The 63,624-nt window shown below is 45.6% G+C and overlaps 2 protein-coding genes and 1 pseudogene across 6 annotated transcripts; 2 read left to right on the top strand and 1 right to left on the bottom strand.

Moving 5' to 3' along the window:
- Positions 1 to 2,971: 2,971 nt before the first annotated feature.
- Positions 2,972 to 31,833, top strand: GDAP1L1 (ganglioside induced differentiation associated protein 1-like 1). Of its 5 annotated transcripts, XM_006839277.1 has the most exons (7): positions 3,118 to 3,167; positions 3,206 to 3,230; positions 12,522 to 12,714; positions 13,754 to 13,927; positions 21,010 to 21,107; positions 21,778 to 21,892; positions 30,390 to 30,733. In XM_006839277.1, the coding sequence occupies exons 1-7, from the start codon at positions 3,118 to 3,120 to the stop codon at positions 30,731 to 30,733; spliced, it is 999 nt and encodes a 332-aa protein (XP_006839340.1). The 5 variants fall into 5 exon arrangements, with proteins under 5 accessions (XP_006839338.1, XP_006839341.1, XP_006839339.1 ...); XM_006839275.1 differs by having other exon boundaries at positions 2,972 to 3,230; positions 30,390 to 30,763; XM_006839276.1 differs by having other exon boundaries at positions 3,051 to 3,229; positions 12,512 to 12,714.
- A 14,496-nt stretch (positions 31,834 to 46,329) lies between these two features.
- On the bottom strand, positions 46,330 to 50,407 carry FITM2 (fat storage-inducing transmembrane protein 2). The gene is made up of 2 exons (XM_006839274.1): positions 50,212 to 50,407; positions 46,330 to 46,978 (listed from the first exon to the last, which is right to left on the bottom strand). Exons 1-2 carry the CDS (start codon positions 50,382 to 50,384, stop codon positions 46,363 to 46,365), a joined length of 789 nt encoding a protein of 262 aa, XP_006839337.1. The 5' UTR covers positions 50,385 to 50,407; the 3' UTR covers positions 46,330 to 46,362.
- The window catches only part of LOC102818957, a 30,832-nt pseudogene continuing 17,590 nt past the window's right edge, over positions 50,383 to 63,624 (top strand).

Below are 63,624 nucleotides of genomic sequence, written 5' to 3'. Positions count from 1 at the left end.
TTGTCTTCCAAATTTCTTGGCAGAGATGAGTGAGTGCCTCCTGTGCCGCCTCACTTTCCTGAAAGATTTCAATTTTTATTCCATCAATTCCTGGTGTATAAATAAAGATATACAGCCTTGGAAACCCTGTGCAGGGTCACTATGAGTCGGAACCGACTCCACGGTACTTAACAACAACATATGTAGCTGAAGGAGCACTAATGGTGTAATGGTTAAACACTTGACTGCTAACCAAAAGGTTAGCAGTTCAAACTCACCTAACAACTCTATAGGAGAGAAGACCTAGTGATTTGCCTAGGAAAGTCTATAGGCAGTTCTACTCTTTAGGGTTATTATGAGTCAGAATCTAATTGATGCACACAACATCAACATATGTAGGTGGTAGATATATGGGCATTTGTTAATAAACTGTTTTCATGTTTATGTTTGAACTTTTTAATTATACAAAGTTATATGTATATATGTGTATATATATATGTTGTTGTTAAGTGCCGTTGAGTTGATTTCAACCCATAGCCACCTTATATAGGGTTTCCAAGGAGCAGCTAGTGAGCGTGAACCACCGACCTTGCAGTTCAAACAACTTTGCAGTCTGACTCATTAGCCCACAGGGTCACAACAGTATCTATATAACTATAATATATATATATGTATATGCAAATTAAAGCTACAGTGAGATATTGGCTTTTACCCATCGATTCACAAAAGAAAAAGAAAGTTTGAAATACGCTTTGTTGACAAGGATGTAGGGAAATGGCATTTTCATGGATTATTCGTTTTTGTTGTTCAATGCTGTCGTGTTAGTTCCAACTCATAGGGACTCAGTATAGGGTTTCTGAGGAGTGACTGGTGGGTTTGAACTGCCGACACTGGGGTCACAACCCAGTGCTGATCCTTACAGCGCCATACCAGGAGTTAGTAGGGATTATAAATAAGTCCAAAGGCGTACCATTTGACCCAACAATTCCACTCCTGGGAATCTTTCATACAGATTTTACTCAAACACGTTCACAATATATATGAATAAGGACATTTATGCCATGTTACTTTTGTAATAGAACATTAGAAACAGCATACATTCTTTTGTCTGCATGTCTGTTAATAAGAGGTGTTAAATAAGTTTGTTATGGTGCATCCATGCAGTGTAGACTGTTTCAAAGTATAGGTTAGGTCTATTGAGCTGACAGAAAACTCTTTTCCATCTTGTTAAGTGCAAAGAGTGAAGAACAGAGCACTATCTGTCTTATTTATGACTGCATCTCTCATGCCTAACAAAGTGCTTGTCATATAGTAAGTGCACAATTAATATTTGTTGAGTGAGTGGATACACATTTGGGTGTGGCGTCTGTGAATCAGACTACCTGGATGCAGTGAGTTCTCAGACACAGCCCTAGGCCAAATGTTCCACCTCCATCAAATTTCCAAGGCCTTATTCTCCTAGATTCACAGACATTCGAGCTTTCCTTTAAGACACAGCGTACTCTTCTTTGCAAAATCAAACAGTGAACAATTAAAGACTTCGAAGAGGAAGAAGAGACAAAACTTTCAGAAATGAGTGACAAATATGATTTGCTGGACCAGGGATGGTCATGAAACAACTTGGATTTAATAGAAAATATAGCTCTAAACTTCCCGGCAGTCAAGGCAAAGAAGGAACCCCATGGGTCACAGAGCTTTTATTATCTGGTATAAGGAAACTGACTCGTCAAGAGTCTATCTGAAGAATCTGCCTGGGGAGTGTTATACCCGGGAGTTTTGGGCAGCATGACCCAGGGTGAAACTGAGAAGCATACCTTCTTGAGCATCGATTTCTCTCAAAGATAAATACCTGAAGATATAATATTTATAGTAAGAAAAGCATGCTGTTTATATAAAATGGATTAAGGAATTTGGGGTGACATCCATGGCTGTTTAGTAAAGACTATGTAGTAGCAAAAACATTCCAGGTTTTTGTTGGGCTCCTGGAACAATGACTTTAGGGGTCTGAGCCTCACCTACCTCACCTGTAAGAGAATGGTTACTGTGCAGGTGAAGTGAGATGATGCAGGTAAGTACTAGGTGGATAAATGCTTGCTATGCTGTATAGAGCCAGACTGCCTGGGTTTGAATCCCAGCTCTACTACTTACTAGCTACGTGACTTTGGACAAGGTCACATAACCATTCTATGCCTCAGTTTCCTCCTCTGTGCAATGTAGCAATAAGATGCTTCTAAGGTTAACTACCAGCTGTTCCACGGGAGAAAGATGAGGCTTTCTGCTCCCGTAAAGATTTACAGCCTCGGAAACCCTGTACAGGGTCACTATGAGTCGGAACCAACTCCACGGCACATAACAACAACAACAAGGTTAAATGAAATGGGACTCCCAGTATGGTGCTGTAGGATCAGCACCGGACTCTGAACCACAAGGTCAGCAGTTCAAACCCACCAGCAGCTCCTCAGAAACTCTATACAGAATCCCTATGTGTCAGAACAGACTCAACAGCACTTTATAAGAGCAGCAAGGTTAAATAAGAAGAGACCCTAGAAGCGTGTGCCTGAGCACACAGTAAGTGTTGTGTTAAATCATAGCTTGTTCCCCTTTGCCCATAGAGGCCCGTGAGGGGTAGAGTTGGAAAATCACAGCCTCAAAGACAGACTATTTCCAGACACTGCTTTCTAAAAGGAATGGAATTCTAGAACATCAGTTGTAGGGAGGCACAAGGTGTGTCTACAATGGTGGAATCTCGGCAGCGTGACTGGCCAGATAAGAGTTGGTTAGGGGACATGGCCCACCTGCTAGGGCTCCTCACACCTTTCCTAGGAGCCCTACGGATAAGGCAGGCTGGCTTTCCGGGCGCGGGCCAGGGGCGGACCAAGGGAGGGGAGGGAAGGAGCTCCCGGGATCCCCTCGCCCCTCCCCCCTTGGCCCAGTGAGTAATGACATTCACGGAGCAGGGAAGGAGGGGGGGAAGGAGAGGGGCAGGCTCGGCGAGGCCATGTGATGCTGGGCGAGAGCGAGCCGCCGCCGCCCGCCGGAGCCTCCTTCCCTCACTCTGATCCCGGGCTGTCATGGCGACCCCCAACAACCTGACCCCCACTAACTGCAGCTGGTGGCCCATCTCGGCGCTGGAGAGCGATGCAGCCAAATCAGTCGAGGCCCTCGACGCGCCGGAGGCGGCCAGCCCCGCCCATTGGCCCAAGGAGAGCCTGGTTCTGTACCACTGGACCCAGTCCTTCAGCTCGCAGAAGGTAGAGCCGGAGGGAGCCGGTGCGCCTGCTGGCTCAGAGGGCTAGGGAGGGTTGCGGGCCAGAGGGCTGCCCAGAGACTGGAGGGTGGAGAATGAGGCTTGGGGGTTCCAGAGGGCTGGGAGATACTGGCCCTATCTGGGCCCTCGGAGCTTCCATTCTGCCTCCTTCACTCCCAGAAAGACCCGACCTGTCAGGGGGCTGAGAAGACAGACAAAGGCTAGGGGTAGGGAATGGGCGCTGCTGGGAGCCGGCCTGCTTGGAGGGGGTTGCTGCGGAGAGGGGGGAGGAGCGCTTCCCGGGGTCCAGCCTCCAGTCCCGGGATCCCCAAGCAGGCCCTCCCTGCGCGATGCTGTTCCAGACACTGCCGGTCCCCAGACCACAGCCTTGTACCCCTCTGCCAGGTTGGGCACCTTCTTCTGACTGGGGCTTGGAGGGCGGTCCCCAACCTCCCCCCACCTCCTTATCTTGAGCTGGGAACGAAGGAGTTAATCCACCCACTCAGACTAGCTCGGCTCGGCTCGGGCCGGTGAGATGTGTGTTTTGCTCTTAAAGGCACAGGGTGGTCTTGAACCTTCTTCACCTTCTCAGATCTAGGGGAGGTGGGGGCAGTTGGAAATCCAGACTGGTGCTGTGTTCTCGGTTCCCGCTTTCTGGGGTGAGGGCCTGGGGCTGCGCCTGAGACTGGGGCGCCTCTAGGGGCTCAATCTCCCACCCTGGGCGCCTGTCCCACGGCTGGGGCACGAATTCAGCACCATGGCCAGGGCCCAGCGAAGGGTCCTGCTGGGGCCTAAGCAGACCAACCCTCCGGTTCTTCTGGAGAATCCTTTTGTTCCTTTCGCCCATTTTCCAAATGCAGAAACAAATTCTGTAAAGACAAAGAGCCTTGGGACAAGAAGACTAGAGATTGAATCTTAGTTCAGGCTCATTGATCATATGACCTTTCTTTGATCCTCTGTTTCACCTGGAAAATGGGAACAACAATAATAGTAGCTACTTCTTCTCATGCCATCTGCTCCTCAGGGCTATTGTTAAAAGAGGCAGTATAACTTAGCATTCAAACTTGAGCGTGTATCAGAATCTCCGGATGATCCTGGCTTAAGCACATACTACTGGACCCACCCCAGAGATTCCAGTCCAGTTGGTCTGAGGTAGAGCCCAAGACGCTGCATTCCCAACAAGCTTCTAGGCAGCAGGTCCACGGACCACCCTTCTAGTAATCCTAGTTTAGAGGATAAATTCTGAAGCCAGACAGTCCCAATAGGTGATCCATCTTCCCCACTAACTCACTGGGGATCTTGGATAGATTAATTTGCCTCAGTTTTATAATCTGCACAATGGGGCAAATAGCAATACATGTCTCACAGGGTTATTGTAAGTGTGAAATGAGAAGATGAACAAAACAGTGTTGATGTGGTACCTGGATCAGGGTCAAGGTTCTGTTAGTAATGGATGTTGTGATATCATTAAAGTGCTAGGGTCAGGGTTAGCCAAGGTCACACTTGGACACATCCATGAATTTTGCACATGCTTGCTGAGTGCCTGTGTGGAGCTGAGGGGTTTGAAGATCCATCATGCTGATTGTGAAATTCAAGGTTCTTTTTCTACTCAGAGCCTCAAGAGTCATACTGCATATGACTGGAACTGGGCAGGGGGCAGGCAGCACCCACCTCTCACCACCACCTTGCTCTTACACCCAGGAAATATTTCCTGTTCATCCTGAGCTCAGGGCTAAAGTAGCCTCTTAGTTAGGGATAAAGCCACTTTGTCTCCAGCCCTCATCAATCAATCCTGGGCATCCGACTGCCTCCTCTCCCAGGGTCTTCCCCTGGCCCAGGGGCCTGTGAGTCAAGTGGGGTATCCAGTATATCTTGGAGGAAAGCACATGGGCTCTGCAGTCAAATGGTCCTGATTCTAATCTCAGCTTGGCCACCTATTGGATATGTGGGCTTCAACAAATCACTTCACCTCTCTGTGCCTCAGCATCCTAATCTGAAAAAAAGGAGACTCTTCAACCTACTCTGCAGAATTCCAGAGGTGCTGGGACATTTAGAGAGTATGTATGTGTATTTGTTAAATGACTGGCACATAGTAGAAACTTGTCAGGCAAGTTATCTTTGCTTTCGCCAGATCTGAAGGGACTTCATTGCATACAAGGATCTGTCCCTATTGTGGACAATCTGAGAATCCTGTCTTTGATTGCACAGACACTCATAATATTGAAAACAGTCTCCCTCTAGGAATGATGGTGGCTCCACCAGGGCTCTGGAGACCCTTTCAGACTCAGAGGGCATCAGGAAAGAGAAGGAGTCAAAAGCCCAGATTCTGGGAGCCAGAATATCCAGGCTCTGATCCCAGCTCCATCAGTGACCAACTGGTGGTCATCCTGGCCAAGTTGCTTTACCTTCGAATGCCTCAACTTCTCACCTCTGCAAAAGGAGAGTAAAAACAGTACCTCCTGGCAGGCTTGTTGTAAGTGTTGACCACATGTATCCATGTGAATCACCTAGAACAGTATCTTCACAGGAAGCACTCAGTAAGTGATACTGTGGTTAATAAAGACATGGGCTTTGGAGTCAGGTCAACTCCCATCAGCCACTTCTCAGCTATGTGATTTTGTAAAATATCATCATCTCTCCTAGTGTCTGCTTCCTTGTATGTCTGGGCAGGGTTGTGAAGATTAAATGGTATCATGTACAGTCACACACTAAACACAATGTCTTTTTAAATTACACGCTAATAGTAGACTTGCAGGCACCATCATGAGTGATCATTTGGGACCGTGGGGTTTGGAGGAGGCTCCAAATCAATTGGATAAATGTTAACATGCTTCTAAGGCTGTTTCTGTACCCAAGCTCCTTCTCTTCCTTCTTTGAGGGGAGAACATTCAGGGTCAGAGTGGAGCAAAAAGTGAGGGAGTCAAGAGACCAGGATTCTAATGCTGGCTCTCCCACTAACTAGTTGTGTAATTGTTGTTGTTGTTAAGTGCCATCAAGTCAGTTCTGACCCATAACAATCCTGTATAAGGGTTCTAAGAAGCAGCTGGTGAGCTTGAACCACCAATCATGCAGTTCAAACTGACTTTGCAGTCTAGCTCATGAACCCACAGGGCCACACCAGGACTCCTGTGTAGCTTCCCATGAGTCCTGATCCTCAGTTTCCACAACAGGGAAGCAGATTAGATGTTTGCTACAACCTGCCTCTCTCCCTCCACAGGTAGATAGACTTGTCTTACCTTCATGTGCCCAAGCCTCCATGCAGCCCTCTATCCTCACACCAGCCCATCTTTCAAAGTCAAGGTACTTCCTGTGTTTGTACTTCCATTTCCTCCTCTGCACAATGAACATAATAACATAATACTAGTAACTACCCAGTGGGGTTGTGGTAAGTATTACATGAGTTAACACAGGTGAAGTTCTTAGTGCCTGGCACAGAGAAATGCTAAATGAGGTAGTTATTATTACTGAGGTCGTTGCTATTGTTTCCACCATAGTGAATGTTTCTGAGGGCCACCACTGACTCCCCAACAGCAAGCCTGCTTCAAGGTTCTCTTATCCCATCCTCTCTGTATCTGTCCTGTCCTGAATACGTTTGTGGGGAACTCTGCCCCAGACTTCAGCCCCCAAGGGTAAGAGGTCCAGCTCTTGGTACTGCTAGGCAAGTCTCCTGATCTTACCTTTCAAGCTCTTGGGCATTGTTCCACCAGTGTGTGCCACACTTGACGATTTACCCACCCTCCCAAAGAAGACTCACAGGTGAGAGCTGGTGGGGGCAGTTGTGCTGCAGATCTGCCACTCCTCTGCTCAAAAGCCTGTAGTGGCTCCCCAGGTCCCTCCAGATAAAAGCCGGAGTTCTCAGACTGGTATCAGGCCCTGCTTCAGGGTTCTAGCCTCACTTGGGCCCTGGGCCCCATACCAGTCAATGAAAGCATATGAGTCCTTCTCAGAATAAAGTAAAATATTCAGGGTTACTATAATAATAGAAAGGGAACCAATTATACTCAAGTACAGCTATGGAAACATTTTTTAAACAAATGTGTGATGTAACACTATGTGTTTCTAAATTAACCCATTATAGGACAGGGTCCAATGGCACGTCTAACAGCGTTTGTTGTGTGGAAGTCGTGATGCGTGTATGTGACATTTCGAGGTGATTGCCACAACCGCAAAGCAATGAGAATCTCTGTGATTTCTGGCGATGACAAGATTACAGGCGCTGCTAACACTACTATGCTTTGTCGCCTACATGCATAATTGAAGGAAATGCTACATGTCAGTTTGAGATGACTGAAAATAAACATATCGCTTTCCCCATCCAAGTTCAAGGGCTCCCTGAATGTATTTATAGACCTCTTGGTCTGGGGGAGTCTTGGTTAGCAGCCCCCTGTGCTTGTAATTCTGCCTGCCCTCCTCTTCTCATCACCCCACCAAGTTCCCGCCCTTGTCCACTCTGCTCCAGCCACAATGGCCTTGATGCTGGCTTCCAAATGGGGGAGGCCTGTTCTCATCTTAGCAACTTTGCATGGACTGTTCCCTCTGCCAGAGCACCCTTTCCCCAGATACCTGAGTGGACCCCTCCCTCGCCTCCTTTATATATTTGTTCAAGTGGCACCCTCTCAGAGAAGGAGACCCTGGTGGATCATCCTATTCAAAACCACCACTCATCTCCCCAATCCTCTGATACCCATGATTCCCTTCCCCACCTCTGTTCTTTCTTTTTCCCAAAGCACTCGCCATTTTTTAGCATCCCATGCAACTATACCACTATTGTCTGTCTGACCCTGCTAGAAGATCTCTCAGAGATCCCTCCCTATCTTGTTCACTGCTGAGTCCCCAGTGCTTAGAACAAAGCCAGGCACGTATTGGTGGTGGTTGTGTGCTGTGGAGTCAGTTCCAGCTCATAAAAACCCTGCATAGGGGTTCTGAGGAGCAACTAGTGGGTTTGAACTGCTGACCTTGTGGATCGCAGTCCAGTGCTGATCCTACAGTGCCACACTAGGAATCCAGGCACACACTAGCACTCAATAAATAAGTTTTGAAAAGTGATCCATTGTAAACCATGCCTACACTCATTGCTATGAAGTTGATTCCAACTACCCCCATGGGGCTTCCAAAGCTGTAAATCTTTACAGAAGCAGACTGCCACATCTTTCTCCAAAGAGTGGATTCAAACTACCAACTTTTCCATTATTAGCTGTATGCCTTAACCACTGCACCAGCAGGGCTCCCTTGTAAGCCATCTGGTGTTATATAAAAAAGGTATCTGAGAGGAAAAACCTGAGGTTCAGAGACTCTAAGTGTCTATTATAAAGTTACACAGCAACTAAATGGCAAGGCGGGGATACCAATCTAGCCCATCACCATTGCTTCATGAACAAGATTCTGGATGGGAGAGAGCCTCACCCATAAAACACACCACTGGGGGAACTTCAGGTACCAAAGGATGCTAGTTCACCAGAAATAGCTGGTGTCTGGTCACGCTGAGTGGAACCACCTAAGTCCAGTCTAGTCTCCAGGTGTCACAGATGGCAGATGGCCTTGTTGACAGCAGCCCTTCCCGGGGGCCTGACTTCCTCCCCATCAGAGTAGCACATAGCTTTAGCCTGCAGCTGCGCTAAAGGAGAGAGTCTCCTTGGCCGCCCCTGGGCTGATCCCAAGGCAGACTCCAAGCAGGACTGTCTTCTATAAAGATAATCCCTCCCTGGGAGTGCCTGTCTCCCACCCTTGCTGGAGTCCCAGGGCAGGATCTAGGAGTGGTCACTAGGAAAGACTCTGGTTTCTACTCTTATCCAGCCATCCAGAGGCCCCCACTTGGCATGGAGGCTAGAGAGCTGGGTGGGGCTTGAGGATGCAGGGTCGGGGACAGAGAGGATCCCTGAATGGGATGGCTTGTTCCAGCAGGAACTTTGTAACTCTCGCCTCCACTGCTCTTCGGTTCCTCCAGACACAGGCAGCAGCCAGGAAATCAAATCCACACAGTGTCATTGGCGCGTACTCACACACACATCCATGTATGCACACGCTCACTCACACCATGCTTGTATACTCACATTGACTCCCGCCCTCATCCATGCAAATCCATACTAATGTGCATGCACACACATGCACACACACACCTGCCCACTCACAACCGAGTGCACACGTCATGACGCACACCTACACGCTCACACAGCCAGGCCTGGCTGCTCACCATTCAGCTGCAGTTCCTTCTCTCCCAGACAGCCAGCGGTTTCTTCCTGCTCCCCGCACTGGAGTGGAGAGCAGAGTACCAGTGCACCGAAGGGCTGCAGGTGGGTGGGCACTCCATAAACTCAGAGTCCAGCCCACCATTGTACTGGTGGGAAAACAGAAGCCCAGAAAGAGGCAATGGTAGCTCTGAGGTCCCATAGCATTGTGTCAGAGCTGGGGTGAGGACCCAGGTTCCCACCTTCCAGCCCAGGATCACAGGTTCCTCCGGCAGGCCCTGCTTTTGGCTAAGGAACAAATGAACGTGAATGAGTGTTGGGAGCCCAGGAGTTAACTGCTCTCAAGCCCTTGTTGTTGTTAAGTGCCATTGAGTCGGTTCTGACTCATAGTGACCCTGTATAGGGTCTCTGAGGAGTGGCTTGTGGTTGGCAGCCTAGTACTTATCCTATAGTGCCACACCAGGACTCCCTACGGTTACCAAATGGAAGGGGATAGCAGGACATGAAAGGTTCTAAGAAAACAAGAAGAAACCCACTGCCTTGGAATTTGACTCATAGTGACCCCAGAGGATAGAGTGAAAGTGCTGCTTTGGAGTCCAAGACTATAATCTTTACCAGACTAGACAGCCACATTGTTCTGTGGAGCGGCTGGTGGGTTTGAACTGATTACCTTGTTGTTAGCATTCCAGCACTTATTTAATCCACTACACCATGATGCAGTGAAGAGCTCTTGTTGTGTGCCATCAAGTTGGTTCTGACTCATAGTGACCCTGTATAGGGTTTCTGAGAGTTCTTTGTGGCTTTGAACCACTGACCTTGCAGCTAACAGTCCAGTGTTTATCCTACAGTGCCACACCAGAGCTAATGGCTCAAAGGTAGGGGTGTCTGACTTAACTTCACAAGGGGGAGATAGAATTAAGTTCAATAGCCCAAGGCTAATTCCTACGAGGTCAGGCATGCCTCCTTTGACCCACCTTTTTACTTACACTGATAGCAGTCATCCCTCCCATAACACTTTGTTCATCACTGCTGAGTTCAAGAACTAATTCCCTGCAATGGTCATACAAAACTCACCACAAGTATCAACCAGGGGTGCAAAGCTGTGTGTGTGTGTGTATGTGTGTATGTGTATGTGTATAATAACAGAGGTGCTGGGACTTCATCCTTGTCAGTGTTGACCTTGGAGTAGATTACCTTCCTCATTTTTCAGAAACTGAGGATCAGAGAGGTTAAGTGACTTGCACAGTGTCACCTAGCAAATAAGCAGGAGAACCAGCTTTCAAACCCAGGTTTGTCTGCTTCCAAAACCTGGTCCAACGTGAGTAGCTGAGATTTATTGCCCCTACCATGTATCGCGTAGTGGTTACGAATTGGGCTGTGAACCGCAAGGTCAGCAGTTCGAAACTACCAGCTGTTCCGTGGGAGAAAGATGAGGCTTTTTGTTCCCATAAAGATTTACAGCTTTGGAAACCCTGTACAGGGTCGTTATGAGTCGGAACCGACTCCATGGCACATTACAACAATAAAAATGTGCCAGGCAATATGCCAACTGGACTAATGCATTGGCCTCACAATGACTCTCTAAGAAAACTGCTAGTAGGACTCCCAGTGGACAGGTGAAGAAACTGAGGCACACAGAAGTAATGCTTCCTATCCAAGTCATCCAGCACATAAGTGGTAGAACTGGGACTAGAACTGAGGCAGCCTGGCATTTTGCCCAAGGCACTGACATGACACCATGCTGCCTTTTCTGGGTGCTGAACTCCTGCATCCAGATGAAAGTGTGGATGCCCAGCCACAGTGCTGCTGTCCTGGGTGTGTGGGGACATCGATGCTCAAGAAGAACGGGCTCTGAACCCTCTCAGGGATGCCCTCCCTTCCCTGGCACTGGAGCAGGCAGGTAGAGAGGGGAGTGTGGGAGTGGAGTTGCTTGCTATCTTGTTGCGGAAACTTGGACACATCTGTCCCCCTTCCTGAGTCTTAGTCCACAAGTAGGGACCTGTGTTCTCTAACAGGTCTTCCTGCTCATATGTGTTGGTCTTGATCAGAAGCATGCCACAGCCTGAATGTCTTCCACTAGCTCCTATTACCTAGCGGTTTGTCTGGGACCTCCTAGAGACATAGAGAAGGAGCAGGGCCAGCAATTCTTGAAAAGGAGGCAGTCTTCAGAGCAGAGAGCATTGGTCTGGGAGTCAGGAGCCGTTGCTTGCAGTCTTAGCTCTGATGCTGGATTGCTGTGTGGCTTTGGGTAAGTTACTTGCTTTCTCTGGGCTTTGGTAGTCTCATCAAGAAAAATAAGGGAGATGGTTTCCCTGTTCTATCATCCTCTCAGGGGCTACTGTGAACATCCAACCAGGCAACCAAATAGGGAGGTGCTTTGGTGCAATAAAAGGTTAGACTGATAAGGGCCAATTTTTCTTTTTCTTTTTTGTTGTTGCACCTCACCTTGTTTTCCCAAATAATATCAGAAATTTAACTATTGATGTGTGGTGCTGTAGGATAAGCACTGGACCACAAGGTTGGTTTGAAGCACAATGTTAGCAGTTCAAACTCACCAACCACTCCTTGGAAACCCTATAGAGGGTCACTATGAGTTGGAACCGACTCAATGGCACTTAACTGAACATGGTGATTACAAAGATTTCTGTGAATTTCCTGGTCATCTCCACCTCTGGAAGCCAGGTTGAGTGTCCAGTTATGATTTTGATCATTGTGAATCGAGTGCCAGACACTGACTGGGTTGATACTATTAACCCGTCTCTCTCCCTGCCCCCATTTTGCAAATAAGGAAGCTAAGGCTCAGAGAGGTTAAGACATCTGCTCAAACCCACACAGCAGAGCCAGGAATTCAGACCCAGGTGTGTCCCACTGTAGGACATACCCATCAATCGGCACTGCCCCTGTCCCCAGAACAGAGCCGTGGTCCCCACCACCTGGTACATGCCCCTGAGAGACACCCCTTCCCCAAGTGCCCAGGAATGGGCTGAAAGCAACAGTGTCCCCTCCTGTGTGTGATCTCTGACCTCCCTTCCCGCACGCCCCCGCCCTGCCTGGGCAGAGTGTCCCCGTATGTCCGCCCGCCTTCCCCTCTCTGACCCTGGCGCCTGCAGGTGCGGCTGGTGATCGCTGAGAAGGGCCTGGCATGTGAGGAGAGGGACGTGAGCCTGCCCCAGAGCGAGCACAAGGAGCCCTGGTTCATGCGGCTCAACCTGGGCGAGGAGGTGCCCGTCATCATCCACCGCGACAACATCATCAGCGACTACGACCAAATCATCGACTACGTGGAGCGCACCTTCACAGGAGGTACACAACAACCCCCAGGCCCAGGGGAGCCCGGGGACATGGACAGGGCTCAGACTTCCCCAGAAGAAACCAGGGGCGACAGGCAGGGGTCAGCTCTGTCCCCCAAGAACAGCTTGGCTTCAGACATTGCCAAAGGTCTTCAGGGGCATTCCCAGGTATTCCCTAGGAGCAACCCTCAGGGACCCCTCAAGCATAAGCAGGATCCAGACCCCCTTTCCATGTCTCAACAGACAGAGTCCAGTCCTCTGAGACCCTGTAAGCGTAGACAGAGCCAGAAACTCCCCCAGAAACCTCATGGCCATGAGTCCATGTGCTCCTAAAACCCACAGACACCCCAGAATCCCACAGACACAGGTAGGCTCAGATACCCTGGAAACTAGCAGACATAAGTAGGGCTCAGAACCCCACAAACATGAAAAGGGTCCAGATAACCCATAATGCCTGACATGGACAGGACCCACATGAACAGAGTTCATAACCTCCATGTCCTCCATGTCCTCACAGATGGAAAGCCTTGCCCGGGTCCTGCAGGTCAGTTAACGGAAGATCCGGACTGGCCCCAGAGCTCAGGCACCTCCCTTTATCCTCCCTGCCTCTCTTTGGCCCTGCTTAGCTCCCACTTTGTGCCAGACACCAGGACCCCAACAGCCTCGGCCATCCCTCTGGGGCTGTCCCTCTGCAGATAGCACCAACAGGGGAGTTAGAAACCAACACTGAAAAATCAAGGAGGATTTTAAACATCCAGGTTTCTCTTGCAATCTAGAAACACTAGGTCTCAACTTACACTTGGCCACAAGTCTGACGCTGAGGGCAACTGCCCGGAAGAGAGACAGCTTGACAGAGCCTGAGTGAGGAGAGGTGGGGAGGGGACTAAATCACACAGAACCCCATCACAATGGCAGAGTGGGGACTTTCCCTCCAGAAGCCTGGGAAAGGGGTTCAGCAAGGAGGGATCTGGCCTCAGTGTATCAGGGGCAGGGTGAGGCCGGGCCCACCGCCCATCGCCCACCCCAGCCCAGCCCCTGGCGATGCCCCACAGAGCACGTGCTGGCCCTGATGCCCGAGGCTGGCAGCCCGCTGCATGCGAGGGTGGTGCAGTACCGCGAACTGCTGGATGCACTGCCCATGGACGCCTACACACACGGCTGCATCCTACACCCTGAGCTCACCACCGACTCCATGATCCCAAAGTACGCCACGGCTGAGATCCGCAGTGAGTGCTTTGGGGGAGGCCAGTTGGGCATGGCGGGCCTCTCCCTAACTGGGTCTTCACTGCCCTCTGTTCTCCTTCAATGGGAGTTCTCCCTCCACCTCTGCTTCTCTTTCACCCTCTACTCCTCCTCTTTCTCTTTCTCTCCTTCTGACTGTGTCTGTCTTTTTCTGTCTCTCTTCCTTCATCTCAGCGTCTCTGGATGTGTCTCTCCCTCTTTGATTCAGTGGTAGGAGAGGGCATAGTGTGTCTGGGGAACTGAAAGTTCACTGTGGTAGTGTGAGTCTGTAGAGTCATTTTAGCCAAAGAACAATGGAGACGCCCTGATGGGGAAGCATTTTACTACGATCATTTTTCCAACCAAGAGAAGAATGGGTGGGGCAGGTAGGAGGTCCAGGCTGTTGCCTAGGTGAGCAATCATAATGGTCAAGACGAGGTGATTCCCAGAGTTCTTTGAGAGGCTGGAGTTGCTTCTCCCCTCATCCTGGTGTGAGTGGAAATCTAGTGTGGGCCCAGCTGGGGTGAGCAGGGGGAGACTCACAGAGAGCAGAAAATACAGAAGTCATCCTGAAGTAGGCCCCCACCCAAATCCATCCAAGGTCTTGCCTTGGTTTGTCCTGCCCTCCTGCAGTGTGAACAGAGCCCCATGTGACTGGCAAAAGAGAAAATGCTCCCTTGACCTTCACATTCATAAAACATCAGTGAGACTTAATATAGCCTTAGAGCCAAAAGAGCTAGAAATGTGCTTCTTGAGAGCGCTATCAGGCCAGGAGATAGGCGGTGGATAATGAGGTGACAAAGAACAGAAGCTGACCCCTGTGTGTGCAGAGGAGAGCTGTTTCATAGGGTTTTCAAGGCTATGACCTTTTGGAAGGAGGTCAGTAGGCCCATCTTTTGAGGTTTGAACCCCCAACATTTCAGCTAGTAGTTGAATGAACACTTAATAATTTGAGCCTCCCAGAGATTCCAATGAGAAAGATTCAGAGAAAAAACCAACAAGACCTGGGACTGATCTGATGTGGGGAGGGAGGACACCTCCCAGGCATCTGGCGTGGTTGAGTGTGGGGGCAGGAGGTGCTACAACTTAGGGTGGACACAGGAGGAATAGCAGGGAAGATGATGAAGTAAGTTGGACCAGAATGAGTTTGAGGAGCCTAGGGGATGTCCAGGATCCCAGAGGAGAGGGTAGCATGGGATTGATTTTGCCACAGACTTGACCCACATATTCCTAATTTACTGTCCAGGAATCTCAGAGAAAGCCTGCCCTACTCAGACCCTGGGATTTTATCCCAGTTCCTGATTTCCCCTCCTTTAAGAACCCATTGCTTACAGTAGACTTTCAAAGTAAATTTATAAGATATTGCCTTTCTCTTGTTGCATTGGTTTCCTAGGGCTGCTTTAATGTAGACAAAAACTCGTGACTTATTAGAAGACAAATGATGTCATAGTTCTGAAGGTTGTTCTTATGTCATTGGTAGGTGCCTTCAAGTTAGTTGTGACCAGAGCAATTCTATGCACAAGACTACCTAGTCCTGCACCATCCTCACACTTGTTAGGTTTGAGACCATTGCTGCTGCCACTGGGTCAATCCGTCTCAGTGGGGTCTTCCTCTTTTTGGCTGACCCTCCATTTTTCTAAGCATGATGTCCTTCTCCAGGGACTGTTGCTCCTGACAATATGTCCAAAGTACAAGAGATGAAGTATTGCTGTCTCGTTTCTAAGGCGTGTCCTGGCTATACCTCTTTCTAGACAGATGGTTTGTTATGCTGGTACTTCAAATATTCAAAAGTCCATGGTACTTTCAATATTCTTTGCCAATACCATAACTCAATGCATCAATTCTTCTTTGGTCTTCCTTATTCACTGTCCAACTTTCTAAGCATATGTGGTAACTGAAAATACCAAGGCTTGGGGTCAGCGCACCTTAGTTCTCAAACTGCTATCTTTGCTCTTGAACACTTTAAAGAAATCTTTTGCAGCAGATTTGCCTAAAGCAATATGTCATTTGATTTCTTTCTTTAAAAAAAATATATTATAGGGACAGGCAACTTAGGAATTGGCTACCTAAATTGTGCGGGGGTGGGGGATGGGGGGAGGGAGCTATAAAGGCATGAAGTGGCTGGCTTACAAGTTTTCAAGAGGGAGTTTAGTTTCAGAGTGTGCACGGGAAGGTAGAATCCCCAATGAATAGTTTTTATCTAATCTAGACAGGTCTGATGAAAGGAGATGGGGATAAGATTCTTATGGTTCAATAATGAGTAATTGTTATCATGACTAATTGCAATTGTCACAACTATAAAGTTAGAAGTTCTGTAACATAAAGGGAGGAGTAGTTAATTCAACATTCCAAGAACAGAGGATCCTAGGACCATCAAGAGAGAAGAGCATGAGCAGAATGTGGGACCCTATCCGGAGAAGCAGTGACACCAGAGATGGAGGCAGAGATGAGGACATGGAGAGAGGGAGAAGCTGATAACTCTAGACTCATGGAAAAAGAAAGGCTGTGTGCTGGCAGCCAGGAGATAGTCTTTCAGAATGTGCCCTTTGGTTGTTTAAATAATTATATATTCTGGAGTGTTTTTGTGTACATAAACACACACACACACACACAAACAGGGAATAGAAGCAAATACTGTTGCTTCTATTAATGATGCAAGGAGGGGATTGTAATCATTGCAATGAAATGTAATACAATAGGATAAGTGCAAAACTGATATTCTCCCATGTAAATGTTCACTCAATTCACAATAAAAGCTTTAAAAAATATATTATAGAGTCTCTTTATTAAGTTTTAAACAGGAATGAAAACAGGAGCAGACAAACATAGATCACGCAGGCAAGGGAAATCATCGCTATGACACCATGATGAGTTTTCCCCATTATTTGATTTCTTGACTGCAGCTTCCTTCAGCGTTGATTGTGGTGGGTCCAAGCAAAATGAAGTCTTTGACAAATTCAATTTTTCTCCTTTTATCATGATGTTATTTATTGGCTCAGTTGTGAGGATTTTTTGTTTTCTTTACATTGAGGTGCAATCCATACTGGAGGCTGTAGTGTTTGATCTTCACCAGTAAGTATTTCAAGTCCTCTTCACTTCTAGTAAGCAACTTTGTATCAGCTACATATCTCAAGTTGTTAATGAATCTTCTTCCAATCCTGATGCCACATTCTTCTTCATGTAATCCAGCTTCTCAGGTTATTTGCTAAGTATATACATTAAATAAGTATGGTGAAAGAACACAACCTTGGTGCATTCAGTATCTCCTTTTTCTGTTTGAACTACTGTCTCTTAGTCTGTTTACAGGTTCCTCATGAGCACAATTAAGTGTTTTGGAATTCCCATTCTTCACAATGTTATCCATAGTTTGTTGTGATCTACACAGTTGAGTGTCTGCATATTCAATAAAGCACAAGTAAACATCTTTCTGGTACTCTCTACTTTCAGCCAAGATCCATCCGATGTCAGCAGTGGTATCCCTCAATTCATGTCTTTTGAATCTAACTTGACTTTCTCCCTGTGAATGTACTGCTGCAATCATTTTTGGATTATCTTCAGTAACATTTATTTGTATGATATTAATGATATTGTTTGATGACTTCTGCATTTAGTTGGTTCACCATTCTTTGAAATGGGCACAAATATGGATCTTTCCCAATCATTTGACAAGGTCTTGCACATTTCTTGACATAGACAAGTGAGTGCCTCCAGTGTTGCATCAGTTTGTTGAAACATTTCACTTCTATTCCTTTAATTTCAAGAGCCTTGTTTTCTGCCAATGCCTTCAGTGGAGCTTGGACTTCTCCCTTCAGTACAGTTGGTTCTTGATCATATACTACCTCTTGAAATGGTTGAATATAGGATAGGTTATTTATTTATTTTTGGTACAGCGATTCTGTGTATTCCATCTTTTTATGCTTCCTGTGTCATTCAATATTTTGCCCACTGCTGTTGTTGTTAAGTGCTGTTGAGTCAGTTCTGACCCATAGTGACCCTGTATAGGGTTTCTGAGAAGCGGCTGGTGAGACTGAACCACCGACTTTGCAGTTCCAACTGACTTTGCAGTCCAGCGCATTAACCCACAGTGCCACACCAGGACTCCATTTTGGCCCTTGTTGTTGTTGTTATGTGCCATGGAGTCATAGCGACCCTGTACAGGGTTTCCGAGGCTGTAAATCTTTACGGGAGCAGAAAGCCTCCTGCAGAACAGCTGGTAGTTTCGAACTGCTGACCTTGTGGTTTGCAGCCCAATTTGTAACCACTACGCTACCAGAGCTCCTTCCATTTTGGCCCTAGAGTCCTTAAATATTGCAAGTCAAAGCTTGAATTCATCTTCAGTTCTTTCAGCTTGAGAAATGTTGAGCATGTTTTTCCCTTTTGGTTTTCTAATTCCAGGTCTTTGCACATTGCATTGTAATACTTGAGTATGTCTTCTCAAGCGGCCCTTTGAAATTTCTGTTCAGGTCTTTTACTTCCAGTCTCTTTAGCTTCTCTACATTTGAGAACAAGTTTCAGAGTCTCTTTTGACCTTCATTTTCTTCCTTTCCTGTTGTTTAAAGAACCTTTTATCTTCTTGCATGATTTTCTTAATGTCATCCCACAATTCTTTTGGTCTTCAGTCATTAGTGTCTAATGCATTGAATCTGTTTTTGAAATAGTTTTTAAATTCAAGTGGGGCATATTCAACGTCATATTTTGGGTCTCATGGACTTGTTTTAGTTTTTTTTCAGCTTCAGTCTGAACTTGCATGTAAGTAATTGATCTGCTCCACAGTTGACCCCTGGCCTTGTTTTGACTGATAATATGAGATTTTCCATTGTATCTTCTCACAGATGTGAGAATTTGATTCCTGGATATTCCATCTTGGTGAGGTCTGCATGTATAGTTGCCATTTATATTGTTGAACAGAAGTATTTGCAATGAATAGGTCATTGGTCTTGCAAAATTCTATCATGTGATCACCAGCATCATTTCTATCACCTAGGCCATATTTTCCAACTACCGATCCTTCGTCTTTGTTTTCAACGTTTGCATTCCAATCACCAATAATTATGAATGCATCTTGATTTCGTGTAAGTTACGACTCAGAGCGACTCCATATAACTTTCTGAGGAGTGGCTGGTGGGTTTAAACTGCTGACCTTGCAGTTAGCATTCCAGTGCTTATCGTCAATATCATACCAGGATTCCAAATAAGTTGGAATTTTTCAATTTCATCATCACTGGCTTTAGTGGATAGTATGTAAATTTGAATAATAGTCATGCTACCTGGTCTTCTCTGGTGCTGATGTTGTTATGTACCGTGGAGTAGGTTCTGACCCATAGTGACCCTGTACAGGGTTTCTGAGGCTGCAAATCTTTTCGGGAGCAGAAAGCCTCATATTTCTCCTGCAGAACAGCTGGTAGTTTCGAACTGCCGACCTTGAGTAGGAGTATGGGTATTATCACAGACCTCATTGTCCTTTAAGCTAGATCTTGAAATGTTCTTTTTGAGTATGTCTTTTCTGGCATAGTAAATCATGTAACTGTCTGGTTCAAAATGGTCAATACCAGTGCATTTCAGATTACTAATGCCTAGAATACTGATCTTTGTGTGTTCCGTTTTATTTTTGACAACTTCCAATTCATACTTCATACATTCCATGTTCTGATTATTCATGGATGTGTACAGCTATTTCTTCTCATTATGAGTTGTGCCCCACCAGCAAATGAAAGTCCTGAAGGCTTACTCCATCCATGTCATTAAGGTCAATTCTACTTTGAGGGCCAACTTTACCCCTGTAGCATTTTGAGTGCCTTCCAATCTGGAAAGCTCATCTTCAGCACTATATCAATCTGCTGTTATTCATAAGGTTTTCAGTGGCTAACCCTTCGTAACTGGTCCACTTCTCCTTCTTCCTAGTCTGCCTTAGTCTGGAAGCTCCACTGAAAACTGTCCACCATGGGTGACCCCGCTGGGATTTAAAATACCAGAGGTATAGCTTTCCACACGACAGCAACACACAAACCATCATAGTATGGGCTATGTTGATTCCTTCTGAGGACTTTTAGGAAGAACGTTTTCCATAACTTTTTCCTAGCTTCTGGCGATGGTCAGCAATCCTTGGCATTCCTTGGCTTGTAGATCACTCAAATCTCTGTCTCCATCTTCATGTGGTTGCTTTTCCTCTGCGTGTATCTTTTCCTTTTTCATAAGTACACCACTTATATTGTACTGTAACCTACCCTATTCCAGTACCTGTTAACTGATAATATCTTCAAAGACCTCTCTTACCAAACAAGATCACATGCATAAGTAGTGGGGGTTAGGACTTCGACACATATTTTCTGTAGAGACAACCCAATCCATAACATCCTCCTTTAATTTCCACCAGTAACCCACTATCCATTACCCTAGCCTTTTGGTGTCTTTAAAGGGCCAGCTTTACCAGAAAAGGTGGACTCAGGCTCTAAATCTTCATGAAAGTAGCCTCACCAGAAGTTAAAAGTTTCAAGACATCAAAGATCTCTTGTGCTTTCTCTTAATCTAAACAAGACTTTCTTTGTGAAGTTTAGTGAGCAAACACACAAGAGTCAGAATATGTAAATTCAAGACCTGCTTGCCATTTACTAACGTGGAATTCTTACTTAGCTTCTCTGAACCTATTTCATCACTGTAAAGGTGGTGGTGGTGCAAATCGCTCACTGAAGTGTGAATTTGTCCAGGTTTAGTATTATATCCATTTCTAGACAACTACTCATCATCAAGAGTAGAGTCTCCTCCTTGGTGAGGTTACTTGTCCCCTAGTGTCCTAAGCCGGTGAACTTCTGAATCCCACAACATTCTGTTTGTTCTCCTGTTGCACCTTGTGCATACTGTGCCTTAGCGATTTCTTTGTGTATCTGAATCTAGGGCAGGATTTGGTTTTATGTCCATGCCTGTGTTACAACCTGTAATTCATACAGTGAGTGCTCAAAAAAGCATTTGTTGTTGATATTGTTGCTTTCCTGAGCAATGTGTGTTTGGAACCTACTTCAGGTAGTATGGGGGAAGAGACGGGGAAGCACTGATAACCAGAAGGTCAGGATCTTTCCTATTCTTTCCCCAGGACATTTAGCTAATGCCACTACGGACCTCATGAAATTAGACCATGAAGAGGAGCCCCAACTCTCTGAACCCTACCTTTCTAAACAGAAGAAGCTCATGGTGAGTGTCCCCTGTATCCACTGTCTTTCCCATGGAAAGGGACAACTGAGAGAGATGGCCCAAAGTAGAGGATGAGTTGAAGACATGAAATGGGAAACACAATGGCTTGCTTTTCATATATTGTCTCCTCTGTAATTCATTGGCTGCCTGACCTCAAGCAAGTCACTACCACCCACTCTCTTATAGCCTCAGTTTCCTCATGCTTTTAGGTTGGGTCCCTAAAAGCATGAGTGTTGAACAGAGATACTGGGTACTTGAAGGAAAACTCTGAGGGGAACCCTGTAAGGCAGAGAAGGAGCAGGTCTTATCTGAGCCCATAAGGAGTTCTGGAGCATACATGGCCATGACTTTGGTCACATGGAAGCATATACCCATATCAGCCAGTCTGTGGCTACAGATTGCCTGAGGGAGATGGAGGGTACAACCTCTCCCAAGTATTTCTAGGAAGGAAACCTCCTCACTGGCAAAAGCAGTGCTCAGTAGAAAGTCAGACACTAGTTATCAATACTCACTGAAGCCAGAGAATAAAAGTATGAGAACATCTTACACACTTAAGGGGATATTTGGATACTGGGTTTGCAGAAAGAGGTTTATGTAAACTCCTACCTTCTCTGGTCATCCTTGGCTCTAGTGAGGCCAACCAGCCCTCTTCTACCTATCCTTCCCCAAGGCCAAGATCTTAGAGCATGACGACGTGAACTACCTGAAGAAGATCCTCGGGGAGCTGGCCATGGTGCTGGACCAGATTGAGGCCGAGCTGGAGAAGAGGAAGCTTGAGAACGAGGGTGGGTGCCAGTCCTGGGGTAAGTGGGTGCTGGAGCCCACCCACCCACCCTGATCCTGATCAATTCCAGCCTCTTTTTATGTCTCAGAGGATGTCACGAGTCATGGAGTCAGATAGGCCTGAGCTCATGTTCTAGCTTGGTCACTTACTAACTAGTGGCCTTGAGTCAGGTACTTCACCTCTCTGGCCTTTTGTTTTTTATCTATAAAATGAGGATGATAATATGACCTTCCTCAGAGAGTCATTGAGAGATTTTGTGAAATAACGCAATGTAGAGTGGCTAGATCGGTGCTCAACACATATCAGATATTTGATAAAGGTTAGTAAGGATGATGATAGTGATGGTGAAGATGGTTGCACACTATCTCACCTTTCCCCTTCCAAACCCTGATGAAAGAGGTGGGGAAATTCAGGTTTCAACCCTTGATGGGAGAAGCAGCAAAATCATGTTGCAAAGGGGCATGTGTACAGGGGTAGAAGGGGTGTGTGACCATTTTTACTATCTATACAGGAGAGAATCGTCCTGATTTTCCACTTAAGAGCACTCTGGTCACTGTGTAAACATAGGCTTTAAGGGAGACAGATGGAAGGCTGTTGCTATACCGCATGTAACAGATGATGGTGGATTGTGTAAAGGTGGTGGCTGTGGCATGGTGAGGCATGGATGGATCTGAGAGGAACTTGAGAGATGAAACTGATAGAAACTTACTGAGAGGGTGCATGGAGTTGGGCAAGAGAAGGAGGTATCGAAGATGACTCTTAGGGTTTTAGCCTAAGGTACTGAATGGTACCATTTGTAAGCAAAGGGGAACAAAGCCGGCCACAGTAGAACTGTTTCAAAGTGGTTCAAAGCCCTGATTTGAAGGCCTCATCAGAACTGGAAGATACATTTCCAAGATGATTCATTCACTTGGATTTTAACTGGATGCCTCAGTGCCTCACTGGCTGGGGCAGAGGACCTCAGTTCCTTCCCACATGAGCCTCCCAGTGGGGCTGCTTTTCTTAACATCATGGCAGCTGATTTCCCTCAGAGCAAGTGATCCCAGAAAGACAGAGACGGTACAAATCACAATGTCTCTTATGACCTACTATTGGAAGTCACTCTGTCATTCTACCACATGTATATTCATTAGAAATGAGTAATGAATTTCAGGGGAGGAGAACGGGGATTCACCAAAAGGAGGAATATTAAATACTCTGTGGGTGTGTTTTAAAACTACCACACCTGTCCTGAGGTTCGCCCACGATGAGAGATGGATAAAGGCAGAGGAGTTGGCAGGGCAGACGGAGAAGGAGTTAAGTAGGAGGACCCTTGTTTCACAGGAACCAGGAAAGGCGTGTTTTGAGACATGAGAACAGTATCAAATGCTGCTGGGGGATAGAGTAAGCCAAGAATAGCAAAGTGTCTCCTGGATTTTGTACCATGGATGTTGTTTGTATGTTCATTGGAGTGTGGGATAAAAGCCAGACTGGAGTGCACTGAAGACAGCAAGTGTAGAGAACCCTTTTGAGAACCTAGTAGAAGGAATGAGGAATGGGTGTGAGGTGGGGTGGGGTAGGGTGGGGTGAAGGGAGCAGTGGTTTGAAGATAGGAGATACAGGAGTGTGCGCTCTGCTGCTAGAAATGACTCAGTAGAAAGCAGGGAATGAGCGATGCAGGGCTTTGTAAAGTCCTTGCAAAGACAGGAATGGGTGTGGCTCAGACAGGGTCCCTGCAGGAAGCAGGTGCCATGCTGAAACTGGGTAAATTGTTGTTGGGGACCGTAGAGTCGATTTCCACTTACGACGACTCCACATTCATAGGGTTTCCTTGGCTGTAAGCTTTATGAGAGCCCATCAGTAGGTCTTTCTCCTGCAGAGCCACTGGGTGGGTTCAAACCACCAATCTTTTGAATAGCAGTCACATGCTTAATAACTGTACCAGCAGAGCTGCTTGGGTAAACTGAAGAGTGTTTAGTAAAGGGATGAGTGTGGGGGGGTGGGGACAGTCTCAGGAAGGCTGACAGGAGCTGTGGCTCTCATTGTAGGGACAGTGGTGACTCTCAGAGGGTGGAAGACTGACCTCACTGTCACCCACCCTCCTGTCTCCTGCCTCTGCTCCCACTGGTTGGGCCCTGGTGGTGTATCTAGCAGGTCAGCCTACTGGGGTACAGAACACCCTGGAGGAGGAAGAGGGTGGATCTGGAGAGGGAAGCAGAGGGCATGCACCGGGGAAGGTGCAGAGTGCACTGACGGGCTGGCATCTGGAGAAGGGAGACCGTGGTGGAAGGTGAGAGCGTGGGATGTAAGCTTCATGGTGGAAAATGAGGACCTTCATAACTGATGGTTTGTTCTCTGAATGAAGCATGAGGCAAGGTCATCAGCTGACAGAACTGGGGGAAGAGCTGTGAGAGAAGGGAGAGATATGAAGTTGTCTCCCCAGGGAGTAGGCACATGAGCTCAGGAAATAGAATAGGACCCCAGGCAGAGCTGAATGCCCTCCTGGGTTTTGTGGTCATGAATTGAAAGCACCAGCTGGTCAGCTGCATTATGGGATTGTCTCCAGCAGGCACAGCTGGCAGTCAGAGAAAGCACAAGATGGGATGCATCCAGGGCTGGGGCTTTGCAGCGGGCATGCAGAATTGAGGGAAGGAGGAAGCCAATGGGATCAAGCCCTCTGGTGACACACATGATAGTCACACGTACCCACACACACAGAGTCACGGCTCTCAGTATTTGCCTACAATCACAAGCATTACTGTTATTGCTACGTGCCATCGAGTCAGTTCTGACTCACAGTGACCCTGTATAGGGTTTCTGGGGAGTGGCTGGTAGGTTTGAAACACCAATCTTGTGGTTAGCTGTCCAGTAGTGATGCACATGTACATGCTTGTGAACATGTCTCCAGGCAAACGGCCAAGTAGACGTGGGCATATGCTTCACTATTACATAAGGGACTGCACACACCTGTATAGACACAGATGTGCATGCATGTGGGGATAAACATGTGTGGACACAAGCAGCAGCATGGGTAAACACACAGACTGTATGTAATGTAGACATGGAGACTCCAGTGAAGACTGCCTGTTGTAAGGGGCCTGGATGTATGTGTTCATCTGTGTGGTTATGATCAGACTTTGTAATGGGATAGCCTGCCTTTGAATCTGAACTCTGCCATTCACTAACTGTGGTTTTGGCCAAATTACTTAATCTCTCTGCCCATCAATTTCATCATCTGTAGAATAGAAAAGTAAATGCACCTATTTTATAGTGTTGTGATGATAAAAGGAGTCAGCATACATTAAATGCTTTATAGCAAATTGGTACAAAGTAACTACCAGATGGGACTCCTGGTGTGGCACTGTAGGATCAGCTCTGGACCGTGAACCACAAGGTCGGCAGTTCAAGCCCACCAGTTGTTCCGCGGAAACCCTACACAGGGTGGCTATGAGTGGGAGCTGGCTCATAATCATCATCATCATCATCATCATCATCATCATCATCATCATCATCATCATCATCACTGTGATGTAGATGGTGTTGCTATGAGGCTGAGCAGGGCTCAGTGGAACGTCCAGATGAAGATCGACTAGAAAGAATGACCCAGCAGCCTATTTCTGAAAATCAGCCAGTGGAGACCTGGTGGATCCCAACAGTTAGCCCCACAACTGCTGGTGGGGATGGTGCAGGACTGGGAGCATTTGTTCCCTGATGCATGGGGTTGCCTGGAATTGGGCACCAACTTGATGGCAGCTATGACAACAGATGAGTACATATAAAAATACAGTCACGTGGTGAAGAACAGAAACATTAGATGGCCAACATTAGTCCTTGAAATGACTCCCAAGAACAATGTCCAGGGATAAGCTCTGGATTGGTAATGACCATGGGACGCTGGGATAGCCCATCCCATGAGTCTCTGTCGAGTCAGCAAGGCTCAAAGTAAATGCTTCACTTTCCTCTTCAACCTGCTCTTCCTCCTGGATCATCATGTTAGGCCACAACGCTGTCATACTTCCAGGGTCATGAAATAGTCCCCCAAACACCTCAGGCTTGTCTGCTTCTCTGCGCCCTCTGTTCTCCCTTGATTGGTGCACCAGTGCCCCCTCCCCCATTAGTCCCTGGACCGAATTCAAGCCCTTTCATGTGGCTTTTTGCTCCTTGTGGTTTGGCCCCTACCTAGTTACCCAGCTTCACCTCACCCTCCTCTGAAGTCCTGTCCTGCACATCTTCCCTCCTACCACCTCCCCCGAACTCCCAGAGCCTTCTGATTCTAAACCAAACCCTGATCTCCCCAGAGCACCCAGCCTCCCTACAATCCTCTCGCATGGAGACCGATGTTTCTCCCCTGGGGTGGGGAGTAGGTGGTCTTTCTGAATCCTCTTTCTGAATCCTCATTGACACTTCCAGACTCTACTCTTTCCTCCCTCCTCCCTAATGGCCTCCACACCCTATAGCATTGACTTTCTTGTTATAGACAGACCACTCCCAACTTCCTCCCCACCAGGACAGTCGTCTGTGGTCCTCTGGGCACCTAGCTGATCGCCAGCCCCTCCGGCATCACTCCTGTGGTAATTCTTGGCAGCTCTTTAGGTAGATGATGTTTCATGTTTCCTGCCCCTCAGTTCTCTGACCTCCTTCCTTATTGATTTGTCCCTATCCTGTCCCTGTTGCACCTTCTAGTCATACACACAGCAGACACAGTGCCGAGAACTGAGAACGCTCCAAAATCTCCACCTCTAATTACCACCTCTTGCTTTTCAGTTTACTTCTCGTACAACCAAAAGATCAACAGTCTTCCTCGCCCCCGGGACCATCAGCCTTGATCCTTCCTCCATTCACTCTCTCACCCCCACCATGATCTCACTGTCCTCTGTACCCAGGTGGACCCCCTGATCCGTCACCACAAGCACCCCCTTGCTTACGCCTTCGACCTCCTTGCCCTTCTCTCACTTCATCATCTCACTTGGCAAAACCTCAATTGTGTTTAAACCCAACTCTCCACTTACTTAGTACCAGCTCCTGTGAAAGTAAATGTGGCTGGAAAACCACATGAGGGTGCTAGCCAGACAGTCTCACTTTGAATTCATGACCACTAGTCCTGGTGTGGCCCTTGTGGGTTGATGCACTGGAATGCAATGTCCCTTGCAGTTAAGCTCACCAGCTGCTCCTTGGAAACCCTATACAGGTTCACTATGGGTTGGAACCAACTCAATGGTACTTAACATCAACAACAAAGCCTTAGATGGGCCTCAGTTCTTCCTGAAGATCCCTGATGATCATTTTATACCTTCTTCTTAGCCCACCAGCTGCCTCTCCCCCATCCTCACTCTCAGCAGATCTCTTTCTAGCCCACTGAGAAAATGGAAACATTATGAAGGTATCTTCTACTCCCCACAGCTATGCACCAAGAGGCTTTACTGCCCATACTCATGCCGTAGTTTATAGATTCTAAAGGCATCTTTGTTAAATCACGTTATCATCTGACATTGAGACGTTTCTTACCATCAATAATTTAATTGCATCACCTGTTCTCTTGAGGCTGCGTGTTTTACACTGAATGGATGAAATATGGCACCGGGCACTTCCTCTTGTTACTGTGGATTGATGGCCCTTTTGTTAGCCAAGACCAATCGCCTTCAATGTGTCCTAGACCACCGCCACGCTCATCCAAGGACAGCACATCAGTGACTCTCTGCACTCTTTTCTGTAAAATTATTTTCCTCCTCTCTGTGGGATGGTTCCCATCAACATGTTATTTTTTCCATCCCAACTAAAAAAAACCCTCTTGACCTGTCTCCCACTATTGGCCTGTCCTTCCTGTTACAGCATAACCACAAAGAGTGGCCTCTGCTCACCGTCCCCAGTCCCTCTCCTGTCTTTTCCCTTGAACTCCCTCCTTCGATCTCTCATCAACAGTACTCTGGTCGTGGTCACTAGTAATCACATGCAGTCAGCTGTCAGGCCTCCTCTTAAGTGACCTCTCAGCAGTGTGTGACCACAGTTGAGCTCCCTCCTCCCTGAGACACTTTCCCATCTTGGCTTTCAGGACACTACACTACTCTCTCCAACTCACAAGCTGCTCCTTCTTAAGCACTTTCACATTTCACTTAGTCACCCAGTCTCTAAATCTCCGAGGGCCTGGGATCAACAGTTGCTCCTATTCTCAAGTCTGTCTGCATCTCCCTTGCTGATATCATCCATTCGCATGGCTTTAAACACCACCTCCATACTGATGACTCTCTCCTGAACTAGGGGCTTGCATCTCTAACTGCTGGCTCATTTTCTTCCCTTGGGGGTCTAACATGCATCTGGAAAGTTACATACTCAAGAACAAACTTCTGATTACAGTCTTCATTATGTGTTACTCTTCCGCCCCCCCTTGAAATGGTGAGCTTGTTGAGGGAAGACATGGGTTTTGTCTTGTCTTCGTGCCCAATACATAAACATCTGTTGAATGAGTAAGAAGATACAGAGTGAAAGGGGACTCAGATTTTGATGTGGTTGTTGGGTCCCATCAAGTCAATTCCAGCTCATAGTGACCGTCTATGACAGAGGAGAAAAGAGATAAATAGGATGTTAGAGTCACATAATTTCCCAGCTGGAGGTAAACTTGCCAGGGATGCAGAGGGAGGAGAGAGCATCCCAGGTATGGGGCACAGAAGGGACAAAAGCCCAGAGGCTGGAAGGGGTATGACCTGTTTTGGGGAAACAGTGGGTAGATGTAGGATGCATGAAAAGACAAGATTAGAAAAATATATTGGAGCTAGACTACTTACTGGGAGACCATGAACACCCGATGAAAGAATTTGGATATTAATGTGTAGTGTTGTTGTTGTTAAGTGCCATCAAGTCAGTTCCGACCCATAGCGACCCTGTATAGGGTTTCCGAGGAGCAGCTGGTGAGCTTGAACCACCGACCTTGCAGTTCAAATGGCTTTGAAGTCTGGCTCATTAACCCACAGAGCCACACCAGGACTCTTGTGTAGTACGTGGGGGGAAATGGAGTTTTGAGCAAAGAGGTGATATCTGAGGGTAAAGGAGTTCCAGCATTTCACGTCTAAATGACTGGGAGAAATATGTTGCACAGATTTCTGTTTCCCAAATATGCCAGCTAATTTTAGATGGCACATGAATATGGCAACAAATAACATAAAATCACAGAGTGAGAAATATAGTTTTTAGTTTTCTCTAATTTCATTACATCAAAGAAACATTTCAATATGGTACTACTATTTAACCCCTTTGTAATACATGTTAACATCTTCCCCTTTCTTTCTTTCTTTCTTTCTTTTTAAGACAAGTGTGTGTTAGGTTTAGATATGGGAGGACAGTGGCATCTAGCTGTAATTTTATAACATTTGTTTCATTTTTGTCATGCTTTTATCGTTGTATACAGAGTAAGTAAAAAAATATTGCTACAAAATCATAGAAAGCTTTCTTAAACAAAAATATCAAAACACGAAGCTATTCTTTCTCAACATACCCCTCTACCCCCCACCCCCCACCCCCAGGTCTATGCATTTCTGAAAGCTGTGTTTCAAATCTCTCTAACCATTCCCAAAGGAATTCTGTGCTCTTTGATTTACACTGTGTCAAAAGAGCAGTGTGGGCATCCTTAAGGGATTCAAATCACATTCCTTTTAAATGTTCTTAGAGTTTGGAGAACAAAAAGAAGTCTGAAAGGGGCAAGGTCAGGACTGTAGGTGGATGGGGTAAGGTTTCCTAATATAAGGACCATCCTTGCAAATGGAAGACCTATACCAGGTCGCTATGGGTTGGAACGGACTGAAGGGCACTTAGCAACAACAGATCATGGAAACTGTTAACGCACTTCTGAGAGGTACCTGGCAAGTTATTTACCAAAAGTCAGTGAAAACCCTATAAACAGAGCGTGACAGTGACATAGCAAGAGTGTGGATGGACTTGACAGCAGCCGTTTTGTTTGTTTGGCATTAAATCAGGTCAGAGGCAACTGGGTTTTACCAGAATGCTAAGAGAGGCCATCAGATTCTAGGTACACTTTGAAGGTAGAACTGATGCAAATTGCTGATAGAGTATGTGGGGTGTGAAAAGGAGAGAAGACTTAAAGTTAAAGGTGGCCAATGAAAGACTTTAGGCCTAAGCAACTGTTAGAATGGGGGTGACATTACTGAGTTGGGGAGGAATGCAGTGGCTTGGGGCTGACAATCAAGAGTTCAGCTTGGACATGTCGAGCTTGAAAGGCATAGTGGGCACCTAAGGGGAACTTGCAAATGGGCAAATGGATATACGAGTGTAAAGTTTAAATACATGCATTTACATTGCAGAAATCAGTTGATGTAAAGGGAGAAATGAGGTGAGTACAAATAGAGACCACCGTATAAGGCTGTGGCAGAATCATCTATGCAGTACAGGCATGATGACCCTGGGAGTCAGCACAAGCTGGAGGGGGGAAGGCCAGAGCCGTGAGTGTGTTGGGGGAGACAGCACATCTTTTCCCTCTGGCTCCCCCACATCTCCTCTCTCTCCCACTCTAGGGCAGAAATGTGAGCTGTGGCTTTGTGGCTGTGCCTTCACGCTGGCTGACGTGCTCCTGGGAGCCACCTTACATCGCCTCAAGTTCCTGGGACTGTCCAAGAAATACTGGGAAGACGGAAGTCGGCCCAATCTGCAGTCCTTCTTTGAGAGGGTCCAGAGACGCTTGGCCTTCCGGAAAGTGCTCGGCGACATCCACACCACCCTGCTGTCGGCTGTCATTCCCAATGCTTTCCGGCTGGTCAAACGGAAACCCCCATCCTTCTTTGGGGCGTCCTTTCTCATGGGTTCCCTGGGCGGGATGGGCTACTTTGCCTACTGGTACCTCAAGAAAAAATACATCTAGAGCCAGGCCAGTGTGTGACTGTCGGTGTCTCTGTGCTGTGTGATTCCCAAGGAGCTCTCTGTAACTCACTGTCTCATGAACACTTGGACAGCCCTCCCCCGCCCCTTGTTCTGAGTAATTCTGTCGTCAATGTGAAAACATTCCATAGTTTAGTAGTAGACGTTGCCAATGCCATGAGTAGAGGCCACCGCTCTACTAAAAGAAGAGAAAATGAGAGACAGAAAGAAAAAAACACAAAAACAAAACACGAATGCCTTTTCTTTTGATTTAAGGTCTCAAGTTGGAACTGTGGGGACTGGTTAGGATCTGAGGTGAGTTCCAGGTTGCTTCATCCACCAAGGCCCAGATTCTGGGAGGTGCTGGAGGCTAAGAGGGCCTGATCCCTTGCCTCTCCTTCCCTCTTGCCCACGACACTCTTCCAAAGGACAAAGCCAACATCAAGACTCGGCGCTTCTAACTGGTACCTCCGGTGGGGCTGGAGACCCAGAGACCCTTCGGGAGGCCCCTGAATATTGGAAGGGGCTTCATTCTTCTCCTGGACATGGACTGAGACAGTATGATGCAATCCAAGGCAGTGGCTCCCCTAAACTAGGTTGTGGTTGGGATGAGCACCTCTTACGTCCTTCTCAGCTGGTGTGTTTGGTTTTACACTTTAGTAGTGACCCCTGAAGGCAGTATCCACCATCTTTTTCCCACCTGGAGTTGAGTTTTCCCACCACGTGAGGTGGGGCTTCCATTCAAAGCCATGTTGACCTTCTCAAAGAAGGTCCCGGCCCAAGAGCAGAAGTGGATCCAGAGGTAGAAGAACCCCAGGTCCCTTTCCCAGCCTCTGTCAAAGCCATCTCCTTTCAAAGCCCACCTTTCCCACCACTCATGGGGCTCCCCACTTGCCCCACCATGCCACGTAGGGGGTCTCTGTATCCACAGTCCCCACCTGGGTCATGCCTCACTTTCCTGTGCCTTTTGCATGTTGGGAAAGGGTCTGGGTGTCACTGCTGCTCATGCTTAGAAATCACGGAAAGCCCTAATAAAGCATTGAGGAGGAGCAGTTGCCTTGCATTTCTGAACGTGTGCTGTTCATCTAGCTCTCATTTCCTAAGGTGGGGCCATACATGACACAAAGCCCCGTAACATCACACATGACGGTGTTCGTTTCTAGTTCTAGAAGTCACAATCATACCCGAATATATGGTAAAACACAAATTAACTTGTCATTTAACCACTCCATACATAAAGATGTATGTTTACACACGCATACCAAGTAAGGAAGAAAATGTTTATAGTTTTCCCTTCTGGGACTGATCACAAGGCCATTGCTGATATTTATAATGTCTCTTCTTTCTACTAATTATTCTATGCTCTGCTCTCTCTGCCCTCAGATAGTTGGAATATTTTGTCTAGTGAAACGACTTAAACTTGGGTGGATCCTTGGATGGCTGTATTCTGCTGTTAACCTTTTACAATTAAGTACTATAAGGGATCCCAGGTTTCCACATATGTCTTCACATCACCATTGGGTAGCAGCAACCTAATTTATTCTTGGAAATCACCACCAGTCACTGGAGCCAGTAGAGTAACCCATTTCTTCGTATGGTTAATGGTATGATGAGCTCAAAATGGCCAAGCAACACTCAACTTCTAACTCAGTTGAACTATTAATCCGTTCTCTAATAGAGACATTCTTCCCTTGGGAATGATAATCTGTAAATCATCAAAGTCCAAAGTTTCAAGGATGGGAAGTAAAACTTTTGTGAATGGGTTATTGGGTATAGTAGTGAGAGTAACCTCTTCCATCTCTGCACAGTTGTTGTTAGCTGTCATCGAGTCAGTTCCAACTCACTGTGATACTATGCACAACTAAACAAAACACTGCCTGGTCCTGAGCCACCCTCACAATTGCTGTTGTTTCAGTCCATTGCTGCTGTCACCACATCAATTCATCTCATTGAGGGCTTCTGAAGTATGAGAGGTGAAGTCTCACCATGCTGGCTTCTCAGAAGCATTCTGGTTGTACTTCTTCCAACACAGATTCGTTTGTTCTTCTGGCAGTCCATGGTACTTTATATATTCTTTTCCAAGGCCATAATTCAAAGGCATCAACTCTTCTTTGAGGGCCTTTCCTGTATTGCTACAACCATCCGCTTCCAGTTGGTGCCAGGTCCGAGAGTTTCTTCCTTCATCAACTGGTTCTGGGAAACTCACCATGAGGTCTTAGATGTTGATGGCAAAACAGGCAGCAAAGGGCAGGAATAGGTGATATAGTCTAATTCCACATGATGCTAGAAAGCTCTTGTGGACTAGCTTCATGGCTTTATGCATCAGATGACACCCAGTTAGGTCGTGATAGGAGCTCAAGTTGCATAGTCACTGGTGCCTTCTGGTCAGACAGTCAGTCTCTACCAGACCCAGCAGCAAGCCAGCTGTTTCTTAAATGGGTAACCGTTATTTGCAGAAGATGTTCTGCCTTTGCTCTAAGTCCTTGGGGTTGCTAGAGGCTCCATATAGCATCCTTACCTCACATACAATTTAACCACCACTGGCTCTGCTGAGCCATACATCTCAATATACAGCCTGAGTCTGTTTGGGGATCCATTCAAAACTGGAAGCCTTCTGGTTCACTCAGTAAATGGTTTGGAGCAGCATACACAAATGGAAGTATGTTGCCTCCTACATCCAAAGAGACCCATCAACGGTTATTCCTTCTTAGTGGTAGGTTCAACAACTTATCTTGCTTTGAGATATCTTGACATATCCCAGACGACTGGATCAGATCCCTAGAAACGTCACTAATGTGCCAGGCCTCTGAATTTCCTAGGCTTTCTTCTAGTATTTCTGGGTTTACTGGCTACTTCTTGCTAAGGAGTCCTGGTGGCATTGTGGGTTAACTGGACTACCTACTACAAGTCTCTCCATTGGAGAAAGATGAGGCTGTCTTCTCCCATAAAGAAAGCCTATAGTGCCACCCTGTCCTACAGGATCGCTAGGAGTTGAAATCGACTTAGTGCCAATGGGTTTTGAGTTTCCTGCTCACTTGGTATAGTATGATGGCATTAATGCAGTGGATCAGTGTTTTGTTTGGGGGACATCAGCACAATCGAGGTCTCTACAGATGAGATTAAGACAGAGAACAGAAAGGCTGACAGAGCCCAAAGTAAGAAAAGGACAATGTCGCCGTTGTGTTAAGTAAAAGCAAATGGTTTTGGGGAGTCCTCACTAACGGATACAGAAAATAGACACTTCGGGATCAAGAGCTGAATATAAAGTGCTAGAAACTATGTTAATTTGTTTAAATAAAGAAGCCTCATCTAAAGCACCAATTGCAGTTTGAAACATCTCCTAATTACGTTCACAATAAAACATAGCTCTTCTCCAAGACCCATCCATCTTTACAGTATTATTACCTTTAGTTTACTTCTGAGGTGTGTGTGGTGGTATATGCATGGGGGTGTAGCTCCAGGGTCTTATCCTTGGTTCTTCTACCTAAACATTCCTCACTCTAAATCAAGGACTTCTGTATGGATTCTGCCAATGTCAAATGTGTGTATGCCAATAATGTAGTCAGGACCTGGTGTAACAACCACAAGGTGGGTCCACAGATCCACTGACCTGCTGTGAGTCAGCCTCAAGTCAAAACTTCTTGATCACCCAACCTCCAGAAGTCCCACTTTTGCTTATAGTGACATTTTGGGTCCCCAGGGATTACATCAACTCAGAGCTACTGTCAAATGTCCCCTGAAAGCTCTGGGTATTTCTCGTTCTCCAGGAGTCACCCCAGGTAAATGGCAAGTCCCTATGGAGAGCTGAGAGGGAGACTTGTCATCTGTACTTGTGGCAGGGCCACGGGACTTTCCTCAAGGGAATCCAGCCTTCCATGCAGCCAGCCGTAGGGCTCCAGGACTCTGGACTAGCTCCTGTCTGAATGGGGAAGGAGGCTGTGATGACTTCAAGTTAGGGATCTGCTCGCTGGGAACTAGTCTTTTTATATAAATAAATCTATATTATTATACATATCTATTGTTGTGGTAGCATAGTGGTTACGAATCGGGCTGCGAACCTTACGGTCAGCGGTTCGAAACTACCAGCTGCTCCGCGGGAGAAAGATGAGGCTTTCTACTCCCGTAAAGATTTACACCCTCGAAAACCCTGTACAGGGTCGCTATGGGTCGGACCCGACTCGATGGCACTTAACAACAACAACAATTGTTGTTGTTTAAGTGCCATTAAGTAGGTTCTGACTCAGTGACCCAGTACTCCTCAGAACCCCTATACAGGGTCACTGTGGGTCAGAACCGATTCGACGGCACTTAATAACAACAGTAAGTGTGATCTGGTGTGGCACTGTGGGTTAATGCACGGGACTGCAAAGTCAGTTTGCATCACAAGGTCGGCAGTTCAAGCTCACCAGTCACTCCTCGGAAACCCTATACAGGGTCACCATGAGTTGGTATTGACTCGACTCGATGGCACTTAACAATAATATGTGACACTGTAGGATCAGCACTGGACTGCAAACCACAAGGTCAACAGTTCAAACCCACCAGCTGTTCCTTAGAAACTTTATACAGGGTCGCTAAGAGTTGGAACCAACTGGATAGCACTCGTTGTTCAAACAGACCTTGCAGTCGAGTGCTGTAGGCTCAGCACTGGACTGCAAACCATAAGGTCAGCAGTTCAAACCTACCAGCTGCTCCTCAGAAACCCTATACAGGGTCACTATGAGTCAGAACCAACTCAATGACACTTACCAACAACAACCTATATGTTGTTTTATATATATATATATATATAAACTTGGTGGTGCAGCGGTTAAGGTTCTGGCTGCTCACTAAAAGGTCAGACAGACCTGGTAATGTCCTGGGAGACAGACCTGGTAATGTCCTCCTCTAAGGACAACCCTGTGGGACAGTTCTTGATCCTATAAAGTTACTATGCACTAGAATCAACTAGATGGCAAATTCTTCTTGTTTTTAAGCTACCCATATATTCCATTTCTAAGGAGCTCTGGTAGCTAGTGGTTACGAGTTGGGCTGCTAACATCAAGGTCAGCAGGTCAAAATAGCTGTTCCGTAAGAGAAAGGTGAGACTTTCTGCTCCCATAAAGATTTACAGCCTTAGAAATCCTGTACAGGGTAACTATGAGTCAGAACCAACTCCACAGCACATAACCACCACCACCACCACCATATTCCATATCTAAAGACAACATCATCCATTGTTGTTGCTTTAAGTGACATTGAGTTGGTTCTGACCCATAGTGACCCTGTATAGGGTTTCCAAGGAGCAGCTGGTGAGCTTGATCCACCGACCTTGAGGCTCACACTGACGTTGCAGTCAGTGCATTAACCCACAGCGCCACACCAAGACTCCATTAACCTCCAGCAAAAATCCCTGTGGATCACAACTTTCCAATGGTTGCTCTGGTTCTGTTGCCCACAATGGTGGTGGTGGTGGTGGTTGTTAAGTACCATCGAGTCAGTTCCAACTCATAACGACCCAGTCTGAAACTTGTAAATTTTTGCAGGAGCAGAAAGCCTCATTGTTCTCCTGCAGAGCGACTGGTGGGCTTGAACCGCTGACCTTCTGTTTCACAGTCCAGCGCTTATCCAATGGAGCTACTATGTTTCTGCCCACAGTAGTTGTTGTTAAGTGCTGTCGAGTCGGTGAACCTGTATAGAGTTTCCAAAGAGCGGCTGGTGGATTTGAACCGCTGGCCTATGGCCAGGTCTTATCCTACAGCACCTCACCAGGACTCCAGCCACGATGGTAAGCACATGCTAACAACTACAACCACCTCCCACTGTGGGTCCCAGACTGCAGAGGGCGGCACCACAGGGCTTCTGAATCCTTCTGGTGCCTTGCTCCTGCCGCTTTCCTCAATCCCTCAGAGAAGTGAGCCTAGATCCTAAATGCATCCTAACATTTCCATCTCCTTTTGGCTCTTCCCCTTGGCATTGTTTTAGGGGAATTCAGTCAAGCCAGCCAAGCAGGTCACTCCATCACATCTCCAAGGCCTGGCACTTGTCTGCCCCGCCATCCCCAAGTCCACATTATTGCCTGGGAGCCTTCTCTCTAAAACGAGGCTGGCAATAAATCACTGCCACCCATTGAGTACTAACTGTGCACTAGGTAACTTACAAGCATTATTTCTAACCTAGCAAAGCACATATTATTATTTTTCACTGAAGAGGACATGGAGGCTCGGAGAGTTGAATGACCTAGTGGTAGATTGGAATAATGGTCTTCTGTAAAACAATTAGGTAGCCAGATTTTGATATGTAATTTTGTAGTACACCACTGTGAGTGAGAAGTTATGGCGTGACACCGTAGGATCAGCACTGGACTGAGAACTATAAGGTTGGTGGTTCAAACCCACCAGCTGCTCCTTGTAAACTCTATGGTGGTGGTGTACCGTGGAAATGGTTCCAACTCATAGCGACCCTGCACAGGCTTTCTGAGGCTGTAAATCTTTACGGGAGCAGAAAGCCTCTTCCTTCTCCAGTGGAACTGTTGGTAGTTTCGAACTGCTGACCTTGAGGTTAGCAGCCCGACTTGTTTTCACGACGTTACCACAGCTCCTTTGGAAGCCTTATACAGTGTCTCTATGAGTTGGAACCAACTTGATGGCATTTAACAACTGTGTTGTTGCTGTTGTTGTTGTTAAGTGACGTCAAGTCAATTCCGACCCATAGCAACCCTGTATAGTTTTCCAAGGAGTGGCTGCTGAATTTGAACCACTGACCCTGCAGTTCAAAGAGATTTGTAGTCTGGCACATTAACCCACTGTGCCACAAACTGTGAGCGATGTTTATTTCCTGCCTCCACTAATGCTGGGCTTGTCCAGGTAATTTGCTTGGGTCAGTGGAATGGAAGTGGGTGTGTATGGGGTAAGCAGAGGCTTTCAACGTGCTTGTGTGGTCTAGGTGATGCTTTGCTGTCCCTTTAATTTAGACCCCAGAAGGCAGAGATGAGCCCAAGGTGTGGTCTGGAACCAAGCCTCACCTGCCCACAGCCTGAAGCAGCGCGGGCCAGTTGAACCCAGCACAGACCAACAGAACTGAGGTTAAACTGAGCGCATCTGCTGTTGTATGTCACTGAAGCTGGGGGATGGTTTGACATAACAACAACAACATTGTAGCAATCGCTAATCTAACTGAGCTAGGAGGCCAGATGTGTTAAAAAATCCAAACACTTGCTGTTTTTTTTAAAACACATGCTAAATTATTGGGCAAATCTGCTGCACAAGACCTTTTTAAAGTGTTGAAGAGCAAAGATGTCAGCTTGAGGACTAAGGTGCGCCTGACCCAAGCCATGGTATTTTCAATAACCTCATATGCATGTGAATAAGGAAGACTGTAGAAGAATTTATGCTTTTGAGTTATGGTGTTGGAGGAGAATATTGAAAGTGCCATGGGCTGCCAAAAGAACCATTAGATTAGTTTTAGAAGAAGTGTGACTATATTTCTCCTTGGAGGCCAAGATGGCCAAACTTTGTCTCTCATATTTCGGACATATTGTCAGGAAGGACCAGTCGCTGGAGAAGGATATCGTGTTTGGTAAGCTGGAGGGTTAGAGAAAAAGAGGAAGACCCTCAGTGAGATGGATTGGCAAAGTGGCAGCATCATTAGGCTCAAGCGTGGCAACAAATGTGAGGTTGGCCCAGGATCGGGCAGTGTTTTCTTCTGCTGTGCATAAGGTCACTGTGAGTCAGTACCGACTTGATGGCACCTCACAACAACAACAACAACAAGTTGTTAGGAACTACAGGTGAGACAATACAGTGGAATGATTATACCAGATTTAAAAGTTCAGAACATGCGCTAATCATTGTTTCCATATGTGGATGGCAGGAAGTCATTCCAGGATTAGTGGGGGACAAGTCCATGTTCCTGAGAGGCCCCCATCAGACAAAGGCAAATCTTCTTAATAAGAAACAGTCTTTGGCTCCCTCCCTACACAACAGAAATGTGGCAGTGGGAAGGGGATGAGCCTCTTGGCTCTTTTGATTCAATAATGAGTAATTATTATCATAACTAATAGTGATTGTCACAACTGTAGAGGTAGAAGTTTTATAACAAAAAGGAGGGAGTATTTACTTTACAGTTCAGGAACAGAGGACCCTAGGACCACCAAGAGGGAAAAGCATGTGCAGAACATGGGATCTTAACCAGAGAAGCAGTGACACCAGAGACAGAGGCAGAGATGATAGTATAGATAGATAGAGCAGATGAGGACTCTAGACTCATGGAAAGAGAAAGGCTGTGTGCTGGCAGCCAGGAGGCTTGCAAAATGTACACTTTGGTTGTTTAAATGATTATATAGTTCTGCGTGGTTTTGTGTACATCAAAAAAAAAAAAAAAGACGGAACAGAGGCAAATACTGTTAACTGATGGTGCCAGGAAGGGATTGTAATCATTGCAATGAAACAAAATATGATTGGTTGAGTGCAAAACTGACGTTCTCCTATGTAAATTATGACTCAATTCACAATAAAAGTTTTTAAAAAAAAAAAGAAACCGCCTTCGTTGGTGCCCAGTATTTAACAGCATATAAAATATGTCCTCATCCATGAGTTCAGTAAGTCAGTTGAGACTGGGGATCCACTCCATGGATGACTAATAAGCCCAGAGAGGTGAAGTGACTTTCCAATGATCACACAGCTGAGGAGCTGATAGGCAGGATTTGAGCACTGGCCTGGTTGACTCCAAGTCCAGTGTTTCCCGACCCAAGAGTAACTCCCAATGACAGTTGATGTCCCCACCACTCACCCCTGCAGGCACCGGGTGTCTGGCAGACACAGCCTGCTCAGGAACTATAGGCAGAAGAGGTGGGGGTGAGGAGTTGGAATTGAAATGAGTAAGAGCTGTGCAGTGAATTTATTATGGTGTATTCTAGCTGTGGTCTTTGTGAACGCCCACTAAACCACTTCTTTCAGTTGGGTCTGAGTAAGAGCAGGTGGAGGAGATGCTGATTGTAAACACTTGGAAACCTAATGAGAGGATTGGTCAATGTGACCATCCTGCCGGGTTCTAAAAGAGTCTTTTCGGCAGTAGGAGGGGGGTGACTCTCACTACCAACAAAGAAGAGCCAGGAATGGCTCCCTGAGCTTTGGAGCTCCTAGTACAGAGCTGGGACAGGGGAGTAGCAGAACGAAGAACCAGAGCTGAGACAGACAGAGGCTTCCCTGCAGAATGGAGTGCCTCTAGGCACTTAATTGGGGGAACTAGGTTTGCTGACTCCTGCAAACCTGCTGAGGCTTATGGGATGGTTTGAGTCCTATGGGCATTTATTAGCAGTGTGTGAGGCAGGACTACTGGTGTGGTACTGTAGGATAATCACTGGGCAGCAAGGTCAGTTTGAACCTCAAGGTTGGCAGTTCAAACCCACTAGCCAGTTCCTCAGAAACCCTATACAGACAGGGTGGCTATGAGTTGGAACCAATTTGACAGTACATAACAAGAAGCCAGGCACAGAGGCCTGCTTGTGAGCACAGCAGAATAGTCTGTCCTGACAGAATTCTGCCCTGAATGATAACCTGTTAACTTCCCTAATCAACTCCCAAACTGTGAGTGTGGTGTCTGAGTTCCCTGCCACCACTGTAATGCATTATGGAACCCAGCTGAGCAGAGGGCAGTGGGAGGGATGGTTACGGTCACATTGTTTTTAAATGTTTTATTGTGAATTACGTGATAGTTTACATGGGAGAACATTAGCTTTACATTCATCCTATCATATATCATTTCATTGCCATGATTATAATCCCCTCCATGCATCATCAACTAACCCCCTGGTCATCAGCACACAGCCCCTCTCCCTCTCTGGGTCTAGAGTCCCCAGCTGCTCCATCTCTCCATGTCATCGTCACTGCCTCCATCTCTGGCATCACTGCTTCTCTGGGTATGGTCCCACACACTCCTCTTCTCCCCTGATGATCCCAGGGACCCCTGCTCCTGGACTGCAAAGTCAGTCACTCCCCTCCTTTTGCTACAAAATGTCTACCTTTACATTTTCAACCCTCACAGTCAGTCCTGATGACAATTATTCACTATTGTACCACAGGAGTCCTATCCCAATCTCCTTTCATCAGCCCCGCCCAGACAGATTAGATACAACTCAGTGGAGATTCTACCTTCCTCTGCATCTAGGCTCCCTCTTGAAAGTTTGTAAGCCAGTCACTTCTTGCCTTTGTAGCCCCCCATTTTGGGTAGCCAATGTCCAAACTGCCCATCCCTGTCTACCCTGTATATCGAGGGGGTAGGAATGATCCTCGCTGTAAAGATTTGTTCCCTCTTTTGAGCTACTGCATCCATAGGTGTAGGTCAAGTTCATCAAATTATATCAGATTACTCTTTTTTCCCTCTTCTTTCTTCGTCTAGTTGAGCTCTGATCATCCAGTCATTGAAGCCAGGTCAAGTGGGTATTATCTTCAAGTGTGGGTGTTCTTATGCATATGCCCTCTCTTCTTATCAGCTGGACGCTTCACTCTCCACTCTAGTCCTCTGTGGCTATGTCACTGATTCTGTGGGCCACACTGTTTTGTGGCAAGCAGTTTGTGTGGGTGGGGCCCAAGGAACTTTGCTTTAGAAAGTAAGACGTTCATCTGGGATGGATCCCAGGTTCCCCACCCATTCACCTCCTGGCTACACAGACCCTGGGTGACCACACTGGCAAGGAAGATGGGCATGGTGAGTCTTGGTGATAAGCTCCAGCCTGTCTCCAAAAGGAACAGACTGGTGCCAGGACCATCCTGCCTGTGTTCAAGGCCTCAAACAATGGGAGACCTTGTGGGCTTCACACCACAGTTACAAAGTGTCCTTTCCTATCAGCTCGCCTGGACAACAACTCTCTCCCCAAAGTCTCAGCGACTCCACTCCCAACCTCCAAGACCAGGACAATAGACATTCATGGACTGTACCTTTGTACTTCCTGAGTTCATCAAACATGAAAACATTAGCATGCACAGGGTTTCTTTTTCTTTGCTTTATTGTTGTTGTTGTTAAGTGCCATTGTCCAGTCAGTTCCGACCCATAGTGACCCGATATAGGGTTTCCAAGGAGCAGCTGGTGAGTTTGAATCACTGACTTTGCGGTTCAAACTGACTCTGCAGTCCAGTGCATTAATCCGCAGTGCCACACCAGCACTCCCTGCTTTATAAGTAAAGATTTACACCCTCGGAAACCCTGTACAGGGTCGCTATGGGTCGGAACCGACTCGAAGGCACTTAACAACAACAACATAATCACTTACACAACAAAGAGTACATTATTGTATGCTTGAGTTGGAACTAACTGCAGGACACTTAACAATTACTACTATAAGACCACCATCTAAATACAAATCCAGTTACCCTCCCACCAGGGTACCTGTTTTCTGTGCTGTTAACATAAAACTCCCTGGAGACTGGACTGGGGAATCCTGGGATACTTTCTGAAGATGCTCAGATTGCACAGAGCTTCTCTTAACAGGACTCACTTCTTTGACAGCTCTCAGCAATGTTTTCGTTTTAAGACTTTTGAAGACTGTCTTTCTATGTGGGAACCCACTTTGGTAAGTTCACAGGAACCAGCACAACAGCCCTGTGCTCAATCAGTCAATGTCGAGATAAAAGGGGAGGGCACGTGGCACCCAGAAGCCCACTCCCCCATCACTCACTCACCGGGAAACCAGCTGCCACTTCAGCTTTGAGTGGGAATTGCTTCTTGAGTTGTTCCTAAAATAAAAGCCATAAACAGCTTGGGGAGACTTTCATCAGGCAGAACAGAGGAAATAGACAGAAAAGGTAAGAAAAGTTAGTGAGATTATCCAGTCCTCCCCCACCAGTTTTTGGATGAGGAAAGAGGCCCAGAGAGGCTGCATGACTTGGTTAAAGCCACCTAGACAATGCAGTGGCAGAACGTGGCTCAGAGCCTGGCATTCTAACTCCTGGCTGTGAGGCTCATCTAGGATTCCCACTGGGAGTTCCTCAATCTGCCTTTCTTCAATCTTAGTGGTTTTGCACAACGGATCTTGACAAGGGTTATTTGGATGGTAACTCCCAACCACTTGACACATGCTGCTCTCGGTCTTAATGCCTGCACTCTCTCCTTATCCTTCAAGACCCAAAATGACTGCCGCCTGCTCTCAGGTCCTCTGGCCCTGACCTTGTCCCAGCACTCAGCACATGCTGGGGGTTACTGGTCCCCGATGAACCAAGACTTCTCCAGTGCAGACATGTATCACCTCTGGCTTTACAAATGGAGCTCAGAAGGGGGCTGTGGACACAAACCCACCTAGAGAACGCATGTGTCATTCTTCCCCAGCTCCTAGCTCCCAGTCTGGAGTCAAGAAGGGGTTGTTGCTATTGAAGGACTTTTGCTATGTGAGGGGATTCTAACTCTGGAGCCCAGAGCTTTTGACAGACCCACCTGGGGCTGCCAAACAGGTCAGGCTGACATTCGAGTGTGTACACTCGCCTGTGTACAGGGCTCCAGTGCTACAAAGCACTTTCAACATCCTTATTCGAGTGAACTTTGACACTGTTCTTCAATGTTCCTTCTGAGAGGCCTACTCGTGTGCCAAAAGGACTGCTCTCAAGTCTGGCTGATCTAGGTATCTGGTGAAGAAATAGCAAAGAACTTCTGTGGTCTGTTTAAATGAGTGAACAAATACTTCATCTGCAGGACCTAGGGGAGAACTAGATATAACGAGGAAACACCTGTGTATGAGCAGAGGTTGAAGAACTGGCCTACATTCACAGAGTGAGTTCATGTTAACGGGCAACTTGAGGGGTCTTAGAAAGGAACACATGAAACATTGGATTGTGGCATTTCATTATCTCTAGTTTAATTTGCTTGTTTACACACACGGTTTGTGTGTACTAACAGTGGCAAGAGCCGCTCTCCAAATACAATCTGGTACAGAGACTATGACAGATGCACATGGGAAATGAGGCCAGTGGATGAACCTTAACACGGAGACAGAACAAGGATGGCAGTGTTCTGGGATCACATACACCCACAGAGCCTCTTGTTCAGCACCTGGGGACAACAGACACATTACAAAATACCAGGTATTTCAACAGAAGACCCAGACCCCAACTGGCACCCAAAAGAAGGTTCATTTTCCCTGTCTTCTCTGGAGGAACATAATGTTCAAAAGGCTTAGATAAGAAACGGAGTTGGGTGGGCTAGGAAGATTATGATAAGCATTGGATTGCAAACCACAAGGTCAGTGGTTTGACCCCACCAGCGGCTCCAGTGGAGAAAGATGAGGCTTTCTGCTTCCGCAAGATTTAAAGACTTGGAAAACCTACACAGGGTCGCTGTGAGTTGGGAACCAACTGGACAGCCCTTAACAACAACAAAACACACAGGGCAGATGACTAATCAAAACAGCAGTATCAGCTCCACATCACAAATGCAGAGAGTAAATAACATGCCCCTGGGCATAAAGCTGTACGTGTAGTGCCAAGATTTGAACCCAGTCTCATATTTGCTTAGGCCCAAACTCTGCCCCCTACACTGTACTATCTGATACAGGGATAGAGAGCATGCTCCCCAAAGAGGCAAGGGTGCTAAGAATGAACCAGAACTAGCGGAAGACTAGTCATTCAAGAAGGCACGGATCTTGGACTTGTGGTGACCAACACTTGTCACTCGGTATTATTGCTGAGCCTGAGTCAGACCCACGTGAGAAGAACGCCTGGAGATCTGAATGTCACAAATGAACTTCCCAGTGGCTCTGTGCCTGCTGTCTTTTAGTGCGGAACAGAAAATGCTGTCCTGAGATTTTAATCCCTTTAATAAGTACCCAACCACCCCGGGTTTCTGGACGTAAACTCCAGAGGGCACACGTTTCTCTCACCAATGCTCCCAAAGCACCTTGGCAATACCTCCCATATCTTGTGGCCAACGTCTCTCCTACTTTTGGGGACAACACATCGTGTCTCATGATTTAATGAACACAAGTTAACCTGCAGTTCAACAGCACAGGAAATACATATTTTAACGACATCTTTATATAAAATAAAAGAGACTCTGAAAAATGTCCTGGCCGTCAGCTCTTAACAGCCTAAGCTTCGGTCAAGTGTAGTGCTTATCAGTTAATGCAATGATCTGGTTGGAGGACTGGGGGTGGATGGGTGGGCATTAGAGCAGCTTCAAGGGTGATGATCTAAAATGCAAGGCAGTTGGTTTTGAGAGACAGACGTAGGAGAGTCTGGGTGAGGGAGAGGGGTGGTCTTATCAGAGCCTGTAGCTTTTGTAGTATGGTGGTGGGTAGATTGCTAACTCTTCCCAGCACTCTTGGAGTGAAAGCCACAGAATGTTAAGGTTGCCAAGAGAAGTGTTGGGTGGGTGGAGGTGGGGGTGGGAGGTGGTCAATTTCAAGGCCAGTTCAAGAGGCCCAGGTTTGGTTTTGTTGGTGCAATCAGAGGAGGGTGGGGCTAGTCACACCTCCGTTGAATACGGAGAGTACTTCTGAGGTTAGATTGGCTTCTTGCCATCTGAGGCAACGGGAGACATTTTACTTTTGAATGATCATAAACTTGTTCGCAGTGGAAAGTGCCCTGGGCCACACAGACGGACCAATGGCCTTACTGTATGACTGAAGAACTGCTCAGTCAGACCCAATGACTCTGGGTCAGGACCGCTGCGGTGCACACGGGCATTCTGCACAACTACCCTGACCCGGCTTCAAATTCAGCATGTGACTACATCACCTGCTTTCCTGTTTGATTATTCAGAGAAAGCAGCCCTGTGAGGGGGCATTAAATCCCACAAGCCAAGAATTTGGTTTATGAAAAGAAAATTAGTGTTCTAAACATACACACACACAGACAACACTCAGAACTATCTACACATATGTCAAGGTGCAGTGGCACTGGCGTGTTGCATTATTTTCCATTTTATCAACAAAGAACTACGGTCACAGTTATTACTGAAACCTATAAAGCATTCGCTCAAAAAAGAAGAAAACACGGTAACCTTACTGCTTCAAAAACCAACATACATGAATAGAAGAGCATTAATGTTCATGACGTGGAAAGCCCACAACATGAAGTCACAGGGCACTCCAGCTCAACAGGCCTGTTTTGGTAGCGAGTCACCAACCAGTTGTGATATTCAACATTTCACGAACAAATACTAGAGCCACACAGTGTGGTTCAGGCGGTTGGTGGTTTTCTAAAGAACCCTGCCTGGAATAAATGCTTGCGCAAAATAGACCAGTGGGAAATATTTTGAATTAACACTGCGAACAGCCATTAAAAGCAAAAGACAACTAGAATCAGGAAGATGGCAGCAGATGAGAGTCCTCAGGCCCCTGGCCTCCCCTCAGCCTCAAAATGGAAGCTTTCCCGTCTTCTGTCTTTTCACTGAGCTGTGGCTCTGCCCTCTTGAGACAATGCGGGGCATTCCAGACTGAGATCAAGTCCAGCCAGGGACACAAAGTGCCTGGCTGGAGTGGTGGTGCTTGTGACATCAGGGAACGTTGCCAAGTCTAGTCTAGGGACAAAAGTTCCTTCCCAGACTCCTCCACCACACACCAAAGCTGCCCAGTCGGCTTCCTCTCTGCAGGCGGGGCGGTAGTTTCGCTAACTAAGACACATGAAGAAGGTACTAGCCATTGTCCTGCTGCTGTCCCTTTGGTATCTTTTATTTCTTGTAACTGTCTTGCTTCAAACTTAAACTAGAGCTCTGAGGAGGAAGTCCTGGGGAAAAGGATTTCAAATACCAAAATCCGTATGTCCCATACCAGCCCAGCAGACCAAACAGGGTCCCGAACACTTTTTGGGAAAAGTCATGAAAATAGACAGCTGTGCACAGAAACATCAACACCCAGATGCAGGTCAGGGTGCCCAGGGCGATGACCAGGGTGGTGATGGTGGTGTGGAGGGGGTGGCTTCGGTCCGTCTTCACTTCATGCAGCACGGCCATCTCCTCCACAATCATGAGGACACAGAAGCTCAGCAGGAAAGCATGGCCTGAGATGTCAAAGCCGTGCCAGAACCCTCCCTCCCTGTGGCACTGCTGCTTGCTCTGAGGCTCCTTCCTGACCTTTTCCAGGGCTGGCGAATGGTAGCAGCTGCCCGTGTAGTGCTCGATGCTGGAGAAGAGGGTCGTGCAGACATACCAGATGGCCGTGCCCACTAACAGGGTGGTCAGCCGCCGCAGGACCAGCCCTGTCTTGCCCGTCAGGTGGTAATTAGTGAGGACAATGAAAGGCAGGAGGAGACAGAAGGTCCAAGTCCAGGCTTCTTTGACAAAATACCTAGCAGAAGAGAAAAGTGCAAGTGAAGGCAGGACACGGAGGAAGGGACTCAAGGCCACAGTCTGATCTCTAGATTCCAAAACTTGGAGAGAGGAGAGAACTGGACAAAAGCTACAGGGCATGACAGCAATTACATTCGGAGCATCTACCATTTGCCTCGTATACTACATACTTTTGTTGTACTAAGGATTTAATTTTTAAACAGCCCTCTGAGGTATACCCATTTTACAGATAAAAAGGAACTCTGGAGTCACAGTGGTGCTTGTCTGCTAACTCAAAGGTCAGAACCACCAGCAGCTCAGGCAGTCTGTTCCTGTCAAGACGACAGCTTTGGGAACTCTAGGGGAAAGGTCTACACAGTAGCGCTCTGAATCTGAGTAAACTTAACAGGCTTTACAAACAAATGGAAGCACGGAGAAGAGTCATGCCCAAGGTAGAGGCGGCAAGTGGTGGTGCTGCGATGTGAATCCAGGGTCAGCGATCTGAAGCATTATGTTATTTGTTCAGGAAAGTAGCAAGAATTGAACACCTACCAAATGCCAGGCGCTTTCACACACGTTTGCTTTTCCATACTCTAGGAGGTATGTATTGATAAGAAATCTAAGGCGCAGACAAAACCCGGTAACTTGTCTTCCCACAGTGACACTCACACAACCAATGAGCACAGATGAAACCAGGTTTGATCAGTCCAAAGTCCACGCTCCTGCTAAAACCTCATCTTTCCATTGCACGGCTCTTTCCTAAAAGGCAGGCATGGTCTTGGAATCATTCAACTCATTACACAGAAATTGGCAGAGAAGCTCAATGACCCAGTTTCAAATCCTGACTCTGATCTAACTTGATATTAAACCTCTCAGAGTTTTACTTTTTTCAGCTGCTAATACAGCTAAGGAGACAGAACGAGTTTCCTTTTCTTTTTCTTTACGCTGAGATTATACTCAGCAATGTATACGCCAATTCAAGTTTCCACATGTACACTGATTACAATCTTGGGGTTGAGCAACCATTCCTACCCTTATTTTCTGAGTTGTTTCTTGCTTATTAACAAACTCAATGACCCCAAAGGTTCCTATCTAACTGAGTTGCTGTTGTCAATTTGATTACATATTGTTGTTCTATGTGCTGATAGTCAGGTCCGACTCACAGCAATCCTGTGTAGGGTTTTCGAGGAGCGGCTGGTGGGTTTGAACCATCTAGATAGTTCTTAAAGAGCACAGTACTCAAGGCAAACCATTTTTTACTAGTTAAGCTAATCTGTTTGGTTTTAAGCAGACTTTACAAGATAATTTTTGGTTTAAGGTTTAAAGATTACCTCAGGGCAATAATCTTTGGGGTTCATTCAGCCTCTATGGCTCCAGAAAGTCTGGAGTCTGTGAGAATTTAAAATTCTATTTTGTAATTTTCCCCTTTTGATCACAGGAGTCTTCTATCTTTGATTAAAATATTCAATAAAAGTAGCTGGACACCACCCAGTTCTTCTGTAAAGCAGCAGCTATTCATGGAGGCAATTAACCACACATTCCAATGGTGGTAATGTGCGGAGGAGTCGGTTCCAACTCATAACGACCCCACATAGAATTTCCGAGGCTGTAAATCTTTACGGGAACAGAAAGCCTCATCCTTCTCCTGAGGAATGGCTGGCAGTTTGCCTTACCCTATTCCTGATTCTCTTCCTCTACTATTCCTGTGAATAACAGGAACTGTTTCTTAGCAGCAGCCTGCAGGCTTTTAAGACCCCATGCACTATGCAACAAACCAGGAGGTAGAACAGAAGCACTAAACGTGGTATTAGGCCAACGAACTGGATATCCCATTGAATCATGATCCTAAACCTCCAAACCAAGGAAGCAAATCCCAGGAGGAGTCTGGTTGGAGCAGCCCCAGCAGCTACCCTAAATATATCACACAAGGATCCAAATAATTTCTAAGGTCCCTTCCAGGTCCAATGATTCACTAGTTCCCTTCAGTAACTGACACAGAGGCTTGGAACAAAAGGCCAGAATCCATGGTTATTACCCACAAACATCAGGAACTTGTTTGCCAGTCTGCTTGGCTCCTAGTGCACCCAGGCAGGATAAAGCAGCAGCTGTCTTGTCCGCTTCCCATGAGATCATGAAAGGTGGCTGGCGTGGGGAGCAGCAGCAGTAAACACTCAAGCAAGAGACTTGGGGGACACTGCTACTCTCCTTGTCTATTCTCAACCCAGCTGTGCAGGCAGGGTGAGGAAGGAAGGTGAGAGAAGGACACAAAGACTCTTTCCTAGAGTCCAAAGGTTCTCAGATATCACTGAAAGGCCCGCCACTTAAACCTTTGCTGGACTTGAGATCCGGGATCTTGACAGAGTCAAGATCTAGCTGACATCTGACAAAACTGCCTGGGAGACAACCAGAGTTTGAAAGTGATAATAAAGTTACGCAGTCTTTCAAGAGATGCTGCAGAGGCGCTCCTGATTCTGAAGCCAAATCTGGGCTCTTTCAGAGCATTTATTATTGCAACAGTGTTGATGTGCAACACAGTCAGGAATCCATGAGTTAGGGGACCCCCTCCCCCCAAAAAAGGGGGGGGCGTTAAGTGGGTGGAGTTCAGAAGTCTCAAAGAGCTCTGCTGGAGTTGCTTTCCTGGGCAACCGCCATGCACTTTGGGTGACTGAGAAGGTTCAAGGAAATTCAGGGGAAAGGTCATGGGCTGGTGGTGGTGACCATGTGCTGTGAAGTGGGTCCCGACTCAAAGCGACCCTGGATCGGGTTTCCGAGGTTGTTGATCTTTACGGGAACAGAAAGCCTCATCTCTCTCCCGAGGAGAAGCTGGTGGATTCGAACTACTGGCCTTGCGATTAGCAGCCAGCTTCGTAACCCACTGCGCCCCTCGGGAGTCTCTTTGAATGGCGGTCCTGTCACAAGCTACGGGGATGACACCGGGTGGCGGTGCGGACTCCGGCAAAGCCAGGCAGGAAGGAAACATCTCCCCCAACAGGGCAAGGGGAGCCAGGGGAGCGGACCGAGCCCCGCAGCGCACCCGACACACCCCTACCGGCACGGGGCTCCCCAATCGTGACCGGCGTGCGGGATGCTGCTGTCATGACGGGAAGGAGGGCTTACCCCCTTCCAATGACCCGTCCGTCCGGGAAGCCAGCCCCGGGCTTCTCCGGACGAGTCGTCCCGACAGCCGGACTTCGGCCAGGCCAGTGCCCGCGAATCGCCTGGGGGCAGGAGAGGAGGACCCGGGAGACTCACATGTTGAGGACGTTACGCTTGTTGCTGAGGTAGCTCTCGGGCAGCGGAGAGAACTCCTTGAGGAGGGAGCCCGTCAGCATGAACACCACCAGCCCCCAAGGCAGGTAGCGTCGCACCGCGGCCCGCACCAGGGTCCCCCTAAGGACCCACGCGCAGCACTCCAGACGATCCATGTCCGACCTCGTCGGCCACCGTCCGCCTCCCTGCACCCTATCGGCCACCGTCTTGCCCTTCGCCCGGGCTGGTGCCCCCGCCTCCCTTCGAACGTAGGCGTTGCCGCCAGCGGGTCCCACCTCTTGGCGACGACACCGCGCTCCTGGGCCCGCGCGCTCCCTCTTCCGGCCATTGGCAGCCACTGCAGCACGCTCGTCTCCAATCTCGTCACTTTCCTCCTCTCTTCTCCCAGCAATGACACTAGGCAGCAGGGCTCTGTGCCGTGGGTTCGAATCTCACTCTCTGCTGTTTTGCTTTCGTATAGGAGAACACGCTTATTTTAATGTTTGCTAGAGATTAAGAAGAAATGAATGCCATGCTATAGGAACTGGAGGAGTGGTTACAGTATCAGTTAATCTCCCCTTTACCTTGGCAAACATACTTCCTCTTCTTAAGCCTCAGTTTTCTCATCTGTAAAATGGGGTAGACTAGAGAAGATTCTCCCAAGAGTTATTTTATGAATGGTGATGTGATTTGTGATAGTGGTCCAGATATAGGGATATGATATTAGATTTCATTAGCTACTCAATAAAATAATTGATTTTATCTTTGTGTTGAATGAAAATGCCATTTAATATAGATCTAATGTTCTGGTGTGGCACTTGTGGGTTAATGCGCCAGACTGCAAAGCCGTTTGAACTGCAAGGTTGACGGTTCAAGCTCACCAGCTGCTCCTCTGAAACCCTATACAGGGTCGCTATGGGTCAGGATCGACTCAACAGCACTCAACAACAACAATGTTGGTAACTAAGGAGCTCTGGTAGCGTAGTGGTTACGAATTGAGCTGCTAATCTCACCATCAGCAGTTTGAAACTACCAGTTGTTCCACAGGAGAAAGATGAGGCTTTCTGCTCCCATAAAGATTTATAGCCTCGGAAACCCTGTACAGGGTCGATATGACTCCATGGCACATAACAACAACAACAATGTTGATAACTCAGTCATTTAGTTTATCACAATGCATCTCCCTCACCTATGTCAAGACTGGGTGTCTAATTCATTGCATCCTAACCATGAACCATTGCTTGCCACTTTAACTACTTTTGCTATGTTCATATACCATTGATACTATTAATATATTTTTTGAAGCAAAACACATTTAGCACTTAAATACCTAACGATTAGCTCAGAAGCAAAAATATCTTTGTAATCATGAATTGTATGTGCCACTTTCAGCACTTGTCTTGTACGGTTTGTCAGACATCATGTGATGCATACGTGTTGCTGTAATGCTGGAAGTTATACCACCAGTGTTTCCAATACCAGCAGGGTCATGTTTCAGTAGAACTTTCAGATTAAGAACAGACTAGGAAGACGGAATCCATAGTCCATTTCTGAGGGATTGATTAGCCACTGAAATCCTTACGAACAGCAGTGGAACATTGTCTGATATAGTGCCAGAAGATGAGCCTCTCAGGCTGAAAGGCATTCAAAATACAACTGGAGAAGAGCTGCTGCCTCAAAGTAGAGCTAACCTTAATGATGTGGATGGAGCAAAGCTTTCAGGACCTTCATTTTCTGGTGAGGCATGACTCAAAATGAAAAGAAACAGTTGCAAATATCCATTAATAATTGAAACGTGGAATGTATGAGGTTAGAATCTAGGAAAAATAGAAGTCATCAAAAATGAAATGGGACACATAAAGAGCATTTTATTTTGAGAAAAAGAAAAACAACAAAAAAGAACATTTCAAAGTCTAGCTAAAAATACAATGCTGTCTGTGATAGGATAATATCCGTATGCCTACAAGGAAGACCAGTTAATACCAACCAATATTATTCAAATTTATACACCAATCACTAAAGCCAGTGAAGATGAAATTGAAAAATTCTACCTTCTTCAGTCTGAAATGGACCAAGCATGCAATAAAGATGCATTGATAATTACTGATGACTGGAATGTGAAAGTTGGAAACTAAGTTGCATTAGTGACAGAAATAATACTGGAGAGCCCATGATAGGGTTTTGCAAGACCAGCAACTTCTTAATTGCAAATACCTTTTTTTCCCCCAGCAACGTAAGCAGTGACTATACACATGGATTTGCCAGATGGAACACACTGGAAGCAAATCAACTACATCTGTGGGTCGAGGTGATGGAGAGGCTTAACATCACCAGCCAAAACAAGGGCAGGGCCCGACTGTGGAACAGACCATCAGTTGCCTGTATGTAAGTTTAGGTTAAAGCTGAGAAAATTAACACAAGTTCACGAAACCCAAAATATAACCTTGAGAATATCCCATCTGAGTTTAGAGACCATCTCAAGAACAGATTTGACCTGCTGAACACTAAAGACTGAAGAACAGAGGAGTTGTGGGATGACATCAAGAACATCCCACAAATACCTGGAATTAAAGATCATTAAAAAGAAAGGAAAGACCAGTGTGGATATCAGGAGAAACTCTGAAACTTGGTCTTGAACATAAAGTAACAAACAGAAAAAATGATGAAACATAAGAACTGATCAGAACATTTCAAAGGGCAGCTCGAGAAGACAAAGTAAAGTATCCTAGTGAGATGCAAAGAACATTTCTCAAGCTGAAAAAGTTGAAGAAAAAAATTCAAGTCTTGAATTAAAACACTGAAGAATTCCATGGGAAAAAATACTGAACAATGAAGGAAGCATCAAAAGAAGATGGAAGGAATACACAGAATCACTGTACTCAAAAGAATCGGTCAACATTTAGGAGACAGTATATGGTCAAGAACCAAAGGCATTGATGGAAGATATTCAAGCAGTACTGAAGGCATTAGCAAACAAACCAAGCTTCTGGGATTGACAGAATACCAAGTGTAATGCTTCAACAAATTAATGCAGTGCTGGAAGCACTCATTAATCTACACCAAGAAATGTGGAAGACCTGGCCGACCGATGTGTGCCTATTCCAAAGAAAGGTGACCTGACAGAATATGGAATGTATCAAACAATATCATTAATATCACATACTAGTAAAATTTTGCTGACAATGATTTAAAAACAGTTGCAGCAGTATATCAACAGGGAGCTGCCAGAAATTCAAGCTAGATTCAGAAGAAAATGGCATATCATTGCTTATGTCAGATGGATCTTGACTGAAAGCAGAGAATACTAGAAAGATATATTAACATGTGCTTCATGCAAAGACATTTGACTGTGTGGATCATAACAAACTATGGCTAACATTACAAAGAATGGGTATTCCAGAACAGTGAATTGTGCTCATGAGGAACCTGTACACAGACCAAGAGGCAGTTGTTCAAACAGAACAAAGGGATACTGAATGGTTTTAAATCAGAAAAGGTATGTGCCAGGGTTGTATCTTTTCACCAGTTATTCAATGGTGGTGTGGCACTGTAGATTAAGTATTGGACTGCTAATCACAAGGTTGGTTGGTCAAACCCACCAGCCATTCCTCAAAAACCCTAGGCAGGGTTGCTATGAGTCAGAACCAACTCCATGGCACTTAACAACATCAACGACATTTAATCTGTATGCTGAGCAAACAATCTGAGACACTGGACTTGAATTGCTCATTAACAACCTGTGCTATGTAGATGACACAGCCTTGCTTGCTGAAGAGGACTTGAAGCACTTGCTGATGAAGATCAAAGATTACAGTGTGAATTACAACTCAATGTAAATAAAACAAAAATCCTCACAATAGGACCAATAAATAATATCCTGATAAACAGAGAAAAGATTGAAGTGGTCAAGGATTTATTTCATTTTACTTAGACCCACAATCAACACTCATGTAAGCAGCAGTCAAGAAATCAAACTATATAGTGCATTGGGCAAATCTATCTTTCAAAGTATTAAAGACAAATACCCAAGCCATGGTATTTATAGTCGCTTCATCATATATACGCTAAAGTTGGACAATGGCTAAGGAAGACTGAAGAAGAATAGATGTATTTGAGCGATGATGCTGGTGAAGAAAATGAACTGTCAGAAGAACAAACAGATCTGTCTTAGAGGAAGTACAGCTAGATAACGGCCCTCAGAAGCGAGCCTGGCAAGACTTTGTCTCACGTAGTTTGGACGTGTTATCAGGAGGGACCAGTCCCTGAGAAAGTAGAGGGTCAAAAAAAAAAAAGGGAGACCCCCCCAAACAAGATGGATTGACACAGTGGCAGCAACAATGGGGTCAAACATAAATTAATTGTGAGGAGGGCGTAGAACCAGACAATGTTTTTGTTCTGTTGTGTACAGGGTTGCTTTGAGTTGGAACTGACTCCACATTACCCAACAATAAACAGCAACATGTATAGTTACATTTTGTCTATTACAAATGAAAAAAAATCCTGTTGAAATATTCATTATCTCTCAACTGTCTAAAATAATCTCATGTTTCTATACCAGGGATAGTTACACAGTCTGGGAATCACTGGCTTGATTTATGCCTGTAATGAACTGATTAGAAGCATATTATCATATCATATATTATAAATATGTGTAAGTATACAAGGGGGCATCAAAACGTTCATGGAAAAATTCCATTATCTTTTCATTGCATTTGTCCACAAATTTTTTTAAAGCCCCTTTGTGTATAGTTGTAAAGACACTCATGCAGAGAATCAACAAATTAGTGAGAATAAAAGTATTAATTCCGTAAAAACATCTCAGTCACCCCCATGGTTCAATTTTCAGCCAAACAATAGATAGGTCTATAGGGGGAACAACTTCACCAGTGAGGTACACAAACCGTAGAATAGTCACCCAAGGGCAGCATTTATCCAAGGACAAAGTTCAGTAGGGTTGGGAAGGAAGGAGGAAGGGAAAGAGAAACCAAGAAGAGAAAATGGAGTAAGTGAAGTTACATAGAAGGCATAGCAATCAATGAGATGAAATGAAATGTGTACGATTTGTTCACTATGAAACTGATTCTCTACTCTGTAAATCTTCACCCAATTCACAATTTAAAAAATATATATGTTAAATTACAAAAAAAAATAAAAAATCTCAGAATGATCTTCAAATCTGTGAACTGCATTTATGTGATCAGAGTCTCTGCCTTGCACATCAAGATGTCTCTATAATTTCACAAATCTGAGTTTATAAAAGAAAACATAGTGGCAATTTTACCAATTTGACTTCTCACGATTGGAAGTGAAAGTGTTATTTGTTGTTGTTGCTAAACGTCATGGAGGCTGTTCTGACTCATAGTGACCTTGTACAGGGTTTCCAAGGAGCAGATGGTGGATTTGAACCTCCAACCTTGTGGTTAGTAGTCCTGTGTTTATGCTACAACGCTACATCAGGGATCCAACTTGTGATTAGCAGGCTGAAACTTGTGAATAGTAGGGTGGACCCACCCCTATCTCCTGAAGATTGGCAAGTGCGCAACAGCACAATGGTGAAGAACAGGTTCGAGTCCCAGTTCCTCTCCTTACTAGCTAGGTGGTTTCCCCAAGTGAGTATCCAGATACTGGTCTCCGCCCGAAGAAAGGGGTTCTGGGTGAAGAGAAGCGCTAGGCATCACTCAGAGAGACTATCACCAAAGTATCTTCGGAAAGATTCAGGATTATTCATATTTCTGCAGTAAGGAAATGGGTTTGTTTTCTTTGAGACCATGCACCCTCATTTCTGGAGATGTTTGAAGAGTGGTTAAGCATCGTCCTGACTAATTGCTAAGGAGCGGCTGGTGCTGTGGTGGAGAGCTTGTGTGGTAACCGAAAGGTCAGCATGTTGAACCCTCCAACTGCTCTAGACCAAAAAATTCTGGTAGTCCACTTCTGGCAAAATCAACCCTGTGAGTCGGAATCAGCTCAAGAACAAGTGGTTTGGGACTAATGGTTGTAGGTCTCTCTAGCCGCTCTCAGTAGCTCTTCTTACCATAACTCACATTAGAACATAACTGTGTTGTAAGCCCAATGGTGTTTTGGAGCCAGCTCGCAGTGGCCTACAAGAACCGATGAGTATATTTTCAGGAATTTTGCAAGCCAACTGTTAAACTTTTAATTATATGAACATAATTAAACGTAAAAGAAAAACTCAAAGCTCATCATTTCCTAATTATTTTAGTGCATTTTATTATCTATACTCTTAGGGTCACATAGCTCTATTGTATCTATAGAAGTGGCACAGTTAACTACTAGCTGAAAGGTTGGCTGTTTGAACCCATCTAGAGGAACCCACTGCGTTCTAATCAGTTCTGACTCATAGTGACCTTATATGGGATTTTTGAGTCTGTAAGTCTTTATGGGAACAGGAAGCCTCATCTTTCTCCCCAAGCGTGCCTTATGGCTTGAATTGCTGATCCTGTGGTAGCAGTCCAGTGCTTATCCCACTGTGCCACCAGGATTCCTTCCATAGAAGACAGTACTTCTAAGGGGTCATATCCTTGAACCCTACTCTGCACACATGAGGTTAGATGGGGTTGCCCTGAGTAGGGATAGTAGAGCAACCAATCACAATGTTGTATCTGGAAGATGTTGTGAGTTGCCGTCAAGATGTTTCTTATACACAACAGAACAAAACACTGCCCGGTCCTGTGCCATCTTCACAGTTATTGTTATGCTTGTGCCCATTCCTGCTGCCACTGTGCCAGTCCATCTCATTGGGGTCTTCCTCTTTTTCGCTGTCCCTCCACTTTACCAAGCATGATGGCCCACTCCAGGGACTGGTCCCTTCTGATAAAATGTCTGAAGTCTGAGAGACGAAGTTTCACCATCCTGGCTTCTAAGGAGCATTCTGGCTGCACTTCTTACAACACAGATTTGTTTGTTCTTCTGGCATTCCATGGTACTTTTAACATACTTCTCCAACACCATAACTCAAATGCATCAGTTCTTCTACAGGCTTCCTGAATAACTGTCCAACTTTCTTTTATATGCTCACGAAGCTATTGAAAATACCATGACTTGGGTCAGGCGCACCTTAGTCCTCAAACTGACATCTTTGTTCTTGAACACTTGAAAGAAGTCTTGTGCAGCAGATTTGCCGAATGCAATACATCATTTCTTCACTGCTGCTTCTATGAGTGGATCCAAGCAGAATGACGTTTTTGACAGCTTCAATCCTTTCTCTATTTATCATAATGTTATTTATTGGCCCAATGGTGAGGATTTTTGTTGTTTTTTTACATTTAGGTGCAACCTATACTGAAGGCTGTGGTCTTTGATCTTCATCAGTAAGTATTTTCACCTTCAACAAACAAAGTCTTATCATTTTCATATCGAAGGTAGTTAATGAGTTTTCCTCCAATTCTGATGCCACATTCTTTTTTTTTTTTTTTTTTTTTAATGTTTTATTGAGAATTATATGATAGTTTACATGGGAGAACATTAGTTTTACATTCATTCTATCATATATCATTTCATTGCCATGGTTACAATCCCCTCCATGCATCATCAACCAGCCAAAGGGTATAGCCTGCAAGCCTGCCCCCTACACTACCCCTCCCCAGTCTTTAGCACACAGTCCCTCTCCCTCTCTGGAGCTAAAGTCCCCAGCTGCTCCATCGCTCCATGTCATCGTCTCTGCCTCCATCTCAGGCATCACTGCTTCTCTGGGTAGGGTCCCGCTCTCGGCTCTTCTCCGTTGATGGTCCTAGGGACCTCTGCTCCTAGACTCGAAAGTTAATCACTCCCTTCCCTGCTACAAAACGTCCACTTTTACATTTCCAACCCTCACAATCAGTCCTGATAACAATTATTCACCATTGTATCACAACAGACCCGTCTGTCTGATGCCACATTCTTGATATAATCCAGTTGCTTGGATTATTTCTATCTGTAATATAGAAATACTATATAATGGAGTCCCAGTGTGGCACAGTAGGATAAGCACAGGACTGCAAGGTCAGTTTGAACAGTAAGGCCAATGGTTCAACCTTACCAGCTGCTCTTCGGAAACCCTATACAGGCTCACTATGAGTCATAACCAACTTGACAGCACTTAACAACAACATATAGTGGTATGCTATTGTGCCTCTCTCCCCAAATTCAGATTCAGTAATGTCACACTGGTAGCTTTAAGCCATGGTGACAGTATTGACAAGAGGGAAAATGGCAAATGCTATAAATCAGAGTGTAATTTGGTTTGCTGATTTTCTCCATTGGGATGAAACAGCAGTTGTTGAATTGAACATGGCTGAATTGAAGACACAGGTTAGTTAAGAATGCAAAAGCTTGGTGAAGATCAGTAAAAGCATTCTGTGAGAAGTGATCGACTACATGGATTTACAACAAAGAGCATTTGCACATTTTATTAGTATTTGTAAAAACGATGTGAATCCTGATGTGGCACTGCAGGTTAAGCACTGGACTACTAGCCACAAGATCAGTGGTTCAAAGCTACCAGCCACTCCTCAGAAACCCTATGTAGGGTTGTTATGAGTCAAAATCAACTAGACGACTCTTAACAACAGCAATATGTACTAGCATAGTGGGTTACAATTTGGGCTACAAACCCATGAACTGCAAGTCAGCAGTTCAAATCCACCAATCGCTCCTCAGGAGAAAGATGAGGCTTCCTGCCCCCGTAAAGCTTTGCAGCCTTGGAAACCTGATACAACCACTGAAGATCCTCGGGAGCACAGTTCTCTTTTGACACACATGGGATCACCATCAGTGACCTTGAGGGGCATCTGATATTGGTAAAAGGATTTTAGAGCATTAGAGAATGGTGTTCCTACTCTTCCCCACCAGGGGGTGATAAACAACCACAAATATCAGATTCTGTCTTGTCTGGTCCCTCAGTGGTACCACAAAATTGTTGCTGTTCATTTCTACATTGATCTGTTAAACAAATGCTTGTTGTTGTTGTTGTTGTTGTTAAGTGCTGTTGAGTTGTTTCTGATTCACAGCGACCCTGTATAGGGTTTCCAAAGAGCTTCTGGTGAGTTTGAACCACTGACCTTGTAGTTCAAACCAACTTTCAGTCCAAGTGCTTATCCTACAGCGCCACACCAGGACTCCAATTAAGTGCTTAGCCCAATGCAGAGTCCTGGTGTGGTGCTGTGGGTTAATGGGCTGGACTGCAAAGTTGGTTTGAACCTCAAGGTCAGCAGTTCAAGCTCATCAGCTTCTCCTCGGAAACACTATGGGGGGCGCTATGGGTCAGAACCGACTTGACGGCACTTAACGACAACAGCCAACTATGTAGGCAATGCAATAGGCACAGGGATGACTGTAAAAGTTATAAAGATGAATGGAAGATGGTGAATTAGGCAGACATACTACATAGACCCCCTACAACAGTGACATGAGAGACCAACTGAAACAGACACAGATAAAAATTCTGGAACCCTGAACTTCAGAGAAAAGGTTGTAGAAGTGGATTGAGTGTTTGCTGGGAGGAGAAGTAGAGCAGGGGCAGTAAGAGAGGGCGTCTGACTGGTGAACGGGAAGCTAGACACAGCATGACTGTCATGAACTTTTGTGAGCAGCTTTGACAACTGAAGGTGGCCTGGCAGAGCAGATTCACATAGCCAATGGGAAAGATGTGATTCCTTTTCCCCACACTCCCCTGGTGACCAGAGGTGTGGTCATCTTCCATCCTTATCCACCCCCAACACAGACCCTGCTTTCTGGGAGTTCAGAGTCATGTGGTTGGAAGCCATGCCAGTGTGAGGCAGGGGTCAGCTGCTTTGGTGCCTGGATACAGGTGGGCTCAGCTCCAGATCTATAGAACCCATAGAACCACAAGACCAGCATTTAACCAGTCACCATGTCCCCAACTGCCCTGTGGTCCTAACAGATACTGAAACCACCTCCATCAAGGGCCTCCATGAACTACATCTGGATTGAGTGTCCTCAACATAGACAACATCTAGGCTGACAGGAACTCTATCTAAGGAAGGCCAGGAACTCTGCTGTCACATCCCTCCCACACCCACCTTGTGAGCTTCTTGGCTTTCAGGAGCCCCTTAGAGTATTCTCCTTTCTGGATCCAACAACTGCACTGTTTTTTTTTTTTTTTTTTTTTTTTTTTTTTTTCTTTTTTTTTTGTGTTTTGTGTGGGTTTTCAGAGACGGTGTTCTGCTTTTTATTTTCCACATTTTATGTTCTGTTTCATCTCAATGATTATAATCCCCTCCCTGTAACAACAGTTATCCTACTTCCTCTCTGTGGCTTTCCTTTTACATCTTATAGTTCACAAATGAACAAAGCAAAAATATTTGATGTACACATACGAAACAAAAAGTATATAGTCATTTGAATGTCCTGAGGGCATATTCTGCCAGCCAGCCTCCTGCCTGCAGGCACATAGCCTTTCTCAGTCCATGGGCCTAGAGCCCACAGCTGCTCCATCTCTCCATGTCATCACCTCTGCCACTGTTTCATGGTTTTCCTTCTTGATGGTCCTGGGATCATTTGTTGCTGAAATTAAAGATTTTAGCTATACTTTTTAGCTTTACTTTTAGCTATACTTCCTTTACAGTTACCGTTGTGACAATCAATTAATCCTGCTAACAGTTACTCACAATTGAATCATAAAATCCTGTCACCATCATTCCCCAGCCCCCTTTACCAGATTCATCTGGAGAAGAGGAAAACTATTTAGTGGGGATTCTACCTTACTTGTTATTTGTTTTAGTATTTGGGTTTGTTTTTCCCTTTAGCTGTTTCATTGTTTTTGTTTTTTTATTCTTCTCCTCCTCCTTCTTCTCTTTCCATTCCCTAAAACTTTATCTTTTCTATCTCTGCTTCTGTTTTTCCTTCGTTTCCTCTGTTTCTCATTGCCCCCCTCCTTTTGATCTTTGTTTACTGCTCTCTAGTCTCTTTCTCTTTTCATCTTCTCTCTCTGTTTTTAATTTTATTTTCTATTTTAAGGTTTCTATTTTAAATTTATGCCTTTTATTTCCTCTTATTTTTCTGTTCTACAACTCTATTTCCCTGCCCCTTTTTTGTCTTTATAGTTAGTATATTCTGTTTTTCTGCTTGCTGCTGGTTTCTTTTATCTCTTTTCATTGTTTATTCTTTGTTTGTTTCTTCTGTTTTGCTTTCTTGTGTGTGTTGAGGGGGAAAGAGGCTTTCTCTTTTCTGCCAAACAGGAGACAACAGCCATGTCTGTACAACCCAATAACAACCATACCTTCTGCAACTCCACTCACTGGGAAAGAGTCAATACCAGTTCCTGTACCACCTGATCAATGATGGACAGCAGCCAACACCAGCCAAACCCACCCTAAACTGAGGTGAATGGACGGCAAATGAGCACAGTGTTCACACTTCCATTCTCTAACTCCATCCACAAAGCAGTGGAGACAACATAACATTTCATTGCACACAAAGAAACAAAAGAGAATGGCTCAAACAAATGACCAAGATGCAGAGCCAGAAAATGTTCCTGAGGAAGGAAAGGTAATGGAACTAATTGAGAAAAAAATTTTTTTAAAGAATGATATTTATAAAGCTAGACAGAGTAGGAGTAGAGGTTACGCTCACAGAATTAAAATAGAAGCAATAGGGCTAGAGTGAAGATTAGAGGTCAGAGAAGATCCAATAGAAGTGACATTGAAAGAGAAACACGACGAAATTGGAGTCCTTCCGGAGAGAGACATAGAAGTAGAAGTCACTCAAGGGATAGGTGAACCAATAGTTCCAGTAAAAGTAGGAGTCGAGATAAGTGTAAAAGCGATGATCAATGTGAGAATCTTAGTGGGAGCAGTCATAAGCATAAAGGTGAGGCTAAAGAACAAGAGAGGAAAAAAGAGAGGAGTCGAAGTGTAGATAAAGATAGGAAAAAGAAAGGTAAAGAAAGGGAGCATGGACAGGATAAAAGAAAAGAGAAATAAAAAAAGGGAAGAAAAAGATTTTAAGTTTAGCAGTCAGGATGACAGATTAAAAAGAAAATGAGATAGTGAAAGAACATTTTTCAGGAGTGGTTCTATATCTGTTAAAATTATAAGACTTGATTCTAGACAGGATAGTAAGAAAAGTAAGATAGTAAAAACCATTCAGGCTCTGATTTTAGTGGAAGGAGCAGTTCTGACTCTCCAGGAAAGTAGCAAAGAAAAGACGGCTAAGAAGCCTAAACATAGTCCATCACACTCCATGGAGAAATCTCAAAGGTCTGGTAAGAAGGCAAGCTGCAAACACAAGTCTAAGTCCTAATCAAGGTCAATAACCCCTCCCGTCATTAAAAAAAAAAGAATGATATTTAGGTACCCTCAAAGAAGTGACAGAATTATCAAGGAAAGAAAGGAGATCACCAAAAAAAAAAAAATTTTAGAAGCATTCAGAAAAAACACTGCAAGAACAAACAGGTAAAATGAATACAAACTTTGTGACTATACAAAACCTTCCATTAGAAATCTAGAAGAACAATCAGAAAACATCTGAAGATAGTCTAAGAGTTATGTGGGACACGATGAAGAGGAACAACTTACGGATGATCAGAATTCCAGAACAGAAAGACACAATAAAAAGCACAGAAAAAATTGTCAAAGAGTTATTGGAAGAAAACTTCTCTAACTTCATGAAAGATGAGAAGAGAAGATAAGCAGTGTGAATCTCAAACAGGGTACACAAAAGAAAATCATCAAGATATATCATAATCAAACTCTGTAAAATCGAAGACAATGAAAGAATCCTGAGAGCAGCTCAGGTGAAACAAATAGTTACATAGAAAGGAGAACCATTAAAGACTAAGCTCTGACTTCTCAGTAGAATCCATGCAGGTATGAAGGCAATGGGATGACATAAACAAAACTCTGAAAGAAAAACATTGCCAACCAAGAATCACGGACCCAGCAAAGCTGTCCATCAATTGTGACAGCAAAATTAGGAAGTTTTCTGGTAAACAGAAATAAAAGGAATTTGTAATGACCAGATCAACTTACAGAAACTGCTAAAGGGTGTTCTTTGAACTGAGCACCAACAATAGCAGACAACAACTTGAGATCACCCTACATGACAACACCACCCACAACTCAATCCAGATACAGAAGTATTTAAAGTAAGCCTACAAGACTGAAAATAGGGAATAAGAGATGTCAATTTATAATGAAGTCAACTACAAAGCAAAAAGAGGAAATACTGTAGATACAGAACTTCCAAAGGTGAAGTCAAGTAGTTCTCAAGATAAAACAGAGAATTATAAACAGGGGGAAAATTAATAAATTACAGGGTAGCCTCAAAGAAAAATAATACACCTGAACATCAACATCTTTAAAAGAAAAAAAAAATCATAAAGATTTAGTAAACATTAACACAGCAGAAATGAAAATGAAAAGAAAACCCACAAGCGAAATGAACTCAGTGCAGAAAATT

This window comes from Chrysochloris asiatica, unplaced genomic scaffold, assembly GCF_000296735.1.
Source record: "Chrysochloris asiatica unplaced genomic scaffold, ChrAsi1.0 scaffold00023, whole genome shotgun sequence".
In the NCBI taxonomy this organism is placed as follows: Eukaryota; Metazoa; Chordata; class Mammalia; order Afrosoricida; family Chrysochloridae; genus Chrysochloris; species Chrysochloris asiatica.
Note: the sequence above shows the minus strand (reverse complement) of the source record. Positions and strands in the feature narration are given on the sequence as shown.

Bases quoted from the DNA above. Each gene is read 5' to 3' on its own strand.
- GDAP1L1 (XM_006839276.1), top strand. From the start codon at position 3,051: ATGGCGACCCCCAACAACCTGACCCCCACTAACTGCAGCTGGTGGCCC. The intron at 13,928-21,009 runs GTGAGTGCTTTG...TTCTTTCCCCAG, and splicing joins CGCCACGGCTGAGATCCGCA to GACATTTAGCTAATGCCACT. The intron at 21,108-21,777 runs GTGAGTGTCCCC...TCCTTCCCCAAG, and splicing joins CTAAACAGAAGAAGCTCATG to GCCAAGATCTTAGAGCATGA.
- FITM2 (XM_006839274.1), bottom strand. From the start codon at position 50,384: ATGGATCGTCTGGAGTGCTGCGCGTGGGTCCTTAGGGGGACCCTGGTG. The intron at 46,979-50,211 runs GTGAGTCTCCCG...CTCTTCTGCTAG, and splicing joins AAGCGTAACGTCCTCAACAT to GTATTTTGTCAAAGAAGCCT.